We start from the raw sequence: 72,089 nt of genomic DNA on the forward strand, positions 1-72,089 counted from the left end.
CAAAATAATTGTCTGAAGGTAAATAGACAGGCAGATCAGACTTCATTAAATATATAACAGCTGGCTTCCAGTGCTGAGACAAAATAGATGCCAGGCTGAGAGACCTTACATAAACCCATCTAGCAGTTGTTCTTTTCACTAAGCAATGTGATACAGTGACAACTTTATTGACTAGTTTGCTCTGTCACCTTTCCTGTTTCACCACCCTTTAGGAATAATAGAATAACAACTTTGCATTCAGGACATAAACATTTGCTTGTCTTGAGGCACTTTTCTCAACTGCACATTTTGTATTGCTCAGTTGGTGAGTCAGAAAAAATTGTGGGACTAATGAATTGATGTTGAATAGGTAAGTCACTCCTCCAATTTTGCAGTCAGGAACTTACCATTGCTTGCCTCTTTAGGCAGATTGGGAATTATGCTGCTCAGGTGCCACCTAAGAAAAAGTCCAATAGACTGATTTTTTTTAAAAAAATCTTAGATTCACTTTGCTTTTGTTATTCAATAGGTACCTTTTGTGAATGCCAACTATTGTTTTGTGTTGCAATGTGGGCTTCTCTTCCTCTCTCCCTTTTAAAACTTTGATCTGCTCTGAATGCCAATGGTTGGAAAAGCTTTCCAAGGCTGACATTTGTTGGATTTATTATTTCTTTTAGTACTTTTACTCTATTTTATACTCAGGCAAGCATAACAAAAAGGCTTAAAGTATCAGTGGTGGAACAGAACTTGCCCTTTGGTATATATTAAAAAAATGATAAAAAGGAAAAAAAGAGGATGGGAGCAGGAAAAAAAACCTCTTGTTTTGTTGGCAACTTTTGTTTCAAAGGCTTGGAAAGCTATATTCCTGAAAATTCTGGGTCAAAGTTCTTGTTTAGAGAGTGACAGAAATACAGAGTCAGAATGACTGCTTGTGGAAACTGTAAATAGGTACATTTTCTCAATTTAAACAGACAACATGTAATTAAGCATTGCTTAAGTGTTCTTAGAAATTTTTCAGATGGGAGATAAACAGAATTAATTGGTTTCACCTCTGATCCTACCTCTTGCAATCCCTTGATCTTGTGATCCTGATCTACCCTGCCTATCATTAGTTGCCTTTTGCTACACCATTTCAGATTGGCACCTGGTGCCATTGCATATCTCTTAACATCTCTTAGCTTGGTTACATAAGAAAGCCATAACACTTGTGGGAGGTGGGAATTTCTCCAACCCTTTTGGCCATCCAGAAAGGTATTAAAACGTGGCTCTGCTAGTTGGCTTGGGGCCCCAAGGGGGTCACTCACTGCTGGAGATGGTTAATGTGGTAAGAAGACCGTGTTCTTGTGCCGTCCATCTCCTGATTCTGACTTTTTGCATGGTTTTAAATTTTTTATTGCTTTTCTATTTATCGTTCTGTAAGCTACTTAATCAGGGATATGGGTGGCTTATAAATCTAATCTATAAATAATATTCTAATTAAGAAGGCAAGCTGAAAAAGTTGAAAGATTGCATGAGCAAATTCATCTAGACACAGAAAGATTTCTAAAATCATATCTTCCCTATAAAATTGACAATTGAAGGGAAGGTCTAATATCAGACTACGGTGGTTCTCAGATACAGTAGTACCTTAGTACTCAACTGATTTGAAAGTCATTGAATTTGGTACTCAATGCATTTTGAGGTGAAAAGTTTGCCCCGTTACCCATTGCTTGTTTGGTACTCAACACACAAGCTAGAACTAGTTGGTATCAGTTGTCTTGTGACTCAATAAATTATTCCTTATGGGGAAAATTTGTTTGGTATCCATTGCTTTTAATATTCACCACATTCCTGGAACTAATTAACAATGAGTACCAAGGCACCACTGTAGATTCATTAATTCATTACCCCAACCCCATGTGTCTTTCCAAACTTTTAATTTTCTTTCCACTGAATCCCCTTTTTACATTCACTTTTGTCTAGTCTTTCAGTGGGAGAGATTTGTGGTCTTGCATATTCTAGAGATTTCTATAGTTAATTTTCTTATTGAGAATAAACTGGAGAGAACCACATCGTTTATGTAAAACAGAATACCTGACCACTGCTGAATATTCATTTATTGATATGAGGAAGAACTACCAGTTAATTAAACAATAGGACAAAACATAAGAGCCTCTACAGAAGTCTTCTATCTTTTCCAGCATTGGGTATTCCTAAAACAATTCCTAAAAACTCAACAAATAAATCTTAGACTCAGTCATGGATGTTTTCTTTTTAATTCTAACTTTTTATTGTAGGAGGGATAGTATTCTGCTCTACTAAAAAAAAATCAATATATATTTTTTGTCTTTAGACATTCACACATTTAGTCTAAAGGGATTACTGATAGAAGCATAAAGAAAATCTGCGGTGAATCCACCGTCCAATGTGACTGTTGTCACATTGACACAGATGGAACAAACAGACTTTGTTTAGGCCATGGATCAGTAGAAAGAAGGCCTCCAAGAGTATGAGGAATACATTCATATTATTTAAAGGCCAAGAATGGTCAACATAATTCACTTCATGATAGGCTCTTGTGTAAGATAGATAACTAATAAGAACTCTTTGAAGGTTACATTCAAAGCCTAGAACAGAATTCTGCTCACAAGTCCCTTCTCTGAACTGTCCTTTTCAGAACAGCAGTTGGAAACAAGATAGAAAACTAGCAGGAATAAGAAGCCAGCTGCCATGCACTTTGAGAAATAAATGATACTGCTGTCTCATTTATTCATTTGCATGTATGTGTATTTATTTAATTTTATAGTGCTTATAATCCAGGAGTGAAATCCAGCAGGTTCTGACAGGTTCTGGAGAACCAGTAGTGGAAATTTTGAGTAGTTTAGAGAACTGGCAAATACCACCTCTGGCTGGCCCCAGAGTGGGGTGGGAATGAAGATTTTGCAATATCCTTCCCCCAGGAGTGGGGTGGGAATGGGGATTTTGCAGTATCCTTCCCCTGGATTGGGGTGAGAATGGAAATTTTGCAGTATCCTTCCCTGCCATAATCACCAAGCCTCGTCCACCAAGCCATACCACACCCACCAACCCACACCCACAGAACCTGTAGTAAAAAAATTTGAATTTCACCACTGTTATAATCTATTCCAATCTCAAAGGACTCTGGATGCAGTACAGCATCAAACAAAACAACCACATAATGAGAATAAATATCTGAATCCAAATAAATATTAAAAACAAATGATAACCAGAAAGAAAAGCAAGCATAAAACCACAAAGTGCCTGTTGAAATATAAATCTGTAGCTGGTTTATGGAAATATAGCAAGTCAGAGTTGCCATATTTTTATGTGGGATACACTGTATCTCTAAGATTGACTTGTATTCTGGGAATCTGGAAAATAGCCATTATTATTCACTAATTTTTAAAATAAGGAGGTACAAAAAGTCCTCATTTAACAACCATTCATTAGTGACTGTTTGAAGCTACAGTGCTACACAACAAATGTTGCTTATGCGCAGGCTGAAATAGAGGTCAAGGGACATAAAAAAAGATATGACTCATGCTCTGCAACAGATATCTGCATGGTCCATTCCTGCTTTACAGAAATAAATGCCGCATCCGCATTCTGAAAGCCGTCGGACCACCGCCTGGCCCCGCTGATTCTTCTCTGGTGGCCCGGTGAACTCAGAAGATCTGGATTTGAGGGGCTGCTGCTGCAGCCGCCCCCTCCGCTGCCGGTGGGCACACGACCGCCAAACAGCTGATTCAAACAGCCGCTGCCGCCGCCCGCCGCTGACCCACGCCGCATCCGCATTCTGACAGCCGTCAGACCACCCCCTGGCCCTGCTAATTCTTCTCTGGTGGCCCAGTGGACTCAGGAGATCCGGATTAGTGAGGCTGCTGCTGCCGCCGCCCCCTCAGCTGCCGGTGTACACACGACCGGCAAACAGCTATTCAAGCAGCGATTCTAACAGCCGCCGCCACCGCCCACTCTACTTCCTCCTCCATACCCAAAGGTCTTTTAAATCTCCACCAATCTCCACCATAAACATAGTGGATCACAGCATCCACAATTGCTATCCTGCTTACTCCATTTTCACATCACTTCCTTCTCTGCACCTCCAGTATCCCTACTCCAAATTTATTCCAGTGTAAGTGAAAGAGAGTGAAATAGTAATTGAGAAAGATTGTTTTAGAAAAGATACTTCCTCAATTATCGAATAATTATAAAATTATTCAATAATTAAAATAATTATAAAATTATTCAATAATTAAAATAGAAATAATAAGAAAGATACTTCTTCATTACTTATCACATAATTTATTTAAAATAATAATATTAAATATATCTATCTATCTATCACTATGCCAGCCAAAAAATCCAACTCTGATAAAAACTTAGAAGCAAGAATAATAGCTACAATTGAACTAAACTTGGAAAAAAGAAAACTTGCTATTGAACAAAACCTAGAGAAAAAAATACTAGCCACTGAACAAAACTTAGAAAAAAATCCTATCAGTTATAGAACAAAGCTTCACCAATCTGATAAAACAAATTACAACACAAAAAAATGATTTCTCGACTGATCTAAATCTCTTCCCAACTCATCTACCTTTACATAATACTGATCCTTCAACCCTACCTAAACAACAATTTACTACTGACCAACTAATTAGAGATGCCTTAGAGAGAGGCCAAAAAATTAATAATGCAATATTATTTGGTCTAGATAACACAAATGAATCCGATATCACCAAAATTCAAAACTTAATTGGAAATTATAATTCATCATCCATCTCCCCAAATGAAATTATTTCAGTCTCCAGAGATGGTCCTGAATATAAAAACAGTGACGGATCAATAGCACCAAGATTCTGCAGAGTCATCTGCATAAGCGAGAACAACAAGCGTAAGTTCATATATACCATCAACTCTATTGCTAAATCTAATCCTGCCTACAGTAAACTTAGATCACGCCTGATCTATCTTTCCTGCAGCGGATACGTTCTCGTGAACTCCGCACTGAGCTTAAGCGAAGACAAGATAATGGTGAATCAAACCTATATATTGATTACCGTGCCAATTGCATTAAAATTAAATCCTTCAATCAAAATTCACCACCAAACCCCCATCACCCATAACATCCAACCAGCCATCCCAACAACCAATCAAGTACCCATCAGCCAACCATCCATCGAAACTGTCATCCAATCAGCCATCGAACAAACCATTCAACCAGCCATCCGTACAGCTATCCAACAAACTATTCAACCAGCCATCCGTTCATCCATCCAACCAACCTTCCAACCAGCCTTTCAACCATCCATCCAACAAACCTTATCAACAAACAGTCTAGTACCCAACATCCAAGCACTCACTACCCAAAACTTCCATCCACCCATCCAACCTCCAATACAACCACCAGTTATACATATCCTCAACCAACTAACATTCAAAACTAGGTATGCACGCCTCTTACCTCTTTAACACCTCTTTCTACAGATTTTAAATGTAAATTGATGAATGCAAGAAGTATTCTTAACAAATTACCTGAATTTATCCTCCTGCTAAACAGTGGTACATTTGACATTATATTTATTTGCGAAACATGGCTAATCTCTTCCATCCCTGATTCCATCATTTTAAACAAAGAATATCAAGTTCACCGTTCAGATCGTGAAAACCGAAGAGGTGGTGGAGTGGCTATTTTCTATAAAAGTCACTTAATCTAAAAACATACAAGTTGCCCACAAACTTTCTCTTCCTGAAACTATTGTATGTGATCTATCATCTAATACCGCACTTGATTCATTCTATGCTACAGAGCCCCCGACTACGATATTACTCATGCTAATATTTTAACCTCATTACTAACTTGGGCTGCCTCTTGCCCATATCCACTCATCTTCCTGGGTGACCTAAATTTACCTCTCATCAACTGGATAACTAACGAAAGTACAACTGATCCAATCCACACAACAATATACAACGCTGTTACTAACCTAGGTCTTGAACAACTTGTAACCAATAATACAAGACTAAACAACTGCCTTGACCTCATCTTCTGCAACAATAACAATACCATTTATGGACTACAAATAAGAGAACCCTTTTCCAACAGTGATCATTGCATGATTGACTTCCATCTTAATATCGTTGTGACTTAAACCATCATATCAATAGCATTCCCATTTACAACTTCAAAAAAGCCAATTATGACTCTATAAACAATGATCTTTCATTTCTAGACTGGCAAAATCTGTTCTCAACCTGTATAACTGCTGAAGACCACTATAGAGTTTTTCTACTGAAATCAACAGAGTCATCGAACTATATGTACCACTAACTACCATCAAGATTAGGAAAAGCAAACTACCCATATCAATAAAAAGCTTCAATCTAAAAAGATCCTCTGGAAAAGAAACAAAAGGGCTATGTAGCTAATTTTAAAAACGCTACAGAACTATATGCAACCAAATAAAACTGAATGCACAAATTACCACACCAAGCAAGAAGAGGATCTTCTGCACAAATTCAATCGTGCCTTCTATAATTTTGTCAACAACAAGCTTAAAAACTCTAGACGATGCCACCTCTAAAAGATCCTGATGGCAATGAATACAATGATGAAGTATCTAGAGCAAACCTCTTTAATAAATTCTTTGCATCAGTTTTTGTCAACAGTGATGGCACTCATCCAACATTCCAAATTTGTACAATCAATGAGCATGACAACTTAACAATTGTTGATTTTACAGAAGAAAATGTTGGTAAAGCTCTAAGTAAATTGAAGCCATCTCTATCCATTGGACCTGATGGTCTTTGTGCTTACTTTTTTAAAAAACTCTCTAGTAATCTAGCAGAACCCCTAAGTATAATCTTTAATATAGCCTTTAGAACCAGTTCCCTTCCCAGTCTCTGGTCGCTAGCCACAGTCATTCCAATTTTCAAAAAAGGCGACCCCAGCTTAGTTGATAATTATAGACCTATCTCCCTATGTTGCGTCGCCTGCAAGGTTATGGAATCCATCATCAACCAATCCATTACCTTACACTTAGAAATGCACAACCTTCTCTCAAATAAACAATTTGGCTTCAGGAAAAATTATCATGCAATCTACAACTTCTCTACTGTAAAACCTATGGACTACTAATCTTGATCTAGGTAAATCAATAGATGCAATATACATAGACTTCTGCAAAGCTTTTGACTCAGTAGTACATGATAAACTTCTCCTAAAATTAAAATCCTATGGCATTTCAGGACCCTTACACCACTGGATATCTGCTTTTTTGTCAAACAGACAACAAATAGTTAAAATTGGTAATGCTCTTTCAAATCCTGTTCCTGTCAAGAGTGGTGTTCCTCAAGGCAGCGTTCTTGGACCTACTCTCTTTATAATATACATAAATGATCTTTGTATTGATATTTCAAGTAACTGTGTTCTCTTTGCTGATGATGTCAAACTTTTCAACACCACTGACAATGCATCCACAATTCAAAAGGACCTTGATCATCTATCTGCCTGGTCTAAAATTTGGCAACTACAAATTTCAACCAGTAAATGCTCAGTCTTGCACATTGGAAGAAAGAACCCAATCACAAAGTACATGCTTGATGGACATTGCCTCAGATGACCCCCACCCTGTCAAAGACCTTGGGTTTTACATCTAACGATTTAAGTTCCAAAGCCCACTGCAACTACATAGCTAAGAAGGCTCTAAGAGTTGTCAACTTAATTTTACGTAGCTTCTTTTCAAAAAACACCACGCTACTGACCAGAGCATATAAAACATTTGTTAGGCCAATTCTTGATTACTGCTCTCCTGTCTGGAACCCTTACCATATATCTGACATCAACACAGTTGAGCGTGTCCAAAGGTATTTCACGAGAAGAATTCTCCATTCCTCTGAAACTAATAAAATACCTTATTCCACCAGACTTGATATCTTGGGTCTAGAAAACTTGGAACTTCGTCGCCTTCGACTGGATCTGGGTTTAGCATATAAAATCATCCGTTGTAATGTCCTTCCTGTCAATGACTTTTTTAGTTTCAATAACAATATCACAAGAGCTACAAACAGATTCAAACTCAATGTCAACCGTTCCAGTTTAGATTGCAGAAAACACGATTTCTGTAACAGAATTGTATATACTTGGAATGCATTACCTGACTCTGTGGTTTCTTCTCATAACCCCAAAGGTTTCACTCAAAAACTGTCCACGGTTGACCTCACCACTTTCCTAAGAGGACTCTAAAGGGGCGTGCATAAGAGCACAAACGTGCCTACCGTTCCTGTCCTACTGTTTCTTTCCCTATGTATATACACGTTTTTAGTACCTCATTTCTCCTCATATATACGTTCATATATTTATAACCTTTTATGTAACGCTTGTATATATTGTTATGACAAATAAATAAATAAATAAATAAATAAATAAATAGATAACCGAGTCTTGAGATTTATCATTTATTTATTTATTTATTTATTTATTTGATCATATTTATATACCGCCCTATCTCCCGAAGGACTCAGACTTAATCCTTTTCAGAAATAGAAGTTTTCAACCATTTACAGTTTGTCCTGATCATGGAACTTTAGGCATGCAGATGGAAGCAATAATTTCAGCTGCTAAGATAAACTGCTTTAGAGTTACTGTCACACATTTCTCTTTGATGTTTTAGATTCACTTCTGCCCTTTTTAATACTGCCTTTTGAAGTGTGCTATCACCAAACGGCCAGGGGATCAATTCGTATTCTGACACCATATGAAATGGTGGAGAAAATAAATCTTTGTATTGTTCAAGCCATTGTAGAAAGTGGCTGCCAAGCTATTTCAGCCTTTTCCAATTTTCCAATAGAAGCAAATGAAAATATAGTACACTTCCATTACATTGGTCAAAGAGAAATGGGAAATTAGCAACCACAAGCTGACAAGTTTCCACATTTTGCTATTTTTGTTCTGAAACTAGAAAGGTAGCTAGGTGGCTTTTCTGAAGTGGAGCACCTGAGCTTTCATTAAATGGGAGACAGGTAGATTTAAGTCCAATGCATTACATAATACAGGTCATAATTCTCCTTGCTTTTCCCTTTCCCTCTAACAGAGGTGCCACTCAGATTTTATAACCCTTTGCATCGCCAAAAGGAACCTAGGAAAATATGGAAAATGAATAGCAGTGAAAGGTATGTCACGGGTTGGGGTGACGGTAGCTTGAGTACTGGGATAGCAAAATTATTTTATGACCCTCTGATATCATTACTTCAGTGATTCATGGATGACATATGATATCCTGAGTGAAAATACCTGGAGGGAGACCTACCACAGCATGTTAAATAGGCAGATACCATTAGAAATGTTCTGCACCAGCATCCAGCTATTAAGGTTGGATTTAGGATTTCTAATCAAATTTCACTGGTCTTCCAATTGTTTTTTTGCAAAACCAAACCAAACCAACAGCCCAATGTTTGCTTCCCATATAACTGGCAAAGCCTGACAACGAATGAAAACACATACTGATTACTGTTCAAATGCATGTGGTATTTTATGCTTTTCCAAAATACACAAATCAAAGATTTGCAGAGAGCCTCTGAAGACTTGGCCATAGCTGGAATGCACTCATACAAGCTAGAATATTCACCCAGGGCTCAAACAGCAGCTGTGTCACATTAAAATGTTTTCCCAGATGCCCCAAAATGAATTATCAGAGTGGTTACAAATGCAAACCAAGTAATAACTCATGCAATTATTTTTGCTCCGCTACTTTCTGAGTGAAGATGAAGCCCACATAAATATTGGGAGTGCTCAGTGTGAGGATTGAGCTATAATTCTGGAAACTATATCTGGCATTCCTCCATTTTTTTTTCCAAAGCCTACAGTGCCTCCTGTAGCATCTCAGACAATTCATCAGACTTATGCAGCTGCATTTAAAATAAGTCAAAATACTTTTTTCTGCTGTTATTGTCTCCTATAACAGGGGTCTCGAACCTTGGCAACTTTAAACCTGGTGGACTTCAACTCCCAGAATTCCCCAGCCAGCTTTGCTTTGCTTTGATTCTGGGAGTTGAAGTCCACCAGGCTTAAAGTTGCCAAGGTTTGAGACCCCTGTCCTATAGGACAGTGGTCACCAACTGGTGGTCCGTGGACCACTAGTGGTCTGCAAGAAAATTTTGGTGGTCCGCAGAAAAATTATTTGCATTTTTTATATTGCACTAAGTCAGAGATCCTCAAACTACAGCCCCTAGGTTGGATACATGCAATGAATGTTTGTGTTGCTGCAGAGGGTCTCCCACTTTGGAGTCTTCTTGTGTGGGTCGCAGGGGGGCAGACATTCTGACTTGGGGTCTGCTTCAGCTTTCTGGTGCGGGGCTTTGGGCGAAGGCTGGAGTGAAGTGGCACTGGTGGTGAAGTGCCGGAGGGCCTTGTTCCAGTGGGACAGCATCATGGCCTGGAACTGACTGACCATCTCAGCCTGCTGAGCCTCTAGGTGCCAGTACCTGGCCTTGCACTCGTGCAGGTCTTCCCTCTGCTTGGAAATCCTATGCTCCTAGTCCTCAATGAGGTGCTTCTGCTGAGCCTCCTTCTCGGTCAGATCCAGTTTGAACTGAGCTGTTTTGCCAACTCTTTCTCGTGGTGGCTGCTTAGCTCCAGCAACTGCTTCCTGTTAGGGCACGAAGGAGCCTGGTTGGGAGGCAAGGAGTGGCTGGGAGGGGAGGGGAAAGTAGAGGCCGGAGAGGCGCCCCTCAACATGAGTGATTGAGTTGACCATGCCCACCCAGTCACATCACCACCTCGCCACGCCCATTCAGCAGGTCATTAGGCAGATCATATTAGTGGTCCGTGGGATTTAAAATTATGAATTTAGTGGTCCCTGAGGTCCGAAAGGTTGGTGACCCCTGCTATAGGACACAGTTACTGGTGGCATACATGAAAAGCAGCACAGGGAAACATCTCACTTGCATAAACAGAATAGACAGCCTTAGTTATCTCTGGGAATATATGTAGAATTCAATATTTGCCAAGTCTGATAGAAACAGGCAACTTCTTCATGTCCCAGAGTGATTGGAAAACAGCTATTCACTTCATAGGGACAGATCATCATGGGAAAAATATATATCTGTGTGGTCCTAGGCAACTCCTAGGCGGCATATCATCAATGAATCAAATATATCACAGCAAATTCCAGAGATCTCTACTTGTAATGTGTCAGAAGCCCTGTCCCTAACCTGGTCTTTTGAGTCTTTTTTTTTTTTTACATTTATATCCCGCCCTTCTTCGAAGACTCAGGGCGGCTTACACTATGTTAGCAATAGTCTTCATTCTATTTGTATATTTATATACAAAGTCAGCTTATTGCCCCCAACAGTCTAGGTCCTCATTTTACCTACCTTATAAAGGATGGAAGGCTGAGTCAACCTTGGGCCTGGTGGGACTAGAATCTGCAGTAATTGCAGGCTGCTGCTGTTAATAACAGGCTGCATTAGCAGCCTGAGCCATAGAGGCCCCTTCAACAATATATTTGGGGGAATATATAGTATGAACTCCTGCACACACTGCATTCTAATCTTGGTTGTTATATGCCTGCTATATCCTCAATCTAAGTAATTTACTAGCAGCACATATTGTTTGCTTTTTTAGTCTTTGCTAAGTTACATGTTGAGCTCATGGGGGCAGCTATTTTCTACATTCAACTCAACTTCTCTTTTGAATTTTATAAATCAAAATTTAAGAGTTTCACATTGGCTGTTCATAGCCAGGGCAATAAAATGAAATAAAAATTTAAAAATATAAGGTTTAGTCACGTACAGAGTTAGGGTTCTCTGATCTGTAGACTGTAAAACCAGTTATCATCTGAAAGCTATTTAAAATTGACCTTAACCATGATAGTAGTCACTCTGTCACAGAGACTTATTTCTGGCATTGAAGGAAATGCCAATGAAACACCTCTCTTTTTGACTGATTACATGTCACCAAGTTGCTGTTGACTCTTAGCAAGCACTTGGGTTTTCTCCACAAGGACTGCCATTGTCAGAAATGGTGCAGGGTCTCCTGCTTGGGCAGGGGGGTTGGACTAGATGACCTACAAGGTCCCTTCCAACTCTGTTAATCTGTTAATGATTTATCCCTAAACTGCTCTTCAGGTTTTCCAATGGTACTCACATCACATCTCTAACTGAATCCATCTAGGTTGCTGGTGGCCGTCTTTTTATTTTCTTTCTATCATTTCCAGAATTAGAGTGTTCTCCAGAAACTTCCACATAATGTGTCTAAAATAGAATAATATGAACCTGGTCATTTGTGGCTCAGCTGAGAACTCTGAGTTGATATTTTTGATGATTTGTTTGTTTGTTTAGTAGGCTATCTGTTATATTCTCAGGAGTCCAACATCAGAGTTCAAAAATATCAAATACTGGCTTCTATTTGGCTTCTTCATTAAGCATTAAAATATCTGCCTTTCAGACGCTGAAAGCGATTTTTAGATTTTGTCTCTAGTAAACCCATGCAGAGCTGTTTCTCATCCTTCCTGTCATTCTTCCTAAAATGTTGTTAAGGAAGCAATCTGTGTATTAGCTGCCTGATCAAATTATTTCGTTATAGTCTGCTGAACTCCATGAAATGCATACAGTCTGGGCCTGTTAATTCTTATGCTTGGAAAATCACACAAAATATTCTCTTGTTGCTTCCTGACCTACTTGTAGAAGGGCTGATGATGAACATAGCTCCAAACAGCTGGTATATAGTGAGAAATGAGGACTGTGTGAAAACCCTGCATGCTCTACAGAAGCTATTCACTTGATGGTCCGTGGCTTAAACAGATCCAAATATACAATGCTGAGAAGGTATTTCTTTATTGGGAGGTATATAGGATGAGATCGGTTTTTCTTTTACATCCTTATTTTTCTTTCTTCTCAGGACATGATTGGTCCATCTAACTTGCTCTAATATGCTAAGCCCAGATTTTCAAATGAAGAAAAAAAATTGTGGTATATCCCAAGATTAAACAACCTGTAACCTTTGAGTCCTGGGAAGGGAGATAGCATTAAAAAATTGCTCAGGTTGATTCCTACCTGACTTCCTCAGGTATAAGACAGGGAAGAAAAGCAGGATCCTGTTACTATATCTACATCTCAATACAATTTGCTCCTGGTCTTCCAATAGAGTCAATTTCCTGATCTGACTACTGTTGTACAACTGTCTGTTCAACAGTGTTTTCCATCTCAACTGAAGCATGTTATTAGAGTAAATAAATCTGTGCTGAGAGTAGGATATAAAGGTTACTGATAGAAGCATTCCAAAATTCCTTATTTTAAATGTTCTTTCTTTCCCTTTGTAAATGTGGCCGCGCGGGTAATAGAGGGAGCACCGTGTTGCTCCCATATAACACCTATCCTGCGCGGCCTACACTGGCTACCGGTAGTCTTCCGGGTGCAATTCAAGGTTTTGGTTACCATCTTTAAAGCGCTCCATGGCTTAGGACCGGGATACCTTCGAGACCGCCTTCTGCCGCCGATTGCCTCCCAACGACCTGTGCGCTCCCACAGAGTGGGCCTCCTCAGGGTGCCGTCGACCAAACAATGCAGGTTGGCGACCCCCAGGGGGAGGGCCTTCTCTGTGGCGGCACCAGCCCTGTGGAACGAGCTTCCTCCGGGATTACGACAACTCCCCAACCTCCGGACCTTCAGACGGGAACTGAAGACTTTATTATTCCAGCGTGCGGGACTAGCCTAAGAATAAAATGTTTTAGTTAAATTTTAATGGGGGTTTTATTGGTTTTTATTGTTTTAGTGATCAGGCCAGGATAATATTTAGTTTTAACTGGGTTTTAATGGTTATTTATTATATTGTTTTAATATGCCTGTGAACCGCCCTGAGTCCTACGGGAGATGGTGCGGTATATAAGTTTGATAAATAAATAAATAAATAAATAAAATAAATAAATGTGCTTAATTACTTTCAATCCCCTTTGCAATGTTCACAGTTCATAACACATTAGTAAGATAATAAGAGCATGTTAATCAGAGAAGAGAATTTTGCTTTCCTAAAGGAATATAATTTGGCAACAAAACAATATTTATCAGCATTTTGAAAACACCTCCTTGATGAGTCATTGGGATATTTACATTAGGAAAGATGCATTGCCTACTTTCTCCTAGGTTGCATTTAAGAGTGAATAATTTGCTAAGATTAGGTCTCTTTGTCTTCCAGATAAAATTAAGTGCCACTTAGGATCTCCAGGAGTGAACAGGCTGATTTAGATGGCTTGCTGCCTTGGATAGATTTTCGAAGATTCTTGGATGTAGGGGGTGTCCAATGATCTTACAAACTGGTCTAATAGAAAAAGGAAGTGACACAGGCATTGAATGTGATTGCTCCTGGGAAGCTTCCTCTCTTGGCCAATCCTAGTGGCTCTATCATTTAACAAATAGCCTTAAGAGATAAAGGTAAAGGTAAAAGTTCCACTCGCACATATGTGCTGGTCGTTGCCAACTCTAGGGGGTGGTGCTCATTTCCGTTTCAAGGCCGAAGAGCCAGCACTGTCCGAAAACATCTCCGTGGTCATGTGGCCGGCATGACTCAACACCAAAGGCGCACGGAACGCTGTTACCTTCCCACCAAGGTGGTCCCTATTTTTTCTACTTGCATTTTTACGCGCTTTCGAAACTGCTAGGTTGGCAGAAGCTGGGACAAGTAATGGGAGCTCACCCTGTTACATGGCAGCACTAGGGATTCAAACTACCGAGCTGTCGACCTTTCAATCGACAAGGTCAACGTCCTAGTCCCTGAGCCACCGTGTCCCTTAAGAGATAGAGATAGCCTTAAGAGATAGAGTGACAGAAATTATGGCCTAGAGAACCAATGGAGAGAAATGAACTTGACTTGAGCATGAAGACAACCTCAAATTTGAGCCATACACCATAGTGATAGGGAGGGGACATGCCTTGTTTGTGACCATCTCTATCCTTATTTCATCAATGGAGCATAGGGAAGGGACGCAGCAATTAAGTCTCCCAATTAACCATTTTGATCTGTTTTCCCAGCACATTGCCAGTAAAGCCTGTCCAATTCACTCTAGATTTTTTTTCATAGGCAGCATTCTTTGTGATGTATGGACCTGTGGATTCTGATGAAGTAAATAAGTGCTTTCACAGTTGTAGGCTTTTTTCATGCCCCACCAGATAAACTAGATTCATGCTCGGGCAGGGGGAGGAGTGAGTGAGAGGAGAATGCTGCTGGCAGTGTTGAAGGAGGCTGTGACATGCCCATTCTTAAGAAATCCATCTTAATCTAGCCATTCTTGACAAAAACTATCCTGATGATTTTCTTTCTTGAGGGAGTTTTCTAAGATGGCGGTATACTTACAGGAAATGTAGCTTAACTATACGATGTTCAGCCAGGTTTCACACACAGATATGAGATGGTGATGACATTAGCTGCTCCTGTGGTTAATTTTTGTCCAGATTTGGATGGCGTAGTGCCCCCGTCCTCTCTGTCTTAAATCTCTTGGCAGCCTTCCCTACCACTGACCATGGCTTTGGTCTCATCTTCATTTCATTTCATTTAACATTTATATGAAGGTGTTGGTTCAGGATACAATGCTGTGCCAATGATACTCAATTGTATTTCACTTTGCAGGATCTTGCCAGAGATTCTATCAGTCTCTTAACTGAATTTCTGAAGACATTTAGGGTCTGTATGGGAGGAAGGAAGCTGAAGCAAAGTGGAGTTACTTTTGGTCCATCAATATGCTCCATCAGCTCCAATGTTGCCTCTTGATGGAATGGACCTAAGGTCTAAGATTGAGGATGGGGGTTTCCTTCTGGGATCCCAATATTATTAAATTAGCAGGTGGAGAGTGTGGCTTGGGGCCTATTAAGACTGATGTGACAGGAGAAGAAGTGGGGCTTAAAGAGTAGAGGGAGGTGTTGTCTGTTTTCTCTATACTTTGAAATGTTCCTGAAGTCTGGATGGCTCTGAACCTCTATTGTTTGGGAAGGCTATGAAGACAATTATGGAGCCTGAGGTGATTGTCCTGCTATATTCAGTTATGTTTGTTGTGTTACTAACTGTATTTATAATGCAGACAATATTCTTATATGAGCCACCTAGAGGAGTGTTTCTCAGTCTCAGCAAATTTAAGATGTGTAGACTTCAACTCCCCAAATCCCTGGAGTGTAAGTCCATGCACCTTAAACTTGCCAAGGTTGAAGAACACTAGCTGCAGTCCAGTGTTTTCTGAGGTAGAAATTATATAGTGAGAGAATGAATGTCTTAGCTCATATTAAAGCTAATGTTTCCCCATTTTCTCCGATATTTTTGAGCAGTTGACATGTGCTTAGTCCAGATTTAATAATCCATAAACACAGTTAATGCTTTCCAGGAATCCACTATATGCTTCAACTGCCCCTTTTGTTCTATATGTTAGAAACCTTGGGGACAATTATGAAGATTCATTCTCAGTTCACACAGGAAGAATGGAAGGGTTTAATTTTAATTTTGTGTTTAACAGAAACTCACATATACGAAGTTTATCTTTGTATTTTGGAATCAAACACTAAAAATGTGTTTCAGATGGGGACAGCTTTGAAAAATGATGGGAAGCTTCAGCTAGTTAAAAAAATGCAATATTTAAATTTGCAGTATCAGTAGTAACACCTCATAAAATTGGACTGTCTATAATTCATTAAGGAGACCAAAATGACTTAATTTTGCATATGAAGAAATGACTTCCTTCCGGATATTGGCTACATAAGCTATAATTTCCACTGGAGGAGCTGCCAAAGATGACACCCTGGATGTGGTGAACCTTTTCTCGCATTAATCTGTATTTTTTTTAAAAAAAATTATTTAAATCTTAATCTTATCAAAAATAAGAAGTTATGAATAATTATTTCTTGTTTTGTCTTTGGATACCAGTAATAAAAGGCTGTGGCTGCATACATTGGTAGACTGGACTCTTATTCTGTATGCTACCTTGTAATTAACCTATGCTAGCCAAAAGAGTCTTTTCAACAATCAATTTAATGTTAGCCAGTAAATTGAACAGAGACTCTAGAGTCTAGAATAAAGCATGGAGTATGGAATTGGCATCATTCCATTGAACTTCAGCCTTCCAAATTCTTGAGAGACTACATCTAGATTAGTAAACCTGCTTTATTCAGGCAGGGCATGAACTGTCAGAGGATAATGAGAACTGCAGAAAAAACAATTACTACCAACCTGTCTTCCATTGAGGACCTGTATATTGCATGAGTCAAAAAGAGGGCTGTGAAAATATTTACAGACCCCTCACATCCTGGACATAAACTGTTTCAACTCCTACCCTCAAAATGATGCTATAGAGCACTGCACACCAGAACAACTAATTAAATTAATTATTAAATTAAATTAATTTAATTTTAATTTAATTTATTAAATTAATTATTAAATTAATTAATGTAAACCACTTCAATTTTGATTGCAGAAAATATGACTTCTGTAACAGAGTTATTAACACTTGGAACACACTACCTGACTCTGTGGTCTCTTCTCAAAATCCCAAAAGCTTTAACCAAAAACTGTCTACCATTGACCTCACCCCATTCCTAAGAGGTCTGTAAGGGGCGTGCATAAGAGCACAAAAGTGCCTACCGTTCCTGTCCTATTATTCCCTTTCATTATATCTAATTAATATAGTTATTACATACTTATGCTCATATATTATATAATTGTTACATGTTAAGGCTTATATATACTGTTATAACTAAATAACTAAATAACTAAATAACTGAATAACTAAATAACTAACTAACTAACTAAATAAATAAATAAATAAATAAACAAACAAACTAGACACAAGAACAGGTTCTTCCCAAACGCCATCAGTCTGCTAAACAAATAATTCCTCAACACTGTCAAACTTTTTACTAAACCTGCACTACTATTAATCTTCTCATCGTTCCCATCACCCATCGCCTTCCACTTATGACTGTATGACTGTAACTTTGTTTCTTCTATCCTTATGATTTATATTGATATTGTTTCCTGATTGCTTATTTGTACCCTATGACTAGCATTAAGTGTTGTACCTTAGAATTCTTGATGAACGGATCTTTTCTTTTATGTACACTGAGAGCATATGCACCAAGACAAGTTCCTTGTGTGTCCAATAACACTTGGCCAATAAAAAAAATCTATTCTATTCTATTCTATTCTATTCTATTCTATTCTATTCTATTCTATTCTATTCTATTCTATTCTATTCTAACCTGCAGGAAACGTATGCATTTCATTATTATAGAAAGGTTTATGATATTTGAGCCACATAAAAGACATAAACAAAGGGTGACTCAACAAGCAGTCAACTGACAGCTCTACATTTTAATTTCAGTAGTGAAATCCAGCACCAGTGAATCAGTCTATTAATAGCTCACGATCACTAGAATTACAGAGAATCTCTAAATCCTTTTCATTGCCTGAAGAGGATAATTTTATAAATGTGCCTTTTTGGTGAGACAGTTGCATCATTGATATTCCCAAGAAAAAGGTTTAAAAGTCTTTATTATTTACATACCTCTTAATTGTGTTGTATGTTAATACTGGCTTTATGTAGGTTTTAAGTGGCAAAACATTCAATTTACAGTTGATGAGACAAAAAGCCTCCCCTAATCTATTACTGAAATTCTCATATTTCAAACAGTTTCACAAAGTGATGCTTTATTTATTTCCTTTACTAAAGCAAGATTTATTGTTTTTATTACAGATATATGTCCCTATAAGCTGCAATTTCTGATAAAATCCTCCTCTTTGGTAGATATACTGTAATCGCCTTTTAAATTAATTACATGTAATCCCATGTGAACTTCTGTATCAGAAATGGCAGCACAGCTGCTATTAAATCATTCTTTTTCATTTCTCACCAGTTAAGTGGCTGTATCCAAACATATATAAATTACAATTTTGAAATGCACTAAAAACACACACACCGGAAAAAATACCACACAGAAGGGAAAGCCTAAAATGAAATTCACTTTAATATATTTGCCATAAATATCTCTGGGAAGTTACTCATATTATATTCAGATTTCCTCTTCTGCTTTAAATAATTGCCCCGAAGCTTGTTGTTATTCATAAATCGCCCAGATCAAATACCTGGCTTTCATCCCTCAGCAGAAATTTCCCAAAGGTTAAATTACTGCCTAGGGTGCAAGCATCTTTTATGTATTATTTTTTTATTTAATCAGACATGAGTGAATTGCTTTGCAGTAGGAACACTACCAGTGAAATTTTAGATTTATAGTGTATGGTGCTATACCTGTATCTGGCATTTTTAAATTCTGCATATGAATACTTAAAAGCCTTGTAAAAGTGTCTACTAAGGAAAAAAGGTATACACATCACTCACACAGAGAGGGGGGGGGGAATGCAAATATGTAAGACTGCAAGACATTGTCAGCAAAAGCAACCATAACTGTTTTTCTTAACAGTCTATACATCTAATTGTATGTGATTGTTAAGTGGTGTGTATTCTTGCTTTTCTGCACCTATATAGCCAAGTGAATTCACATAAACTTTTTTCAAACCTAAGAAAAAACTGTCATTTTACAATCCTCCCTGATGGGAAAGCAAAGAAAGCAGTAGCTGGGGGGGGGGGGGGACACACTTTTATAACACTGCCAAACAAATTATGAGGCAGTCACTAAGAGCTGGCTCAGTTTCAAGGCTTCTTTGCATTTCAAGCCTCTTTTGAATTATTTCAGTTCTGATGATTCATGTGTCAGCTCCAAGCTACAGTATATAGAAGACTCTTAATGCTCTTTTTGGTAATCTCCACTAGAGGGCATAAAGTACTATTCTAATTCTTTTAATCCCCCCTCTTTCCCTATCCCCTCCCCTTTTTTGGGGGAAGATTCAGTTTAATATCTTTTTCCTTTACACATACATATATACATACATACATGCATGCATGCATACAGTATCTCCATAATTAAAAAAAAAATACTGATTTAAACTCATGTTGGGTGACACATATTTTGAAGAAATACAGGTAGTCCTTGACCGTTCAGTGACCATTTGAAGTTACAATGGCACTGAAAAAACCTTGACTTAGGACCACTTACAACCATTGCAGGGTGATATAATCAAAATTCAGAAGCTGGGCAACTGGCATGTATTTATGAGAATTGCACAGAGGTGGGATTCACTTACTTCCCCTACCGGTTCGCAAATGTGAGCACACGCACCACCTCTGTGCATGCGCACGGCCTCCTATGCATGCGCAGTAGTCATGCATTACATCCGGGCAGGTGGGCGGAGCCTCCCACAGTCGCTGCTACCGGTTCGTGCGATCCGGACAGACCTAGCTCAATCCCACCACTGGAGTTGGACCATCCCATCGTGCAATCACCATTTGTAACCTTCCCAGACAGCTTCCAATCAGCAAAATAAATGAGAGGAACCAGATTTGCTAAAACACTGAATGATTCATTTAACAACTGCAGTGAATCACTTATCAACTATGGCAAGAAAGTTGCAAAGCTCATTTAACAACTGTTTTGGTTACCAATGGAAATTTTGGGGTCAATTGAAGTCATAAGTTGAAGACTATTTGCAAGGCTTTCTGTTTAAGCACTTCAGGGAGAGGCAGCATTGTAATTAAATTTTGACTAAAAAACCCCTCCTTCTCATTTCTCCGCTTCCTTCCTGTTTTATTGTATTCTATTTTTGCTTTCTCTGTGTTCCCATTGGTCCTCTATACCAGGGGTCTCCAACCTTGGCAACTTTAAAACATGTGGTCTTCAACTCCCAGAATTCTGGGAGAATTCAACTCTGGGAGTTGAAGTCTACAAGTCTTAAAGTTGCCAATAATAATAATAATAATAATAATAATAATAATAATAATAATAATAATAATAATAATAATAATAATAATAATAATAATATTCTAATTTGTATACCGCCCTTCTCCCGAAGGACTCAGGGCGGTGCACAGCCAAAGTAAAATACAAAACGAACAACACATACAATACTAAAACAACCCTTAAAAAACTTATTCAATTGGCCAAATTTAAAATACAGTAACACCCTATAAAATTTACAAAAATTTAAAACCCATAAAAGCAAGTTAAAATTTTAAAAATCAAGCCAGTCCAGCAAGACGGAATAAATAGGTTTTAAGTTCGCGGCGAAAGGTCCTAAGGTCGGATAGTTGTCGAACTCCAGGGGGAAGTTCGTTCCACAGGGTAGGAGCCCCCACAGAGAAGGCCCTCCCCCTGGGGGCCGCCAGTCGACATTGCTTGGCTGACGGCACCCTAAGGAGTCCCTCTCTGTGAGAACGCACCGGTCGCTGGGAGATAGAAGATGGCAATAGATGGTCCCGTAAGTACCCTGGTTCTAAGCCATGGAGCGCTTTAAAGGTAGTCACCAATACCTTGAAGCGCACCCAGAAAACAACAGGCAGCCAGTGCAGCCTGCGCAGGATGGGTGTTATATGGGAGCTCTGAACCGCTCCCTCTATCACCCGCGCAGCTGCATTCTGGACTAACTGAAGTCTCCGGGTGCTCTTCAAGGGGAGCCCCATGTAGAGAGCATTGCAATAGTCCAAGCGAGAGGTAACGAGAGCATGAGTGCATAGGGCATCCCGGTCCAGGAAGGGACGCAACTGGTGAATCAGGCGAACCTGATAAAAAGCTCTCCTGGAGACGGTCGTCAAATGGTCTTCGAAAGACAACCGCCCATCCAGGAGAACGCCCAAGTTGCGCACCCTTTCCATCGGGGCCAATGACTCGCCCCCAACAGTCAGCCGCAGCTGCCGCTGACTGTACCGGGGTGCCGGCATCCACAGCCACTCTATCTTGGAGGGATTAAGCTTGAGCCTGTTCCTCCCCATCCAGACCCGTACGGCTTCCAGACACCGGGACAGCACTTTGATAGCTTCGTTGGGGTGGCCTGGGGTGGAAAAGTACAGCTGCGTATCATCAGCGTAGAGTTGGTATCTCACCCCAAAACCACTGATGACCTTGCCCAGCGGCTTCATATAGATGTTGAACAGGAGAGGCGAGAGAATCGATCCCTGCAGCACCCCACACATGAGGCGCCTCGGGGTCGATCTCTGCCCCCGTCAACACCGTCTGTGTCCGGTCAGAGAGATAGGAGGAGAACCACCGATAAATGGTGCCTCCCACACCCAAACCCTCCAACCGGCGCAGCAGGATACCATGGTCGATGGTATCAAAAGCCGCTGAGAGGTCTAATAGGACCAAGGCAGAGGAGTAACCCTTATCCCTGGCCCTCCAGAGATCATCCACCAACGCGACCAAACCCGTCTCCGTACTGTATCCGGGCCGGAAGCCGGACTGGAATGGGTCTAGATAGACGGTTTCATCCAGGTACTGGGGTAATTGACGTGCCACCGCACTCTCTACAACCTTCGCCGTAAAACGAAGGTTGGAGACTGGACAGTAATTTCCTAAAACAGCTGGGTCCAGGAAAGGCTTCTTGAGGAGAGGTCTAACCACCACCTCTTTCAAGGCAGCGGGAAAGACCCCCTCCCACAAAGAAGCATTTGTAATCCCCCGGAGCCAGCCTCGTGTCACCTCCTGCGTGGCCAGCACCAACCAGGAGGGGCACGGGTCCAGTAAACATGTGGTGGCATTCAACCTTCCCAGCAACCTGTCCATGTCCTCGGGAGTCACAGGGTGAAAACTATCCCAAACAGTCTCAACAAGACGAGTCTCAAAACTCTCGCCCGGATCTACCCAATTTTGATCCAATCCATCCCGAAGCTGAACGATTTTATCGTATAGATAAAAATTAAACTCCTCGGCACGCCCTTGTAATGGGTCCTCCCGCCCCTCCTGTTGAAGGAGAGAGCGGGTAACCCGAAACAGGGCAGCCGGGCGGTTATCTGCCGACGCAATGAGGGAGGAAACGTAAGCACGCTTCACGTCCCTCAATGCCACTAGGTAGGTCCTACTATAGGACCTAACTAGTGTTCGGTCAGCCTCAGAACGGCTGGATGTCCAGGCACTCTCTAGGCGTCTTCTCCGGCGTTTCATCTCCCTCAGCTCCTCGGAGAACCAAGGAGCTGGTTGAGATCTGCGCCGGGTCAGAGGCCGCAAAGGCACGACACGGTCCAAAGCTCCAACCGCGGCCTGTTCCCAGGCTGCGGCTAGTTCTTCAGTCGTGCCGCGGGCCAGGTTCTCGGGAAACGGCCCAAGCTCTGTCAGGAACCTCTCTGGGTCCATCAGGCGCCTCGGGGTCGATCTCTGCCCCCGTCAACACCGTCTGTGTCCGGTCAGAGAGATAGGAGGAGAACCACCGATAAATGGTGCCTCCCACACCCAAACCCTCCAACCGGCGCAGCAGGATACCATGGTCGATGGTATCAAAAGCCGCTGAGAGGTCTAATAGGACCAAGGCAGAGGAGTAACCCTTATCCCTGGCCCTCCAGAGATCATCCACCAACGCGACCAAACCCGTCTCCGTACTGTATCCGGGCCGGAAGCCGGACTGGAATGGGTCTAGATAGACGGTTTCATCCAGGTACTGGGGTAATTGACGTGCCACCGCACTCTCTACAACCTTCGCCGTAAAACGAAGGTTGGAGACTGGACAGTAATTTCCTAAAACAGCTGGGTCCAGGAAAGGCTTCTTGAGGAGAGGTCTAACCACCACCTCTTTCAAGGCAGCGGGAAAGACCCCCTCCCACAAAGAAGCATTTGTAATCCCCCGGAGCCAGCCTCGTGTCACCTCCTGCGTGGCCAGCACCAACCAGGAGGGGCACGGGTCCAGTAAACATGTGGTGGCATTCAACCTTCCCAGCAACCTGTCCATGTCCTCGGGAGTCACAGGGTGAAAACTATCCCAAACAGTCTCAACAAGACGAGTCTCAAAACTCTCGCCCGGATCTACCCAATTTTGATCCAATCCATCCCGAAGCTGAACGATTTTATCGTATAGATAAAAATTAAACTCCTCGGCACGCCCTTGTAATGGGTCCTCCCGCCCCTCCTGTTGAAGGAGAGAGCGGGTAACCCGAAACAGGGCAGCCGGGCGGTTATCTGCCGACGCAATGAGGGAGGAAACGTAAGCACGCTTCACGTCCCTCAATGCCACTAGGTAGGTCCTACTATAGGACCTAACTAGTGTTCGGTCAGCCTCAGAACGGCTGGATGTCCAGGCACTCTCTAGGCGTCTTCTCCGGCGTTTCATCTCCCTCAGCTCCTCGGAGAACCAAGGAGCTGGTTGAGATCTGCGCCGGGTCAGAGACCGCAAAGGCACAACACGGTCCAAAGCTCCAGCCGCGGCCTGTTCCCAGGCTGCGACTAGTTCTTCAGTCGTGCCGCGGGCCAGGTTCTCGGGAAACGGCCCAAGCTCCGTCAGGAACCTCTCTGGGTCCATCAGGCGCCTGGGACGGAACCAACGCATTGGTTCCGTCTCCCTGCAGTGGTGAGTAGCGGTCCGAAAGTCCAGACGAAGAAGAGAATTATCTGACCATTACAAAGGCTCAATAACTAAATCGTTTAAAATCAGATCATTCGCCCACTGGCCAGAGACAAAAATCAGATCTAGAGTGCCTCCCCTGATGTGGGTAGGGCCGTCCACTAATTGAGTCAGGTCCATGGCCGTCATGGAAGACATGAACTCCCGAGCCGTCGAGGATGCCACGCCAGTTGATGGCAGGTTGAAATCCCCCATGACCAATAGTCTAGGGGTTTCAACTGCCAACCCGGCCAGCAACTCCAACAGCTCGGGTAGGGCTGTTGTCACGCAGCAAGGAGCCAGGTACGTGATCAACAAGCCCACCTGAGTCCTACGACCCCACTTCACATAGAGGGATTCACAACCAGCTATCTGAGGTACAGTGGTCTCCCTCGGTTCCAGGCTTTCATTAATAATAACCGCCACCCCGCCACCCCTACCTTGGGCCCTCGGCTGATGGAATGCTCAGAAACCTGGTGGGCACATCTCCACTAGGGAACCCCCCCTTCCGCGCCCAACCAGGTCTCCGTAATGCCCATAACATCCGTGGTCCCCTCCTGAATTAGATCTGAGATCAGGGGGGCTTTGTTAACCACGGACCTTGCATTGCATAACATCAGCCGGAGGCTGAACCTTGGCCAAGGTTAGAGACTCCTGCTCTTCACGCCTCAGAGTCCTTGAAATTTTAAATTAATGAAATAAGTAAACTCCAACTGGAAACACGCTGGAATTCTCTACTTTCCACATAAAAAGTCTCCTTTCCTGAATGCCCTGATTACTTTGCACCAAAGTATATGTGAACAGCTAGCTCTCAAGAGCATTTTTCAATTAAGAACAAAGAGCTCTGCACCAAATATCCTATTATTATTAATGTTGGTTTAATTGCTCATTAAAGTCAATGTCAATGTTACCGTAATCTATTTTATGAATGACTGCTTGGAAAAACTTCCCACAATATTCTTCACTGCTGTTATGTTCCTTTTTTGTCTTTAGTTTAAAGACAAAATCTGTTATAAACTTTGAACATTTTTTTTGCTTTGTTTTAATGCATGGCAGCTAAGTCTCTTATAAAAAACTTGCCCTGATCTAGTCCTTAGAAGATTCTCAAAGATGCAGCTTATTCTGGAATGGTTCGAGGAAGACTGGAAGAACAATTGTGCACAGATCTGGATATGAATGGCTTTTAATGATGATTAGTTTACAATTGGTCACTTAGCGACTATTTGAAGCTTCAACGGACCTATTTATGAGCGAGATTTGACACATTTTGGGTTTCAGCAACTGAGTCACCTTTATGTCTCTCTGCAGTGTCCTATCATCACATGATCACATTTTACAATGGTTTTGCCAAAAACCAGCATTTACTTCTAGTTTTCTGCAAAACTGCATGCATAGCAAACCACTGGCTCTTTTAATGACCATGGTGTTCACTTCATGATTGCAGTTTTGCTTAATGACTGTGATGATTTGCTTAGTGACCACCGTAAAAAAAGATTATAAAATTGGGTTGGTTACATGACAGATCTGCTTTACAACCATCATAAGCTACCACTGTGATGGGCAGGCTCCATTACGGTCATACCTTAAGGACTACCTGTACAAATCCCACTTCTTTGAATTGCAGGATGTTGAAACATTCTGTGCATGCATTTGAGCATTCCTGACTGCAGGGATATAAACTGAGAGATGATTAGTGAATCAAGTTTTATAATAGAGAAAAAATGTATTTGCAAGATTTATTTATAAGAAATCAATCAACTAAGCTTCCTAGATCAGCGGTCACCAACCGGTGGTCTCTGGACCACTGGTGGTCTGTGAGAAAATTTTGATGGTCCGCAGAAAAATTATTTGCATTTTTTAAAATATTGCACTAAAACAGGGGTCCTCAAACTATGCACCCTGGGCCGGATATGTGCAATGAACATTTATGTTGCTGCAGAGAGTCTCCCCCTTTGGGGTCTTTTTGTATGGGCTGGAGGGGGGGCAGAAATTCTGACTTGGGGTCTGCTTTGGCCTTTTGGTATGGGGCTTTGAGCAAAGGCTGGAGGGAAGTGCCACTGGTGGCAAGGAGCCGGAGGACCTTGTTCCAGCGGGACTGCATCATGGCCTAGAACTGGCTGACCATTTCAACCCGCTGAGCTTCCAGGTGCCGGTACCTGGCCTTGCACTCCCGCAGGTCTTCCCTCTGCTTGGAAAGCCTATGCTCGTAGTCCTAAGTGAGGTGCTTCTGCTGAGCCTCCTTCTTGTTCAGATCCAATTTGAACTGAGAAAGCTGTTTTGCCAACTCTTTCTCAGGGTGGCTGCTTAGCTCCAACAACTGCTTCCTGTTGAGGCCCTAAGGAACCTGGGCAGGGAGGCGAGGAGTGTCTGGGAGGAGAGGGATGAGTAGAGGCCGGCAAGCCACCCCTCGATGTGAGTGACATCGAGTTGGCCATCGAGTTGGCCACGCCAACTGAGCCATTCATTAGGCAGATCATATTAGTGGTCCGTGGGATTTAAAATTATGAATTTAGTGGACCTTGAGGTCCAAAAGGTTGGGGACCCCTGTCCTAGATCTTACTAGGAGAAGAATCAAGAATCCAAAACATCAGGTAAGATAATAATAATAAGGGAAAAGAAGACTTTTGGATGCAACAGCTAAATCTCTCCACAAGGGTTAGAAAAGTGATGAGAACAGGAGAAATTATCTTTGGCAGAGGAAAACATGTGGATACCTGAGAGCTAAAGAAGCAAGAACCACAGAATGCCAGTGGAGCTCATGAACCTTTACAGGGGTTTCCCTCCAGAGGAACACAGGCACTGAGCAAACCATGTGAATGCTGTGGAAGACATCTGGCCCCTTGTAGATCAAAGTAATTCAGAGCCACCTTGAGAAAGTAGAGTCAAGCCATGACGATAGGTGATTCCCTCTTGAAAGGAATGGAGCAAACAATGTGCAGACCCTTTATGATGTTCCAGGAGTTACTGTATGTTGTCTTCTATAAGTTGTATCCAGGTCAGCAAGACTCGAACTATTCAAACTCAACAATGCTGTTCTCTTTTCTAGATTCATGCATGGATACTTGATACAAGCAGAAGAGATTCTGGCTTGATCCATCCCACTTGAAATACTGCGTCCAGTATTGGTGAAGAGTCTGGAAAACAAATCCTTATAAGAAAATAAACGTTCTAGATAGGTTCAGTTTAGTTAAGAGGTGACTGAGACAAGATATGATAACAATTTTCAAACATCTGAAGGGCTGTCACACAGAAAAAAGAGAAGACATTCTCTGTTGCCTCAGAGAGTAGGACCAAAACCATTGGATTAAAATTACAAGAGATGTCAGGAGATGTCTTTGACTGTCACTCAGTGATGGAACAGGCTGCCACCAAGAGGTCTCTTCTCTTGGAGACTGTCAATCAGTGATTGATATTCTGTAACATACCTTCCAACTTTTTATGTTCTAAGTTCCAAGGGTGGGATTCTACCGGTTAAGCAGTTCAGAGACCGGTTGTTAGAAGAAATATTTTGTTTTTTTCCACTTTATAGGGTTAATTCTGTATGGAATTACAACATTCTGGTTGTTAAGAATGCTGCAACAGGCATAAATACGACTGAGTAGTCCCTATGCATGTAGCCATGCCCACCCGGTCACATGACCAGCTAACCATACCCACCTGGTCACGTGACCACCAAGCCATGCCCCCAAATAAGCCATGCCCACAGAACCAGTTATTAAAAAAATTGAATCCCACCTCTGGTTCTAACATAGATATCCTTTTAGGGAAAGTGGCCTTTTTATGTCTATCAAAAGGGGAAAGTCCTTTTATTGAGGACAAATTCAGAAAACTAGTCCAACACGGCTTCCACCAAACTGGTGGAAAGGACAAAGTATGCCAGCATGTATTTGCTCTCTGTACCCATCCTTAACTTCTGCTTTGACTCATCAGGCAAGACCAATGACATCAGAATGACTTATGGGAGAATAAATTAAGGTGCAATAATTGGCAAGTTTTCTTGCTAGCATTGAGCAGATATCCAATATTTAGTCTCAGTGATGTGGGATGGGGCTGGAGTTTTGACAGATGGCCAGAATGATGGGTTTATTCATTTGTTAGCATTAGATCCATGGGGACTTTTTTCTCCTGCTGAACAAAGTAGCCCTTACCTACCTGTAGTTCGCCTGAAGCACCTGATCCATAGGAATGGAGTCCCCATAAAACAGTGGGCTGCTCTTCTTGTCACGTCTTCCTCCATAGATCAAGGGTTGCAACTGATCCTTAAGGTGGGTTGTCAGGCAGGTCACTCAAGAAGCCAGCATTGGTTAAAGTAGGACCTTACTTCCGCAGCTCTGCTTCCAGCCTGTAATCTGTTGACTGGGTGTGCAAAAATTTGGGCTATGGAATTATATGAGATACATACCTCCTGGTTCTGATGACCACCAGTCAGTATGCCACAGGATGTGTCAGATTATGGAGTGTGGTTCTGGCTGCTGTGGGAGAATCTTCTTTCTTCATCCACCGCAGAACATGGCATGCAGTTGGCAGGACGATTTGCCTGCCATCACTCACTGTTTGCCGTGTCAACCTGGAAAGTGACCATATGATGCACTGTCCTTTCACTGATCCCTATCTAACCAGACTTCTAGTCATTGCCATCACAGGTAACAAAAGCGAGGAAATAGCAGGTTTCTATCAGAAGATGGAACGGTACTTCCAGAAGTTGAGTTGATTCTAACTATGGGTTGTGAGGGAGAAAAACTGCATCCTCTGGGCATTTTGTGTAAGATTTAGCAAGAAATCTTCCAGCTGAAGGTAGGGCAAATATGGGTGTGCTCAGATTCGTGGGACACAATACTGAAAATTATTGATTTAGAAGCAGAAAATGAGAAAGATAAGCCTAATTCCATCACAGCACACATGCATTTACTCCCCTGAAAGCTCCATGTGGTGGCAATCTTACAAACCATATTTTATCTGAATGCTAAAACTGGGCAGCCAAATGAATAAATTAAAAAACTAATCTCATTTTAAAACTGTGATTTCTTTGCTGGTCACAAGGGGGCAGAGGAGGATTTTTCAAACCACCACAATCCACTTCCAACAGTGAGAGTGGAAGGGAAAAAAACCTCTCAAATTACACCTGCTTCTTCTTCTTGTCATGAGTCTTCATAGTGTGTGCTTTGAAACTAGTAATTAAACTTTCCAATTTAGGTCAGCTCTTTTCGCTCTAATTAAATACAAGGAAGGGAATTAATTTGAGTGCTTATTTGAAATAGCTGCATCGCTATTAAGTTATTATATGAATGAAATGTTCCGTCCCTGTATTCTTTTAAAATAAACCAGGAACAAGGTGGCAAAGCCTGATTCTATTTTGTATTAACAAGACTAATAACAGTTTAAAAAAATATGCATTTGACTGTTGTGGGTGTTATGAATAAAGCTTTTTGGTCTTTCTCTTCATTCTTGAATTCTTTTCCTAAAAAAATATCTTCCTGTAATTTCATTTTTATGTGAAGTTAGATACACAGCAATAGAACTTACTGTATTTTTTGGAGTATAAGGCACACTCCCCCCCCCCAAAGAGGGTGGAAATGTTGGTGTGTCTTATCTACCACAAACAGCCATTTTTGGCCTTTCAACACCCCGCCCTGTGTGTCCCATTTTTGCAAAAAAACAGGCCTGGGTTTTTTTCCACAAAAATGGGGCACAGAAGGTTTGGGAGGTCTGCAGAGTGCTTCTGGGGGTTGGGGAGGGCAAAAACGCGATGGGGGGGGGGGTTTGGGAGGCCAAAAACGCCCCAATTTTTCACAAAAATGGGGGCATTTTGCCCTCCCCAGCCCCAGGAACACTCTGCAGGCTCCCAAACCCTCTGTATACCGTTTTTGCAAAAAAACGGGCCCATTTTCCAAAAAACGGGATGTGCAGAAGGTTTGGGAGGCCTGCAGAGTGCTCCTGGAGCTTGGTGAGGGCAAATATTTTTTTGTTGTTGACCTCTTCGAAATCTTGGTGCATCTTGTACTCTGGTGTCTTATAGTCTGAAAAATACAGTAGACTTATATACTGCTTCACAGTGCTTTACAGCCCTCTCTAAGGGGTTTACAAAATCAGCATATTGCTCCCAACAATCTGGGTCCTCATTTTACCCACCTCAGAAAGGTGGAAGGCTGAGTCTGGTGAAATTCGAACTGCCAAATTGCAGGCAGCTGGCAGTACTGCATTCTAAGTTTCATAAGGATATTTAAAAAAACATTGTGTGTGAATGTGTGTGTGTGTGCAAACACGAACACATCTTTCAATCAATTTTTGATTGCTGGCAATTGTCAGACTGGTTCCTGCAGTTTCTTAGCAATGACTTGCCAAAGAAAATGGCCAAAGTGTTTTGCCAATGCCCAATACTTAGGGCAGAGAGAAGATAACTGGCCCATGATCACCAAGCTGGACCTCAGGGTAAGACAGGTCTAGAGATCAGACTCATGGTTTCTAGGCAAGTGCCTTAACCAGTACAGTACAAGTAGTCCTTCACTTACAAAAGTTCATTTAGTGACCATTCACTAAATGTTATGATGGCACTGAAAAAGTGACTTATGTTTTTTACACTTACAACTGCTGCAGTATCCTTATAGTCAGGTGATCAAAATTCAAATGCTTGGCAAATGGCCCATATTTATGACAGTTGCAGTGTCCCTGGGTCATGTCATCACATTTTGTAACCTTCTGACTAGCAAAGTCAACAGGCAACAACCGTATTACTAACTTAACAAATGCAATGATTGACTTAAAACTGTGGCAAGAGAGATAATAAAATAGGTTAAAACTCATCTGATAAATGTCTTGCTTAGCAACAGAAATTTTGGGCTCAATTGTAGTCATAGATTGAGGACTACCTATACACCAAACTGACCCCTCATTGCAAGAACTAGGAAGGCCATTAAGAATTCTAGTGACTACTAAGCTTAAGGGCATATGTACTTACAGTAGAAATCAAGGTTCAGGGTTAGGAGTCGACTGCCAGCAGTTTGATCCTCACCAGCTCAAGGTTGACTCAGCCTTCCATCTCTCCAAGATTGGTAAAATGAAGACCTTATATGATTGGGGGCAATATGCTAACTCTGTAAATCGCTGAGAGAGGGCTGTAAAGCATTGTGGAGCTTTATGTAAGTCCGTGTGCTATTGCTATTCACCTTTTTCTTGCCCATTTGATGCAACTGATTGAATGCTTCATATTTCTAGATGGGATGAACAATCTTTAATCAATTATTTGTCTCATTTCAAGCTTCTGACCTTGCTTGAACCTACATAGCTCTCAGTTTCATACATGTGAGGCCAAGCTAATTAAAACAAAGATTATCAATATTACAGAAGGCCTGACAACAATATACTCTTTGGAAATGCCCTCCATTCCTTAAAATAAATAACATCCCAATTCTTTCCTTTTTCAAGCAGACATTCTGAAATCAGCTCATTCTTCATCCTTTCAAATTCTGCTTTTCCGTTTAAGCGTGCTCTGCCATCTTTTCCAGTCTGATTTTCCTTAAATATTTTTTTTTTCAATTTCATGTCTTTCCCCACCTAAAATATATTTTTGTTATTTATTTTGTAAATAAAGCATTTGTTATGCTATGACATCCATGACATCACCCTGAGATTGTAGACACATTGCAAACTATATCTAACACCTTTGTTCACATTTTCATAATGTTAAGCAAAGCAAGCAGTAATAATGTGTTGGCCAAACAAAGCTATCTTTTAATAACAGTCAAAAGATAATGATAATACAATTTTTGTCATGTGGCTGATCAATCACATTACTACAAGGCCAGGATGGCAGAATGGAGCATTTAGAAAACTTTCTTAAGACTAACGAAAGTATACGCCTTCCTCATCACCAATACTCAAGATTTTCCCAATATTCTTTGTGGCCAACAGCCCAATCCTAACCAAATTGATGGATAAATTAAGCCCATTACTTTTTTAATAAAATTGGCTTCCAGTAGGTTTGGAAGTTCATGTTTTTTTAGCTTCATGTCTTAATTTTGAAATGGAGTTGCCTCTAAAGACCACCCAGAAGCTTCAGCTGATGTAAAATTTCTCCTGGTAGACACCAACCCCCCACTGGAGATTTGCTTGTCCCCACATAGTCTCCATTCTGGAACAAGCTGAAGTGAGCTTATCTGGCCAGGTTTTGGGGTCTGACACCAAATGTGTTATACTGTAGCTGAGTTTTAGTTGCTCTATGCTTAAAGTATTTTGTGTTTCTCTATTTTATGGGCTGCCTCTAAAAGTCCTCCAATAATAAATTCTATTTTATTATAGAAAATCTGTTAGACTTCAGATCTCATCCACTCCACCAAGGACTGCTCAGGAATTATGTCTATAGTCCCACAATAGCTATGCAGTCAATAGTCCTCCAGTCTTGATTTAAAGGTTTAAGATTACAAGAACATGGCATCACTTCCAACATCTAAATCTCTCTTGGCAGTAACCGCAGATCTGGGGCATAATTCTTTGGTTTATGATTACATCTTCCTTAATGTTTCTGAGGTTTCAAATACATTTTGTTTCACAAGTTGAAAATGTGTGGACTTCCAGAATTCTCCAACCAGCATAACTACATTGTTTTGAGTTCTGTTTAATGTTTCTTACAAAGAATAGTACCAGGTTTTACAAAAAAAGTACCAGTCCTTTTTTTGGGCTGTTTCTCAGATTGAGGATTAAACATTGTATTTAACTAATGATTAGGACCCCATTTACAGGAACAAGTTAATTGTATTAATAACTTAATTTCCCTCTCTGTCAAATTTACTCAGTCACCTCTGTTTCTTTGATACTTCAGTTTAACCATGTTAAGTCTGCAATTTTCAGAGAAAATTAATACCCTGACTTTACAATACTTTACATTCTTACAAAATGCTGGCCCACACCTACAATTTATGGACTGACAAGCGATAATCTCTATATTCCTATTACACAAATATTCCGCAATCACTACTTAAGAGTTTCGCATGCCAACGTATTTTAGAAAGAGGAAGAGAAAGAACAGATATTCAAACTGTTCCCAGGCCCAGAGCACTGGTATTCCGAACAGAATGCAGAAGTTGTCAAGTGGTGACATTTCTTTAATGGTCTATTGTAAATTGTATCCACAAATACTTTGGAGTAAACGGTTTTCAGATCCATAAGAAAACTCTTGCAGAGTCGATACTAGGAATTCCAAGTATTGAGCACCTCTTTCTGGTTATTTCAGGCAGAGGGGGAAAAATAAGGAAACTGACAGTGATAGGTAATGGGAGAAAAGGGAAGGAACTGAAAGATTGTGGGGAGATGGGGCAATGAAAAATTCAATGCTCAGACAGTAGACATTAATATATATGCACATATATTGCACTGGAATATTGGTGGTAGCAGCTGAGCAGCGCACAGTGGGGCGAGCATTGATACTCAACAGGTTTGTCCTGTTTGCCATGCAAAATTTTCAGCTCTTCAAAGTAGACCAAATCATTACTTTTCTGTTACTAGGTCTTTATTGTATAATAAATCATGCAAATCTCCATGCTCTTCCCCCCCACCTTCTCTCTTTGTGAGAACTAGGGAGGGTCTTGTCTGAGATATTTTCCAAAATTACTGTTCAATCGCAGACTCAGGTTTCTTTTACTTAAGTATTGTCTTGGTAGCAGCTTTTCCTTCTATTCCTCAAGATTGTTGCCTTTGTGCATCATGAAGAATCTTTCAAGGATTCTGGAGGGATGTCTACAGTATGATCCAAAAAGTAAAAAAAGTGACTGCAATGATATGATTGAAGCTCTGCCTGGTTATTACACCTAAAACCAGGTGATGCACTGTAATAGCCATCAAAGTGACTTTGTGGATTACACCCTGCAGACCCTCCTGGATTCCTGCAAATTTTGTATTGTCAAAACTGTAGAACAGCAAATATTTTCTGGGCCTTGTTTCTGCTGAACTGCAGTTCACAGAATAGATTGGCAAAATTTCTACAACATGTTTCATGCATTGAAAAGGAAGCACATTTTCTGTTCCATGCACACCCTTAATTAAACTAGGGAAGGAACAAGAAGATCATGGGTGCTTAACCAGAAGTACCAAAGGTTTTTTTTCAAGAGGCAACTGCTTCTCATTTAAGAAGCTTCTTCAGAGCTGATAAACCAGAAAGTCCAGTTACGTCTTGAAAAAGCACCTTTGGGACAACCATGACCTGGATGACTGAGAATTTCCATAGACATTTAATCAGGAGTAAATGAAAGAATGTTTGAGCATGAAGACATATGCTGGTGCTTGAAGGCACACTTTACTCAGAATTTATGAGTATGACACAGTGTATTCAAAATTGTAAAAAAAACACCACCACTATTTTGGCTTTCAATAAACCAGATTTTTTTTTTACAAATTATGCACATTCATTTTTGTACATAATTTTTTAAGTAAGTAGTAGGTTAAGAATTATCTAAAATTCTACAATGGCCTGCTAGTGTTATGCTATACCATTTCTAGTGTTCCCATTATGTTTACATTGAGAATAGATTCAGACTTTTGTTCTGTACTGTGAAAAAAAATGTAGGTATTTTGGGCTAAGCTACTTTGAAAGTTGTCCATGGGGTCGCGATGGGTTGGACATGACTTCGCAACTAACAACAATAACTTTGAAAGTTCTGTGCTGTTTCAAACAACTTAACTGGCATATTGTCGTTCCAGGATTTTTAAACATTAAGTCATGTCCCTTCTATTTGTTTAGGATGAAGGCAGGATGAAGCAGAAGGCGATGTTGGAAAAAGGAAGAGCTATTCTACTCTTTATGGAGCCAAGGTTAAGTTCCTCTACTCTGCTTTAAGTCAAAACAGAACACACTTCACAGAGTTAAGTAGCCACACATTTTAACACAGCTACTCTAATTGCTAGAAATACATGCTTTAAAATTATTTTGTTGGCTCTGTAGTTAAGCAGAAAGCTCTTGATTCTTTCCCTTACTGCCATAAAGTCTATCAAAACAATATTTAATCTGCTAGGTTTTTAAATTAGCTTTACTAATAGTGTTATGCATTATTATTTTATTAAATTTAATAGAGCCACCCATCCCAGTGGATTCTTGGCAGCTTACAAGATGCCTATTTATTACTTTTGTAGGAAAAAGTTGGAAATGTCTTTCAGATTCTATTAGACGTCCATGTTCCTCCTCCACTTGGCTAAATGAATCTTTGGATAAAATATCCCCTTCCACCCTTCCCGGGCTTCCATCTCACTTGTGAACAATTGAGTTCATTCTGAACAAGGCTACCGATTTGCCATATGGTGAAGCTCCACTTAGCGAGTCAAGACGCGGCTGAATTGTGGCGCCCTTGCTGCTCTCCGAACTTGGTTGTTTGCTTGCAGAGCCAATTAGTTCGGGGGTCTCCAACCTTGGCAACTTTAAGCCTGGCGGACTTCAACTCCCAGAATTCCCCAGCCAGCTTTGCTTTGCTGGCTGGGGAATTCTGGGAGTTAAAAGTCCGCCAGGCTTAAAGTTGCCAAGGTTGGAGACCCCTGAACTAGGTAACATCATCAATCCACAGGAGTGCGGCGTTTGCTTCCTGACATGCGGGCTCCCTGGCGAAGCTATCTAGTCGGGTAATGAACTGTCTTGCAACCAACCAACCAACCAACCAACCAAACACCAAGGAGCTAACTCCGAGCTACAGATGTTCTTTTCTATTGGAACTTCATCGAAATCGAGCTCCAGCAATATTCAGCCTCTCCAAATACATATTTGAATATAACGATACAAATACAAAATGCACCCGATGTTAACATCACCACCCAGCAGCGTTATTGCAAGCCTTCTTCGCTCCTGCATGGTGTGTTTTGCACATTTATGGCTAAATAAATGTGCAAAATAAATATTGATCATCAATTGTGTTGTAAATGTTGTACCTTGATGAACGTATCTTTTCTTTTATGTACACTGAGAGCATATGCACCAAGTCAAATTCCTTGTGTGTCCAATCACACTTGGCCAATAAAAAAAAAATTCTATTCTATTCTATTAAAGCACACAAAAGGCAGCCGCTTCGGCGGGGCAGAATGAAAAGGAAACGCGCTGCTTACGCGTGGCACATTTCTGATCTTTGTGACGGAATACTCTCCCCCGCTGAGTTGGCAAGCGCAGCTCCGGAGCTCCGACGAGGCCTGCTTATCAACCCCGCCTCCAGCACACAGAAGCTTCCCCCCCTCCCGCCCCCCCTTCGCCAATACTTCAGAGGCTGCAAAAAAGGCGAACTTCGGCACTGGCTCCACGCGCCCCGCCCCCCCCCGTCCACAAAAAACGCAGGACCTCCTCCTCCGCCTCCTCGAACTCAGCCAGGTCCTCCAGCGCTAGAGGGCGGCGCACTTTCCCCGCCTAGACTTGGGGAGCAGCAGCAGCGGCAGCGGCAGCAGAGGGAGCTGCCCGGAGCACACGGGATCCCGTTGTGCCATTTTTTTTTCTTCTTCTTTCCCCCTGTTTCCTGACGCTTCCTGCTCGGCCACCGCGTGGGTTCGGCCGGGGAGCCTCCAAAGCGCAGGCGCCGACGGGGCGGGGAAAAGGGAAGACGGTCTGAGGACGAGGCACTCGCCGCGCTGGGCTTTCCCGAGATCGCAGGTCAGGCAGCCAGAGCGCGCGGCTCGGGATGGGGATGGGATGGGATGGGATGGCGCGAGCGAGCGAGCGAGCCTTGCCTCCAGCCCCTGCCCCGCGGAGGTCCCTTCTTCCCACGTCCCCTTTCCCTTCGCTGCCTCTTGCAAGCGAGCAGTTTCCTCTCCGTCCCCGGTAGTCCTGCCTTCTTTGCCCCCCACCCCGGCTTGCCTTGGGTGCCTGTGTCCGTCTCCACGGATTTGCACCAGCGCCTTTCTCCCCCCCCCCCACCTTGCGCCGTTTCCCTGAGCTGTCCCCGAGTTTCTGGTCCCACTGCCTTCCTCTCTCGGTCTCTTAGCAAAACTCCCGGTGAAGGACATTGCTCGGTTCAGAAAAACAGCCTGAATCTCTCAGGCTGCCTCTGGGCTTAGGATAAATACTCGGCTTGAAACCAGCCGGGTAGCGCCTTTCACCCTTCGGCCTTAAACGAGATCTCTGTCGTCTCTGCAATAGGGTAGCGCTCTAATGTCAAATGTTTCCTGGCTGCTACCAGCGCAGGCTTGTGTTCAGCGGTGTGTGTCCCTGGCCTGCTTCATACTCCACTGTACACGGTGTAGTTAAAGGGAAGTACAAGTTTCTGAGGCTTTGCAGCAAGAGGCATGAAGTGGAGTGCAGGGTTGTGTATTTAAGGATGTGTGGAGGGCAATTCCTCCATCTGGAAGTAGCCTCATCTTGCTCTTGGGCATCTGGAATAAGAAATTGGGAATTTTAGCGGAAAGGATGCTGTTTCTAGCCATTTTGAGCACTGACATTTCTCCTATAAAATGACATATATTTTTTTTTGGCCAGGCACTTGATAGGGTGGATTTTTAAAGACTTAACTTGTTTCCCAGGCACTGAAGACTATAATGTATGCTGCCACAAGATTAGTATTGTTGCATACTCAGACAGATTAGCAGGCTCTAATTATCTTTTTGCTCCTATTGCTCTTTGATTCATGAAAGTGAATTTTCAATTCTCTGTGTGGGTAAATCCTTGTGGTGAAGAAGTAATTTTGTGACCAGTCCTCACATTTATGACCTTCACAGGTCTGTAAAGCTAAAGAAAGCTGAAGTAATGTAATTGTAAAAATCCCGTTTTAAGCACTGCACAAAGGGTCATGCAACATATGTAGCTGCCAATGTAATATTATTTCAGTTAGTTTTTTATTTACAACCACAATTGGGACCAGAATTTTGCATTGCTAATATAAGGTGCTTAAGAGAGTCATACCCCCACACCCCACCCCGATTTTATGAGCTTTTTTACCACAGTTGTTAAACAAAACATTGCAGTTGCTAAGAGAATCATGCAGTCATTAAGCAAATTGGCTTTCCCCATCGACTTTGCTTGTTGGACGCTAGTAGAAAGTTCACAGATAGTGATCACATGACTCTGGGATGCTTGAGCTGTCAGAAATACATGCCGGTTGCAGTCATGTGAGACTGACCGTAAGTCACTTTTTTCACTCCCATTGCAGCTGTGAATGATTGCTAAACACATGGTTGTAAGCTAAGTAATACCTGTGTACAGTGTAACTTCTGTATCTCACTTTTCCCCATCATTGTATTGTTTCTTTCTTATCTTTCACCAGACTTCAGCTCCTGTTGAGATAGGTTATCTGATACTCCCGAAACCATAAAGATTGCCTTATAACAAGTTAGACTTTGGTTTACCTAACCTTTACTCTTAATGCTTACTAGTAGTGGCTGCTCTTGCTGTCAGGCAGAAATTTTTCCAGCCTAAAGTGTGGAACTGAATGCTTGACACTTAACTGCAGCCTTGTTAAAGGTCACAAGGTTGGGGAGGTATATATTCCATGGTTTTATTTTTTTTTTATTTTCTTAAACTGTGCCAGCCATTTATATTTGTCCTGCCCCTTTCTTCTTTTGTGCCACAAGGTATTTGAAATGTTTCAGTATTGGGGAGAGAGATGTCTCTTCCTTTAAGAAATTGTCTCTTGGGCAATTCTGCATATATTGCTAATACTTTGTCTACAGCCATTAAAATTTATAGACCTGTTAAGGTCATAGGGCCAGATTAGATGGATGACAGATTCTTAAACCATGAGTAATCGGCAAGCCCTTTTACTTGGTTATGAAGAAATTGGGTAATAATCTGGCCTAACTTCTAGCTTTATAACCTTCTTTTATGACCCTTTAAATTTTGGTGCATGGCGCCAAAAAGAAGCAATGTGATTTCATCTTGTTTTTCAGCACCATCTCTCTGCATTGCAAGCTGCCCCCCAAATACCTTCCCCATAATGAACACACTGTTCATTAAAGTACATATCTGAATTGTAGATACTGTCCTGATGGATGGAAGGGAATAGGGCCTGTCAGATCACAGGGGAGAAGATGTTTTACAAGGTAGGGGTTTGCAACAAAAAAAATATGCTTCTGAAAACCCGCAAAACGGCACTATTTAAGGGAAGGAACACACCCTATCTGCTCTGATAGAGCAGATATAATCGCAAGTTATGGAGTTTTGTTATTCTGAATTCCCTCATCATCCCAATTATTTATTTCTTCAAATTACTTCTTTTAAATTTCTCTCTACCTTTTTAATGAAGTCTCTAGCCTGTCAGATGCTCTCAATGTAGATATATATAGTGAAGGAAAAACTAGTGTTCTTTAGGCCTGCATCTATTTTTCCTGTGCCTTTCCTGTTTTCAAATTATAACATCTGGAAAAAAAATGACATGAATTCCATTTAATTTACATTTGGCATTTGGAAAAAGGTATATCTCTTTCACCATGCCATTGCATTAGCATTTTAGAATTTTTCAGAGATGCTCCCACAGGTTTTTTGATGAGAGGACTACTCTTTTCATTTTTCACGCTTGATGAAAATGTCACTTTTTAAATAAATAACATAATAATAACAAATAATGTATCAGTTGACATGTATTTTTATAATATATGTAAATATTAAGTCACTGAAACAATCAATTGCAGATTGATTCAGAATCTTTATACTAATCTACAGTGTGTATACTGCGTGGATCTTTTTGTGTCTTGGAACTCTTACAATGTGTAATGTGATGGCCATGATTGTCCCAAAGGTGGTTTTTCAAGAGGCAGCTGGTCTTTTTGATTTTTCTTTGAAGAGGTTTTGCTTCTCATCGAAGAAGCTTCTTCAGCTCTGAAGGCCAAGGTAAACTATCTTCTGAAGGGCACTGCTACATATGAGACTCTGAAGAGAGACCCCACGAACAGTTGCAAGAAAAAGATAACTGAAAATTGAAATCACTTCTACCAACAGCATAGTACACAAAATTGTCTACTACAACGTCCTACCTGTCAATGACTACTTCAGCTTCAACCTCAACAATACATGGGCAAACAATAGATATAAACTCAAAATAAAAATCCAGACTCGATTGCAGAAAATATGACTTCAGTAACAGAGTGGTCAACACCTGGAATGCTCTACCTGACTCCATTGTTACATCCTCTAACCTCCACAGCTTCAACCTTAAACTGTTTCCCATGGACCTCACCCCATTCCTAAGAGGTTCCTAAAGGGGCCATGCATAAGCGCACCATTGTGCCTACCGTCCCTGTCCTACTGTCCCCATTTATTTGTACTCATTCCTTGTTCAGTTCCATGTTTATATTTATACCTGTTAACTAGTATATGTTCAACAAACTAAATAAAATAAATAAATAAATAAAGTATTGGAACAGGTCACAGAATTTATAAAGAAGGCACAACTAACCCAGCACAATAAGAGCAAAGAATGACAAAAAGGCATTTTTTCTACCCTGTAGCTTAGACAGGAAAAACACACAAAACAGAAAAACTGACCCAGATGGACTGTGACATGTCTCAGAAAACTGACCAATGGATGAGAAATCTGCGTGACAGAAAGCTTACCCAAACAGAAAATAATATTTTTGCCGAAGGACTGAATTCTGCAGTAACACCAGAATAGCTACCAACTGTAGGTCTCACAGCCACAGAATCAGCCATCAGGAACAATAAGTGGCAGAACTAGAAGCAGAACAATTATGGATTTTGCAGGTGCCAAAACACCCCCTTCCAGCCTCACAATTCAAAAAAGGAGAGCAGTGACATCCCTAGGAGGAGACCCAAACATCAACATCCTGCCAGCTGATAAAGGAAGATGCATAGTCATCCTGAACACAGATGACTACAAGGTCAAGATGAACGACATTCTGAAGGACACTGTTACATATGCGATTCTGAAGAGAGACCCCACCAGCAGTTACAAGAAAAAGTCATTGAAACGTCTTCAAAGAAAGTCAGAAAGTCCAATTGCCTCTTGAAAAAGCACCTTTGGGAAAACCATGACTAAGAATCTCCATGAACAGCCAGCCATGATTCTTTCTGTTCCTTATTCTATAGGTATTCTTTTGTCATTTCTATTGTGAAATTAAACATATAACCCTGTACAGGAAGTTTTGGAACAAAAAAAACTTGTATTGCTTTTTTAGCTCTTGTTCTGCAGTGGACCTATGAACAATTGTATGATTGCAGGCATGTAAATTCATATTTGGCACTTAAGCAACAAGCAACTGAACAATGTTCTTTCACTGAAACTTCTTGACATTAAAGACAGAAGGTTATGTGAAAGTATTTGGAAGAAAGGAGGATAGAGCAGATTTGTACAAGTAACACCTTGAACATTTCATGTAGGTTCATTTCTTGCTAGCTGAAGAAAATATGTTAAATAGAATAATTGCTTAATTTATACAGATTTTTTCCATATTTGCCATCACATTTTTGAGAGTAGCCACCATGCAGTTTGGATGAGTATATTCAAGTCTTGACTACAAGATTTTCTTTGAAGAAGGTGCTTTTTTAAAATAATTTTTTCATTGCTCTAATATTGATTAGTGCATGATTGCGCATGACCTTGAGTTGAAGTAGAGAAAGAGAGAAGCATTTCTCAGTTGAAGAATACCAGCATAGACAGTGAGTCTATACAGGAAAATACAATACAATACCTGGAAGACATCAGATTGAAGAATGTTGCTTGACCAGTGGTGGCGATTCTCAGAATTGCTTCTATGTCTAAATAAAGCCATAATCATTAGAGTAATAGGAAGTTTTAAAACCTGAAGTTTTTAAGAATATTTGATGATTTAAACCCTTATGTTGCTTCATCTTCAAAGGAACACATACTGATACAATTTATAGTGTGACAAGTCCTTTGCAGAGCTTTGTTCCTCTTTTCCTTTCTTTCATTTTAAGTATCACTTCCAAAATTACGTTTTATTTCAAGATTCAGATCTTGTATTGCTTTTTTAGCTAAATGTGGAAGCTTGATGATGATGATGATGGAAGAACTAAATGTGTGAAGCTTGATTATGATGATGATGATGCTTTTTCTGGAATTATTTATTGATAAAATGTGAATGCAATTTCATATTCCTCTCAGATTGTATGGAAAAGAGCTTTTTTATTCTTAGAGACGTACCGTAAGTCAGAATGGCCAGATGGAAAATGGCCATTCTGAGTTACTGAGGATAACCTGTGTCCTTTGGTACAGTACTCACTAACGATAATCATAATAACAAACCTATATATAGACATTTTTTGTCTTGCAGCTGATAATAAAAATATCTAAAATGCAGTTTTATATATATTGTATAATGTTCTCAAAATGCATAGTTTTTGGAGGATCAAAAGTTGTATATATGTTGGTCTTAGCGCTTGCTTTATTTAATACTACTCTAGTTCTTACAACAAAGCTATTCATGTGTGATGGGGGAAGGTGCTATCAGGCACCTTGCTGTAGAACCTGACACCAATTAAGGCAGAAAGGGAGGGAGCAGTCCAGCTGGCTTCTGTGCCTCAGGAAAGACTGGACTATGGGTGTCTCCATTCCTACACCACATTGACTTTCATAAGCTAAATATATATGATTTTGCAGTTGGAAAGTTTCCAGAGAAAAATTTAGAAAGCAGCAGTATGCAAATTTTCACTGGCTAAATAGTTCTTTAATTGAACCTTGTTCTCAAATTTTTCTATGATTACTTATATGACTTTTAATATACGAGCAGTAGTAGTAATATTTTTATTTACTGGCAAGTGCTAAGTACAAGCAAGCAATTATAATGACACAAACAAATTGTTATCTATGTGCAGCCATTTATATATCAGTTAAACATCTAACCACTATCGTAATTAAACCTTATATTGGGTGCTGCAGTATAGTGTGGAAAAATAAGGATTTTCAGCTTCATGAGATCGGGCTCCAGTGGTTGTTCAAGGGGAAACTAATTCCAGAGTAGGTACAAAATGAGTGAAGACTCTCAAAAGTTAGATCCCTTCCCACATATGGAAAAACTAAGTGACTCTGATTGCATGATCAATCTGAGTTCAAGGAGTTCAGTTTGGGGCCACAACACATTCAAGATGGGTGTTCGACACAGCACATTTGTGTGAGTAACCATCCTTTTTCAGAAGAATTAGAGAAACTGCATCTAATTTGGCATACAGAAAGATAGATTGTGAGCATTCATGCTTTGCTTCACTCTTCATTTAATCATAAATATTAACTGCCTTTCTACCTCAGTCTGTCTTTTCAGAATTTCAGATCTATAATAATATGAGAGAGAAAGCTAATATTGGATGGTAATAATTGTGATGACTATACATTTACACCATAATTAGAGTTGTCATGTCTCAGTGCCAGAAGTTAGAGACCATGAACAGGAGGCTGCAATTATGTTAATGCCCTGCATATAGATGCTTTCTTGGCATATCTTGGAAGTTACTCTGGAACACAATAGAAGTTAAATATAGGAGTTTTCTGGAATGTTGACATAGGGTTTTATTTAACAGGTTAGGGTAAAACAGCCGGTTTTATGTAGTGGTTAAGGCATCAGGCTAGAAATTGGGAGACTGAATCCAGTTTTGTGTAGACACAAAGCCAGCTGGGTGACCTTGGACCAGTCACTTTCTCTTAGCCTAGGAAGGAGGCAATGGCAAACCACTTCTGAAAACCTTAACAAGAAAACTGTATGAACTTGTCCAAGCAGTCTCTGAGAATCAGGTACAATTGAATGGAAGAAAAGAAAGGTTAAATTGGATTGTACAAAAGATGTAGGTGGTAGTACACATGTGCTAATGTCTTAAGAACAGCTTAATGTCATCAAGTGAAATAGAGGAGGACGGTGGCTCTGATCTGTTCCGTATAATAATGGGACATGGGTCAGTGGTAGAAATTGATTTATACTAATCCAAGTAGTGTTTGAACTTTCAAACTTATGAGAAAACTATGACTTAGAGAAGTGGGTGTGGTCAGCTCAATGTCACTCATGTTGGGAGTGCACTCTGCCAGCAAAAACAGGCTCCCGAGTTCTTGTTTCCGGCTGTGACAGACTCCTATAACCCTCTGCCAACAAAAATGGAGCTCAGGAGGGCCACCTTCCTGAGCTCCATTTTCACTGGCAGAGGCACCACGGGGTGGTCCTTCGTTGTTTCCTGGGCAGCTCCGTGGGCCCGATCTAAGCCCCTCAGGGGCCTTGAGTTTGACATCTATGGCTTAGAGCTTTGTATCTTTTTTCATTTTCCATTCTTTCCACACTTAGGGTTCATACATTCAGTCACATTTCCATGGTACTTATTCTCTAGTGCACTGTTACTGATCTGTTAAATACTATACCAAGAAGTAGGTATAGTTAGCAAGTATAATTTTGAAAAGAATATGCGTCATTGAATGTTTCAAGCACACTTGTGATTTCCTGTGCAAACTAATGGTTCCACATACTGAAACCTGACTTGTTAATTCTCTGTTGGGCTGCAAAAGCTTCACTGTGCATCCTTGTTTTGATCAATTAAGGGGCATTTCTGCTGCTCATGCCATACATATTGCCTGCATACTTCCTTCCACCTGCACCAGCAATTAAGACATTTTTTCCTATGGGAAAGGCGAAGTCTTATGATGTAACTGTTATTACATCTGCTGCTAAATGTATATTTCTTCTGATGTGTTGTATTCCTTAAACTTCAACAACTTATATACTGTAGCTACAGATACGTTTTAAGAATGGCAGTTATCATTGCCAGTATATATTTGTGTTTTTATGCCATTCATAAAATATAGAAAACGATCTGTTAATATTTTATTTTCAGTGGTGGCTTATCCTGTTTTTTTTTTTAATTTGCATTTTATATCCCGCCCTTCTCCGAAGACTCAGGGCGGCTTACACTATCTATTCTGACTTTAATCAAATGTTCACTTTACAGTCTAGCATAATTCATAAGACTCCTGGATAATATCAGTTACATCTGGATCAGTATGGAATAAGTCGTAGGCTTGTGTGCTTTCTGTTCATATCAATGTACCAATCTCACTTGCCAGACACTTGTTTGTGCAACCTTGTAAGGTTTATTCTTGTATTTGCAGATCAGACAATTGTTACTTTATGAGTAACCCTAAGAACGCTTTAAAACAGAATTGTTAATTTCCTACATTGGTTAGTTAATTCATGGATGGATTTGCACTACTGAACCAGATAAAACAAATCTGATTACAGATAAACTGACTGACGTATGTGATCTATAGTGTCCACTTTCTTAATGTATCCACACATCATCTTTCAGTATTTGTCTTCACTCTTTTTTTGATAGCAGTGTTCCAATAACTAAGGGGCTGCCACAAAGAAGAGGGAGTCAACTTATTTTCCAAAGCACTTAAGGCAGAACAAGAAGCAATGGATAGGAACTAATTAAGGAACCAACCTAGAACTAAGGAGAATTTTCCTAACAGAACAAGTAATTAGTGGAGCACCTCCAGAAATTGTGAGTGATTCAAACACTAGAGATTTTAAAGAAGAGATTGGACAGCAATTTGCCTGAAATGATATAGAATTTCCTGTTTAAACAGGGGGGTTGGACTAGAAGACCCTCAAGGTCCCTTCCAACTCTGTTATATTCTGGGTTTTTTTCTGGCCAGGGAACACATAAAATGGTCCTTAAGATCTTAAAATGATCCTTCCATCTTCCTTAAGATGGAATCCTGTCCATCTACCATCAGTCTATTGTGTCCGATCACAGTGATGATCAGTTTAAAGAAGATATTTCTTTTCTTTTAATTATTTTTTTAACAACCCAAGACACTTGGGAAACATCAATGGAGAAAAAAATCCAGAATTAGAGTAATTACATTCATGTAAAATGTAATAGTAGAATTCCAAATTCTGGTTTATTTATGAATGGGTTTGTGCTGCGTTGTGTGCACCCATCTTGGCTCTCTTGGTGGCACCAACAGCTAAAAGGAAGATGGTTCAGTGAGGGATGAGGATCCTGTGAACCTACAGATGTGGTTTGCACTTTAGAACTGCTGTAGGTAGATCAATGTACTAAAGACCTTTGCTGTTCTTTTTGTAGCAAGATGTTCAGTGTGAAAGTTAAAAGCATTGGATGTATTACGCTTCACGCACTATTGCATTATATAATAAATACTGGCTAAAGATATGATACAAGCCTAACAAACAAATGATTGCCAATACCACAGTTGTGTGGATTTTACCAGACTTACTTATTACATATTCTTAGATTGATTCATATACTTGAAATACTTCAAAAATTGAGGTTTTTAATAAGGGTTTTTATGCAACTGAAGATTAAATGTTGTCAATCTCCATATTTGAATTAGATTATATGCTGAATATCTTGAAAAGATTAGATAAATTAGATAATTTAGAGTTGTACTGTATGTGGAATCTGGTGTATAAAATTCCTAATGCTTTATTTTTAATTTAGCCAATATTAAATATTCCAGGTACTTCCAAATATATTTGTGACAATAATAAGTAGAGGAAAGGAAAAAATGAAATTAAATCTATAAAAGTTATATTCCCAAATCATGTAGACAACTAAAATAAAAAATACTAAATTAGAAAGAGGGAAACTGTTAGAACTTCACATAATCATTGGCAAAGAAATGGTTTATCTAAAGCTGATTCCAGGTTATAATATATATTTGTAACAAGAATTATTCCAAGTTGGTTCAGTCTTTGGATTTTGAGGTTTGCTATATTGTAAATGTGTATGAATGGATTCTAATGCTTGTATTGTGGCTTTTAACCCAATGCTTTGCTTTGAGTATCAAGAAATAGTTGGGAGCACCAAATAACAATTATTAGTATCTTCTCCTTTTCTCCTTCTATTTTGAACTTTGTGTGTCTTGACTTAGGAAATATTCATAAAAGTTGCAAACTGTTTTTAGCTGGAAACCGTTTAGCTTTTCCTCTTTCTAACTAATTGAACTGTATAAATAATGAATCAAGAGCTTGTGAACATATTGTCCCCATTTTAGTTTTTTTTTTAATTAAACATACCATGTGACATTTCTTCAGTTGTTTTTGGAAAATCTTTGAGAACTAAAAGCTGATTAAAGAGTTTTAGTTTACAAACTAGTTATGCAATCCTTTGCATTTTCTTGATTTCTTGGATAGTATAATTATCGTTCTTTCAGAGTAAAATTGTAGTTCATTATGTGCAAATGAACATGGTATACTTTCTGTTTCTTAATCTATACCACATGCATGAGTTTGCAACTGAATGATGTAGGAAAATACATAGTGCATATTCATGATTCCACTAAGGTAGAAATAAAATAATATCATAGCTGTGTTGATACATTAAACGGGTTTCAGTCGTATTTTTAGGGTTATATATAAATATTCCTCAACTTACAACCATAAGAGACCAGAATTTCTGTTGTTAAGCAAGGTGGTTATTATTTGAATTGTGCCAAATTTTTTGGCCTTTTTTGCTACAGTTGTTAAGCAGATCACATGGTCATTAAATGCATTCAGCTTCCCCATTGATTTGTCTGTCGGCTGGCTGGGAAAATCTCAAATGATCACATGACTCCAGGACACTGTAGCCATCATAAATATATATATAATCCAAATTTTGATCATGTTAAGAAAGCTGCGATAGTTGTAAGTGTATGAATGGATTCTAATGCTTGTATTGTGGCTTTTAACCCAATGCTTTGCTTTGAGTATCAAGAAATAGTTGGGAGCACCAAATAACAATTATTAGTATCTTCTCCTTTTCTCCTTCTATTTTGAACTTTGTGTGTCTTGACTTAGGAAATATTCATAAAAGTTGCAAACTGTTTTTAGCTGGAAACCGTTTAGCTTTTCCTCTTTCTAACTAATTGAACTGTATAAATAATGAATCAAGAGCTTGTGAACATATTGTCCCCATTTTAGTTTTTTTTTTAATTAAACATACCATGTGACATTTCTTCAGTTGTTTTTGGAAAATCTTTGAGAACTAAAAGCTGATTAAAGAGTTTTAGTTTACAAACTAGTTATGCAATCCTTTGCATTTTCTTGATTTCTTGGATAGTATAATTATCGTTCTTTCAGAGTAAAATTGTAGTTCATTATGTGCAAATGAACATGGTATACTTTCTGTTTCTTAATCTATACCACATGCATGAGTTTGCAACTGAATGATGTAGGAAAATACATAGTGCATATTCATGATTCCACTAAGGTAGAAATAAAATAATATCATAGCTGTGTTGATACATTAAACGGGTTTCAGTCGTATTTTTAGGGTTATATATAAATATTCCTCAACTTACAACCATAAGAGACCAGAATTTCTGTTGTTAAGCAAGGTGGTTATTATTTGAATTGTGCCAAATTTTTTGGCCTTTTTTGCTACAGTTGTTAAGCAGATCACATGGTCATTAAATGCATTCAGCTTCCCCATTGATTTGTCTGTCGGCTGGCTGGGAAAATCTCAAATGATCACATGACTCCAGGACACTGTAGCCATCATAAATATATATATAATCCAAATTTTGATCATGTTAAGAAAGCTGCGATAGTTGTAAGTGCAAGGATTGATTGTAAGTCATTTTTTTCAGTGCTGTTGTAATTTCAAACATTTGCTAAATGAACTGTTGTAAGTTAAGTATTACCTGTAGTTTCTGTTTTATTTATTTATTTATTTATTTGATTTTTATACCGCCCTTCTCCCGAAGGACTCAGGGCGGTGTACAGGCAACAATAAAATACAGACACTACAGTATACAGACACTACAGTTTTTAAAGTTCTATTAAAAAATGAAACAAAAAGTATGTTTATGGGATGAAAATGTATATCAAAATTAAAAATTCTAGTTAACCCTTGAAGTGTCTCGGTCCTTTATTTTCCTTGTGTATTTTGGGTACAAAGATTATGATATCATTGCTATTATCATTGTGTCTTAAAGAATACAGACTTTTTCAGTGGAATGAATGAATCAAAGCATCTCCCTGCTTATACTCTACTGATTGAAAGCTGTTTTTCCTTCTTCTCCAGGTAGCTGGTTAAATGCAATTGTGCCAGTAAGAGAGGGAAGATAAACATGAGAATAGCAGGTAAGAATTATAACTTAAAAAAAAAAAACTTCGGAAATGAGTAGCTCATTTGAGTCACAGAGAGTATTTCTAACCTGTAACTATGATGGATGATGAAAAAGAAGTTTTACTGGTTCTATTTATCTGAAATCCACATTCCAGTGAAGCTTTAAAGTTTGAGATAATGGACTCCCATTTAGATTGATTGCCTTGTGATGGTTTAAGAAGTGTCTGTTGTGTTTAAACTAAAGCTAAATGGTGGTTCATATCAAATTTAATTTAAATGTAATTTGAACTGTATCACTTCACCATTTTCAGCACAATTAGAATAAGAGCAATTAGAAATGATTTTGGTCCTAAATTCTTATAATTGACTTGGAACTACACACACACACACACACACACACACACACACACACACACACACACACACGGTATATAGTGTATATTATGATGCTAGTATTTCTTAGGCAGGAAAAAATGATTAGTGGTAGAAAATATTTTAGATAATGACATGGCAATTTGTTTTTCTTACTAAGTCTAGCCAGGAAGAATTTTTAAGTTAAATATTATTATTATCTGACATATACAGATTACTCCAAAAAAAATATTGGGAAATGTATGTCACCTGATGCATGATCGGCAGGAGTTTAAATTTTTTTTTATTATCTTGCAGTTCCATACATTTATATCTACATTTATATCTGACATGTTAGAGTTAAAAAATACCCTAATGTGGAGGTAAGAAATGGAACTGAATTGCTTTTCCTATTCAATTCAGAGGGAACTGAATGGAAGTCAGGGCTTAAGATTCCTTCCAGTCTTAGAGAGGAAAGTCTCTCCTTTCAAACTTTCTATTTTCTAGATCGGGATGTCAAACTCGATTTCATTGAGGGCCGCATCAGGGTTGCGTTTGACTTTGGGGGCCAGGGTGGGCATGGCCAGCTTGATGTCACTCGGGTTGGGGGCGTCTGTGGTGGCTCAGGTGCTCTGCCAGCTAAAACAGGCTCCAGAGCTCCATTTTCAGCTGTGACAGCCTCCTGCTGCCCTCTGCCAGTGAAAATGGAGCTTGAGGAGGTTTCCCCCCCCCCCCCGAGTTCCAGTTTCACTGCAGGGGGCGGCAGGAGGCTGTGGCAGCTGAAAATGGAGCCTGGGAAGGGCTCCATGTTCTCTGGCAAAGCCGCCATTGGCCGGTCCTTTGCTGTCTCTTGGGGGGCCCTGTGGGCAAGATCTAAGCACCCCACGGGCCAGATCCGGCCCTGGGCCTTGAGTTTGACACCCCTGTTCTAGATGAAGCAGCAGGTTTTCTCTTGGCTGCAAAGGAAGTGAAGGTAATAGGAAAGAAGGCTGCTAGGCAAGGGCAATTAATATTACTAATGCTACAGATAACATGTTTAACTTATACAGGTTAAAGAAAAAATATATAGTTAGTTTTATTTCCTTCTTATTTATTTACCTATTTATTTCTTAAATTTCCACACTTTCATTGAATACATACATGAAGAGGTGTGTGCTGCAGTGAATCCCCAAATTTTTATGGACTGAATTAAAATTTCAAAGAAACAAGCTTTTACATGAATCATTCTGCACAAGGAATAGGTGCTTTGGGGAAGTTTGTGCCGAGATGTGTATTTTAGCCATCCAGAATGAAGCAGACTGTTTTATTCTGGAGATGGAGCAAAACATGGTTCTTCCAGACCAAAGTATTTGGGGAGGGGAGGGTTAAGAGTGTGGAAGAGTCTGGAAAACGGGGCCTTAGGGGAAGGAAGAGAAGGTCATGGGGACAACCAGATATGCTGGTCTGGGAGCTGAGTGGCCGGTGGTGAGAGAGTGAAATGCACTACCTTTGTTCTACTCACCTTATCTCTCTCAAATCACTGCAGATTTTCTTTTGGCTAAAACAAAACCTTTGACTTTTCTTTGACATTTCTTCCAAAGCTTGGTCCGCCCAGAACGGACGGGCGGACTGTAATGCAGGATGTTTCTTTTAGATTCAGAACAAAACATGTAATGCACACCCTTCGACTTATGCATTTAGTGAAATGCTGAAAAAAGTGACTTATGACCATTTTTCACACTTATGACTGTTGCAGAATCCCCATGGTTATATGGTCAAAATTCAGACACTTTGTTAACCGGCTTATATTTATGACAGTGTCCTGAAGTCTTGTGATCATCTTTTGCGACCTTCTGATAAGCAAAGGGCCGGATAGCTCAGGCTGGTAATAGCCTGTTATTAAGAACACCGAAGCCTGCAATTATTGCAGGTTCGAGCCCGGCCCAAGGTTGACTCAGCCTTCCATCCTTTATAAGGTAGGTAAAATGAGGACCCAGATTGTTGGGGGGGCAATAAGTTGACTTTGTAAAAATATACAAATAGAATGAGACTATTGCCTTATACACTGTAAGCCGCCCTGAGTCTTCGGAGAAGGGCGGGGTATAAATGTAAACAAAAAAAAAAAAAAAAAAGTCAATGGAGAAGCCAGATTGACTTAACAGCCTTATTACTAACTTAATAACTGCAGTGGTTCACTTAACAATGGCAAGAACGGTTGTAAAATGGGGCAAATGGGGTAAAATAGCAACAGAAATTTTGGGCTCAGTTGTGGTCATAAGTCGAGGACTACATATATATATGTGAGATGACGTAAGTCTAATTGAAGTTAATATAAAGCCATTTTTACCTTCCTCATTGACCAAGCTGGTTACTGTGCAAGTAACTATATAAATGCTATTATGAGAATCTTAGATATATTCATTCATAGTTCTTATCTATAGAATTATGACTCCAGAACGACCATATTACTGTTATTTTAGAATGAATAATTCTAAGATATTTGAATTGATTTAAAATTTAAATAACCCTTAAAAAGCTTGTCCCTGACTAGTCACCCAGTTGGTTTTATGCCTAAAGGCAGAACTGGAACTCCCAATCTCCCAGATTCTAGCCTGGTGCCTTAATTACTGCACCATACAAGGTAACAAGTATTTCTATGCTGCTCTAATAACTCAGAATGCCTATGTTAAATTGGAAGGCAGCATTATGGATATGTGGATAGGTATGTTTCCACTAAATGCTTTTCCAAGGATTTTGGGATCACATCACAAAAATCCCACTTTTATTGAGACTCTTTAGTGAATACAGTTTGTATTCACAATTAGGCATCATGCAATCTGTAAGACTTTTAAGGGCAATGACATCTTCAGAAGAAAAACAAGAAAATGTAATTGCATGTCTAATATTTAACTTTGAATGGTAAAAGCTATTTTTCTGTACTTGTTGCTATGGGAAAAGTGTGAACATATATTGGCAAATGTTTGGTAAGCCAGGAGTTTCATCTTATTCTTGTCATAGCTGAATCATTGGAAAGTGGCTTTGGGCATTATATATTCCTTTCTACACCCATAAATGCCTGTTTTGAAGTTACTGTTTATTTGACATCTGATGGCCAATTGGATGCAGCCTGAAAAATAGAATTGATTTTCTAGCTCATGCATAGAAGAAGTAATGGATTTGTAGTAGCTGCAGTTTGCTTCATTAGAGCTCACAATAATCTGTGCACAAATGACAAAATGAAATGGACAAAAATGGGAAAATGTGAACCTGAAGCCTGTTCCTGTTTTGTGAACCAAGTTATGAATGGTTCAGTTACTTTTGTACCAAAGTAGCATTTACTGAAATTATGAAGATGTATTATATACCATTTTAGATAATGTGATCATTAAAAAAAATAAGCAAGCATTTCAAAAATATTCTTAATGAATGTGAGAAAAATAGAATGAAGAATGATCATCTATAATCCTCCCCCCCACCTTTTTTTTTCCTTTTTTTTTTTTACAAAAATCCACCAGGACCTTTGTTTTCCTGTAATCGTTGTAAAATATATTTACTGGCTTATACACATGAAATAAAAGCAAGAATAATCAATTAAATGAAAAAGAAATTTCACATCGGTTCTCACTGCTATAATTTCTAAATTATATATTTATGCAGATAAAGTCCTATAATTTGCTTCCAAACAAATTAACAAGAGTTTCTGCATCAAAATATTTGTTTCATAAAACATTTGCATTGCGTTATTTGGACATGGCTATATTCCCAATATTATTGTAGTAGTGGTGGGGATATTTTATTATATTAGACAGTTGTACAGTTGTTCAGCGACTTCCTTTTGCTCTGTTTAAATTAGGAGCAGCAAAGTTGGTAATAGCAGTGGCTGTGTTCTTGCTGATGTTTTATGTCATATCTCAAGTATTTGAAATAAAAATGGACGCCAGTTTAGGAAATCTTTTTGGTAAGTAACCTACTTAAGTTATTTTCACACAGAATTGTATAATTTAAGCACAATGCAGTCATATATATTGGTGTTCTCAAACATAATCCTGTTAGTGAGATTTACTCACAGATAGATCAGTTAAGGATTGTAGACAAAAGTAGACTTAATATATTTTGGCTATGCTTTCAGTTCAGAATCCCATTTCTGTCATTTGTCAAGATGAGTATGGTAGTTTCAAATTATGTGGAGTAAAAAAGTCAGTGTCGCTTTTTTTATATCCTCTTCTGATTTATTTACAGTAAATAATTTATGTGATGCTTTGAGAGGAGGAGATGTCCCTTAAATACAATTTATAACATTGGTATAATTACAAAATTGTTGTAAATGGCATCATTTGCAATGCTTTGATTTAACAATCAAACCATCCAGTTTAAAGGCCATTGAAATGAGGGGGAAACACAAATGAAAAAAATGTTCATTGTGTCTGAAGTTCACCAAACTGAGATCTTTTAAACTAAAGATTTACTATATGAGTAATTAGTGCATATGTGTGTAACTCATGGTATATATTCTGTACTGACCTTCTCTTGTACAGCATAATATTGTAGTCAATTGCACCAAAATGTTACTGTACAGTTGGCAACCATATCATCAAATAGAATGATAAACTATAATCTTAATTTGGTGAGTTAGGAATTATGACATTAAAAGCATAATAATTCCATAAAAAGCATAATTAAGAAAAAAGTTTTTCTAATGTGTATTTCAATGTTAATTTTTCTAGCAAGGTCAGCACTGGACGCACCATTGCGAAGTGAGTATTCTGCACTACAGTTATTACTTATTGGTATTTTTAATGCATCATAATTAAGATCCATTAGTGATATCCAGTATAGTAAGGACATCTTAGTGAGCAATGCAAGGCTGATGCCGATTTTGAAGGGAAAGACTTGTGAAATTCCTCAGAATTCAGGTTGTCTAAGAGCTTCCTAGTAAGAGACAAATAAAAAGTCAGCAGTTCAAGAGACACAGGTAAAGATTTAGAAAGCTTTATCTTCTCCAGTGTCTATTCTTTGATAAAGATTTTTTAAACTCATGACTCTCATTCATCTAAGTTTTTAGTATTTAGATTTGGGTTTATTTTTTTAAAGACTGAAGAGTGTGAAGACATAGGAAAGGAGATGCTGACTTTCAGATTCATGCCACCAAAAATAATTTGCTGAAAATATGACATTTTCCCTTTGGTCTAGAGCAGGATTCCCCAACCTGTGGGCATCTACCGGTCTGCGGGCTATTTGCAATCGGGTAGTGTGAGTGGCTGGCTGGAGCACAAGTGTGCATGTGTGCGCACAGCCCCACTTGTGTGTGGGCTCAGTGCCCCATTTGTGTGAACATCACAGGCACTTGGTGCCTCACTTGTGCGAGTGTTGCAGGTGCTCACGCTCGGGCCTCACTCGCACAAGCATCACAGATGCTCATGGCCCACTTGTGTGAGCGTTTGGAGCCCCATTCACACAAGCAATAGGTGTTGGCGCATGTGCATGCACCTGCCTCTCCCACAAAACCATCCCCTCTTTCCCATCTCCCTCACCACTCTGGCCACCAACCCAGAGAGTTTGGGGAACTCTGGTCTAGAGGAAATCACTTTGTTTAAAAATTGTCAAAGGAGTTGATTTTTTAATCCTCTACTTATCACAGTTTATCATTAAATCCACAGAAGTGGGACCATTAGTCCATTGTACAGAGTCATTAAAACTGGAGGAAAGAAATTAAATCTGTGGTAGGATTCAGCAAATTTGTACCAGTCTGGGTGAACTGGTTGTTAAATTATTCCCCTCCCCCACTATCAAAGTGGATCCTGGGTGCTGCGCTGTGCTGCAATGGAGAAACGGGCAACGGACTAGCCAGCCCAATGAAAGGAGAAGGCCGCTTTCCCTTTTCTTCTCCCTGCTCCTCCACCTTCCATTGTGCTGGCCACTTCATTTCCTGTTTCTCCATTGCAGCGCAGCGCCCAGGATCTACTTTGATAGTGGGGGGGGGGGTTTGTAATTTAACAACCGGTTCGCCCAGGGTCAAGTTGGCCATTGCGGGAGGCTCATCCTGCATGTGCAGCGGAGCTGGAAGACGGTGATGGGCCACACTCCTCACAACAGTCAACCTGACCCTAGGTGAACCAGTTGTTAAATTATTTGAATCCCACCACTGAATTAAATGAATACATAAACCATCTTAGCCAAGACAGATTGAAGATCCTGACATAAGGCTCTTAGAAATTCAGAGGTTCATACTGCAATGGAAATATAAATGTTTTCAATTTGGGCCAGCTCTGTATGTGTTTATTTGACACCTATTCACTGATAATGGATGCCTAAACCTGCCAGAGCAGTATGTAGTCTACAACCTGTCACTTAGTGACTGTTTGAAGTTATGGTGGGCTTCCCTAGTTATGTCCAAGTTCCGATGTTTTGACATCTGCCGTCCTTCCCAGTTACATGACTGCATTTTGGGCCCTTGACAACCTGCCTGCATTTATAGCTGTTTGCAGCATCCTTCAGTCGCATTTTATGTTTTTGCCAAAAACCAGCATTTCTGGTTATAGCATTCCTTTAACAATCACCACAAAAATTTGTAAAATTGGGTTGGTTATGTGGGTGACCCACTTTATGACCATCATGGCGTATGACTTAATGGGCAAGTTCCATTAAGGTTTTAAGTCAAGATCTACCTATATGCAGATTTTAAAAGTAAGACTTGTTCCCAAGAGAACTTACTGATTTGAGCCAAGAATATATATTGGAATGGTTAGTTTTGAATCTGTAGTCCAACAGCAGAGTTCAGCTTCTATTGTGTTGGCTGAACCAGCCTAGAAATGTAAAATTAAATTAGCATAAGAGTAAAGTCCAAGTGTCTAGTTGGCCATCTTAAAGAAACTGAAAGCTGAATAAATGAATGAAGCTTGAGTAATATCACTCTTCCAGTCTTAAAAGAGTTCTCAGAGGCAGCAAGTTTAATTAGATGATTAAATATATTAAATATATCAAGCACTGTTCACAGCACTCCTCATGTTCCTTCCCGTTTTCCATCTGTGAACGTGAACTTGGAATATTGTGTAAAGCCTGTAAAATAAATCAGAAACAGACAAAAAGCCTGAAATCTGAAAAAGTGGTTTGTAAATCTGTGAAGTATTTTGTAGCTTCCTGATACAATTTTGAATATTGGAGCAAATCTCCATTCAGTCTGAAAGCCTGCTTAGATTTTGATCAAACCTTCAGATTGAATCTATGAAGCTTTGCAAAGTACTACAAGATAGGAAACCAAATAAATTAAAGGCATGAGATAAGGGAAGGGTGGGAGGGAGGAGGGAATGTAGTTAAATACATTTTTAGTAGCCATGTTCACTTTATTTCTTCATACATTTCTTTTTTTTCAAAATCACCCTTGCTTCCACCTCAACCATATACTCTTCATACATTGCCTTAAATTTCGTGTGTGTTTATCTTTTGTAGTTTTGAGGCTATCAATTTCATCCACAATTTTCTTGTTTTCTTAACTGTTCCCTCTTCCTTCATTTAAGTATTGTGCAGTTTAGTCCATATTTATTCTGTCTGACTAAACCACCTGTTTCTTTCATACTATTAGCTCACTTTAATCATTCATTCTTGACACTATTTCTTCTTGTTTGGCCACATTCAGGTTATTTCTTTTAAGTGTCCCATTCCGATTGCATTCAGCTTACTTACTTTTCTCTGGACATATTCAGCTCTTCACACAACATTGTGGACACATGCATGATCTTATATACAGTATAGCCTTTTAAAATTATTTCAATAAATATTCTTTAGATGACAATGTTTATTACTTTTCTACAAACATTTTCTCGTCTTAAAATGTACTAAAATACACAGATTAATTGTCTTGCTCTAGGATTTTTCATGTTGTTATTACTTACAGTTTTATTTCCTCTGTCAAATACAACTTCATGGGTGTTGATACACATCCATTGTTCGGATATTACATTGCATTACACATTCATTGTTCAGATATTACTTTGCAGAGCCAACATTCATTTAAATAATTGGCTTCTCATTCAACAATATAGGATTGTCTGTATACCAAAGCACACATATGTTCATGACTCCATCATCACCAGCAACTTTCCTTACACATTTATCCATAAATGCATTAAATAAATGGATTTAATGAAAGGCATTAAACTTTTCAACTTCATTCTTTGACATATCACTGATTCCCAAATAACACTCTAAAATGCTTCTGGCATTCCATCACAAGTTTCATTTGGAATCGTTTCATCAGTTCTGTTTTTATTTCTGTTCACTTTGAAGGAAGCTGTAGTTTTGGACTTCTTCATCCACTTCAGAACTCCTTTTGTTCAACATTTTCTTAGCCTCCTTTAACATTCACTGCTTTCTTTGACTACTTTCTTTGCAACTGTCTTTCTCTCAGTACACATTATACAACATCTTTCTCTCATTCTCATTTTTCTTCAGTTATTCCCCTCATTGCCTCTTTTTCTCACCCATAGTCTTTTTCACGCTTTTCTATTAACTGTTCCTTTTCATACTTCCCTTTAGTTTAACTCCATACACTTTGGGAATAATCAGTAACATATTTCTTTTCATTCCCTTCCAAGCAGTTTCCATTTCCTCTTTCCATTCATTTGGTTTGGGGAGAGTAATTTATTTTCTAATACTTTTTCATACTGGACTCACACTTTTTCTTTCTACAGGTTTTATACTTTCACAATGGCTGCTTGTACTTTTATTTTCTTCCACATAATTTCTTGTCACTACAAAAAAGAACTATTTCCACATTCAGAACAATTCATCACTTGTGTATCCTTTGATAATATTCCCAATATTTCATCAAAAATGATCAGATCAACCACACTTTAGATTTAAATTTGTTCCTTTGCTATATGTATCTACGAATAGGCTTATGCTTATATCATGCATTTGAAACAGATCACTTTCTTAGTAAAGATTCAGAAGTCACTATTCTCATTATTTTCACTCAAAACCCTTTCCTCTACTTGCATCTCATTTCCACTTATCTATACATGTCACATAACAGAATAATTTGCTTCTCTGGATTCAGAATATTTTGCAGTTCTTCCAAGAATTCATATCTAGTTCCTTATTTATTATCATACATTAGACTAGAACACAAGATTTATTCATCTTTTTTCCTTATTTATATCCCATATTTTATTATTTTTACAAATAACTCAAGGTAGCAAACATATCTAATCCTCCTTCATCCTCTTTTTCCTACATCAATAACCCTGTGAGGTGATTTGGGTTGAGAGACAGCTGGCTTCCATGGCTAAGACAGCACTTGAATTCATGGTCTCTTGCTTTCTAGCCTGGTGCCCTAACCACTAGATCAAAAACATGCTGATATCACTAACTTATGGATTCCTACTTTCATATGAACCCACAACAACCAACATAACACTGACTCATTTTTTTGTGACTTTCATTTCAATGCTTTCATAATTAAATCTACTCCTTCACTTCCATGTATTCATCCCAAATCATAAGACTAGGTTAATTCATGATTTTACTATTTGCTCCTCTCTAACATTCCAAGTTAACAGTTTGCTTGTTTACATGTAATGGTTATCACTAGATTGGCCAATAGCTATTACATTCACTGTCCAACATGACTTTGATCAATCAAAGCATTTACGTAATACATTTTAATAAGAGGCAAGCAGGATAAATTAAGTTGATTAAGCTTAAAGCAGTATGTTTAAACACTTTTGGATGATAAACAATGCATTAATAGAGGTTTTGATATTATACAAGTATAATAAATACAATAGATAAAATTGAGTTGCAGTTTTACACCAGGTTGGCTCGATCTGTTCAGTGCAAGCTAGGATCTGTAATGGAGGTGCATGCATGCCCTGACATATTTGAGGAAAAAAAGATAAAACCTTATAACCACTAGTTAAGTGTAAGGTTATTGTGCACCTGTATATAACCTAAGGTTATAATAAATACATCGTAGACAATTTTGTTGCAGAATATATTCTGCGAATCAAATGGGCATGGCATGGAATGCTTTTCCTGAGTTTCAAATGACATATGCAACTTGCTTGCATTTTACCTTTATATACTTGCCTTTATTTTGCAATGTCTTGAAGTTATATCTTTTTCTTTCTTTTTTGTATGTTCTTTTTTATTTTGAATTTTTATTGCATTCCTTAAATTAAAATCTATTCCCTTCTTTCCCCAAAGCTACAAAGCCCCCAAAGTATAAATGTGGAACAACAAAAGCATGTCCAGCGAATCATTTTGCTTTCAAAATGGCAAGCGGAGCAGCCAACGTAGTTGGACCTAAAATATGTGTAGAAGACAATGTGTATGTATGAACCAATTTCTTTAACTAGAGACATAGAGGGATATATAGGTATCTCTATATTATCAATACCTGCATCTTCTCCCATTCTATCTTGCCTGCATCCCATGATCTCTGTGGGCCATTTTTTTTAATATGATCTCTACTGCAGTTTTGATTGGCTTGATTATGGTGATTTTAATTATTCTGTTGCTTTCTTTCTCTTTTTGAACTCTATTTTTTCAGTATTATATCTTTGCATCTCATTAACAGCCTTGGATATTGTTCCATAGTGCAAACATAAAATACAGATTTTCTTACTAAATGATGTCTGGGGAAATCCTGAAAAGATTCATAGAACTTTACCAAAGTTTGTCATAATTATTTTTTGCAGGGTATGTGGGTAGAATATTTCTAATTATATGCTGAAGTATTCCAAACTGTCACCAAATAATCCCCTGTGTTAAATATATAAGAGAATGATAAAAATGTCAAGATATATTATAATTAATTTAAAGTCTTCCTATTTAACATGCTTGGCATAATTTTACTTCAATTATTATGAACCGCTCCTTGGATCATACTATGACATAGTGTTGTAATGGATATGACCATTTTCATTGCAGATAGCCATGAAACAGGTTAGATTTTATTGCTAAATGGTGTAATATCTGTGTTGTATAGTGTAGTGATTAGAGCAAAGGATTATGACCACAGTAATCCATGTTCAAATCCACAATTCATAGTTTCTGCATGTCCCTGTGTCTGTTTCTGTCTACTTATAGACAGCAGAAGGAATGTCCTGGAAAAGTTACTAAATAAATCAATAGTCAGCTAAGAGGGGTTTGACACCTGCCTAAGAAAATAACTTGATAAACCCCTCCCTAGGTCACACAAAGATAGAGGAAGGGGATTCAACACATTCAAACTTATAAGATTCAGTTACTGTAGCTATTATAATAAAAGTGGTTGGCATTGGTTTCTTAATCTGGTTTTCTTGTAGAGCAGACATTCTCTCATAACATTCTTTTGTGTGAATAATGTAAAATGAGCTAACCCATGTATATGTCCTTGAATTTAGAAGAAGTTTAATGATAGGTTTTTCGGTCTATTCTATAGCAGAGGGAATATTCAGGAAAACTCCAGAACCTTTGGTTCTCTTTCCAACCCATACTGATATGGCCATTCCAGAGTGATCTAGCAGGTTCCAGAAGTAAATTTTCTGAAACCCTTCAGAAGTCATGTTGTTGGGGAATCAGGCCCAACAACCTGACTTCTGAAGGACCACAAATAACTTTTTGTTCAGGAAAGTTTCTAGAATACTGTCAACCACTCACAGGTTATCCAGATTATCAGAATCAAAATATTGAATTGGAATGTTCTGGAATTCTTCAGAACAATCAATTTGAGTAAATGGCTGTACATCAATAAATATTCAAGGTGATTTGATAATATGAGAATCATTTATAACAATACATTAACGTCTTTCTCATTATGCCCTAAGGATCAGCGGCAGAGTTTCCCTCCTAATGCAGAATATATTGGCCTGACCTAATTAAAATATTTGCTTCCAAGGCAGTATGCAATCTTCTGCAATTTGCTTGCAGAATCCCCCAAGATAGGGTCTCTACATCTTCTTTATCAACTGGCCTTATCCCTCCCTTAGCAATTGGCCATGAAGGACTAGACGTAATTCACTAAGAGGATGCCTCCATTCTCCCTCTGAGCATCTTTGGTTAGCAGTTTTACTTTTTTAGTAACCTGATCTATAAAAATGGTTTTCAGAAATAGACATACACAAAAAATATCTGTCTTGCACATTTAATTGAAGTCTTTCATTTTGATTTTTGTATCAGTTAAAACTCAAACGCCTGCTTTATCAGGAAGACATTTATCATTTCAGCATAACTGAATGTCAGGTTCAAAGGCTCTGAGTTGTTCTTTCATTGTGGCCCACAATTCTGTAAGCTTAATTATCAAGTAAAGCTTGTGCTTTCAAACCTTGGTGCAGTCAGGTGTAGGATAACAGCCTTTAAAATTCTACTTACCTGTGTTTCCCTGAAAATAATATATTATTATAGATTTTTATTGTCTTGTATTTATTTATTTTTGCCACTAAAAAAGGCATCAGGTCTTATTTTCAGGGGCGATGTCGTCCACTGACTCACCTCACTTGCGTGCATTGTCCCCGGCCTCTTTTTCGCTATCAGAGGCCTTCAGGAACTTCTTCGTCCTACAAGGCTTTCCTGAAGGCCTCTGCAGCTGATAACAGAGCTCCGGATCAATCTGTTATTGGCTAGCTGATAACAGAGCTCCGGATCAATCTGTTATTGGCTAGAGAGGTTTTCAGGAAAGCCTTGCCGGCTGTAGAAGAAATGGACTGAGGTGTGCAAGGCCTGGCTGCAACTATCTGAAGGTAAGTACCTCGGTCTGGAACCGAGGGAGGTCGCTGTCCCGCAGATAGCCGGCTGCGAAACCCTCCTAGTGAGGTGGGGCCGTGGGGTGCAGGTGGGCTTGCTGATTACGTACCTGGCTCCTTGCTACGTAACAGCAGCCCTGCCCGAGCTGCTGGAGATGATAGCCGGCTGCGAAACCCTCCCAGTGAGGTGGGGCCGTGGGGTGCAGGTGGGCTTGCTGATTACGCACCTGGCTCCTTGCTTAGGCAGGAGGCTCGGGAGTTCATGGCTTCCATGACGGCCTTGGACCTGACCCAGGTAGTGAACGGTCCCACCCACACCGGGGGTAACACACTGGACTTGATTTTTGTCTCGGGACAGTGGCTAAATGATCTGGAATTAGGGGAGTTAATATCTAAACCCCTGTCATGGTCAGATCATTTACTCCTTCAGCTAGACTTTCGAACCGCTGCACCACGCCGCAGGGAGACGGAACCGGTTCGATGGTTCCGTCCCAAGCGCCTGATGGACCTGGAGAGGTTTCTGACGGAGCTTGGGCCGTTTCCGAGGGATTTAGCCTGGGAGGAGGCGGTGGCTGGGGCCTTAGACTGCGTTGTGCCTTGCGGCCTCTGATCCGGCGACGAACTCGACCAGCTCCTTGGTATAACGAGGAGCTGAGAGAGATGAAGCGCCAGAAAAGTTGCCTAGAGAGCGCTTGAAGGTCCAGCCGCTCCGAACCCGACCGAACACTAGCGCGGTCGCATATTCAGACCTACCTAGTGGCGATCAGAGCGGCAAAGCATAATTACTTCTCCGCTCTCATCGCATCGGCAGATAATCGCCCAGCCACCCTGTTTAGGGTAACCCGCTCCTTGCTTAGGCAGGAGGCTCGGAAGGACCCTCTACAGGGGCGTGCTGAGGATTTTGTACAGTATCTGTCTGATAAAATCGCTCGGATTCGGGACAGATTGGACACTGATTGGATAGATCCGGGAGAATGGTGGGGACGAGTCTTGAGAGTATTATCTGGGCTGAGTTCGACTCCCGATGACATGGACAGGTTGTTGGACAGGTTGAACCCCACCACATGTTTATTGGACCCGTGTCCCTGCTGGATGGTACTGGCCACACGGGAGGTTACATGAGGCTGGCTCCTGGGAGTTACTAACGCTTCTCTGTTGGGGGGCATTTTCCCCGCCGCCTTGAAAGAGGCGGTGGTGCGACCCCTCCTCAAGAAGCCCTCCCTGGACCCAGCTGTATTAGTGAACTATCGTCCAGTCTCCAACCTTCGCTTTCTGGCGAAGGTTATTGAGAGTGTGGTGGCGTTTCAGCTTCCTCAACACCTGGAGGAAACTGTCTATCCGGACCCGTTCCAGTCTGGTTTCAGACCCGGATGCAGCACCGAGACGGCTTTGGGTCGCGTTGGTGGATGACCTCTGGAGGGCTCGGGACAGGGGATGTTCCTCTGTCCTGGTCCTGTTAGATCTCTCGGCGGCTTTTGATACCATCGACCATAGTATCCTGCTGCAGCGGTTGGAGGGATTGGGGGTGGGAGGCACCGTTCATCGGTGGTTCTCCTCCTATCTCTCTGACCGTTCGCAGACGGTGTTGGCAGGAGGGCAGAGATCGGCCCCAGGCGCCTCACTTGTGAGGTGCCTCAGGGGTCTGTTCTCTCGCCTCTCCTGTTCAACATCTATATGAAGCCGCTGGGCGAGGTTATCCATGGGTTCGGGGTGGATTACCATCTGTACGCTGATGATACTCAGTTGTACATTTCCACCCCGAACCACCCCAATGAAGCCGTCGAGGTGATGGGGCGGTGTCTTGAAGCCGTGCGGGTCTGGATGGGGAGGAACAGGCTCCAGCTCAACCCTTCCAAGACTGAGTGGCTTTGGGTTCCGGCGTCCCGGTACAGTCAGCTAACACCATCGCTGACTGTTGAGGGGTAAGTACTGACCCCCAAGGAAGGAGTGCACAACTTAGGTGTTCTCCTGGACGATCGGCTGTCCTTCGAGGAACATCTGACGGCCGTCGCCAGGGGAGCATTCTATCAGGTTCGCCTGATTCACCAGTTGCGCCCCTTCCTTGACCGGGACTCCCTACGCACGGTCATTCATGCCCTCGTCACTTCCCGCCTGGACTATTGCAATGCTCTCTACATGGGACTCCCCTTGAAGAGCACCAGGAGGCTCCAGCTAGTCCAGAATGCGGCCGCGCAGGTGATAGAGGGAGCACCGCGTTGCTCCCATATAACACCTATCCTGCGCGGTCTGCACTGGCTGCCGGTGGCCTTCCGGGTGTACTTCAAGGTGTTGGTTACCACCTTTAAAGCGCTCCATGGCTTAGGAGCGGGATATTTACGAGACCGCCTTCTGCCACCATTTGCCTCCCAACGACCTGTGCGCTCCCACAGAGCGGGCCTCCTCAGGGTGCCGTCAACCAAACAATATAGGTTGGCGGCTCCCAGGGGGAGGGCCTTCTCTGTGGCAGCACCAGCTTTATGGAACGAGCTACCTCCGGGGTTACGACAACTTCCCGACCTCCGGGCCTTCAAGCATGAACTGAAGACCTTACTATTTCATCGAGCGGGACTAGCCTAAAACATATTTTAAACGAAATTTTAAATGGTTTTAAATCGGTCTTTGACCGTTTTTAGTGATTGGGCCATTAACTATTTGATTTTAATTGTTTTTAATATTGTTATTTATTACTTTGTATTTATCGTGTATTTTAATATGGCTGTAAACTGCCCTGAGTCCTTCGGGAGATGGTGCGGTATAGAAATTTAATAATAAATAAATAAAAAAAAGTAGTAGGGCAGCTCCACCAGCCCCATTCCCACCCTAGCTTGATTTTTACCTGTGCATCATGGAGTAGGCGGGGTCTTAATTAGGGCTTATGTTCTGGGGGGGTTGGGCTTATTTTGGGCGCATATGTAAAAATCAAGCTAGGACTTACTTTCTGAGTAGGTCGTATTTTTGAAGAAACATGCTGTCTTGATTCTTAAAGTGATATTTGAAGTAGAAATTCCCTCTATTTATAGACTCAGATTCACAACTTAGGAATTTTTTGAACCCATCCTAGTCAAGTAGGAGTGGAAGAATATATTTGTAGTCCGTCAGCAGCCTACGGTGCTGGTAACGGATTCGGACAGTGATGAGGCGAGGCCAGAGCCTCCAGAGTCTGAGAGTAGCAAGAGTGAGGTGCGAACTCCAGAGCCTCCAGATCCCGAGAATAGTGAGGAAGAGGAACTGGAAGAGCCTGTTCCTAATGCCCGCATGAGAAGAGCTGCCAAGAGGCAAGAGCAGCTCAAGCAGAGAGGTCACATCGGGAGTAGGCCAAGAGATGATTGGCCCCTCCCATAAGGCTTAAAACAAGACCAGCACTGGTGTCTCAGTTTGCCGGAAAACAACGTTGCAGCTGCGTTCTTTGCTCTGTTCTCTGCTCTGGACATTTATCAGACAGGACCTTGGCAGTTAGCCAAACTAAACTCAGGTTTGTGATAACAGAAGAATGTTTGTTTGTGAAGCCTTTTGTATTATTCTGAGTTACACGACGCTGGGAATGAACTAATTCCTAGCTGTTCGAATAAAGTTTATTTTCATTAAGGATTGCGTTTGTTGCTACCTACTTGGGTCTGGGTCACAACAAATATCTGTGGCAAAGAATGGCATTTTTCTCCAACTTCAGTTGATCTCATTAACCAATGTTTGGACTTCAAATCCCATAATTCCACAGCCAACATAGCTCTGATGAGAATTCTGGGAGTTGAAGTGCACACACTTAGAAGCTGCCAAATTAGAGAACTCACCTCTACGTGAAAGAAATACCCCATAGAATTGTATGAAATGTTAATATTACCCCAAATCTCTTCTGATAAATCATTGAATGATATTTTACTGTCCTTAACTTTACTTTTCACTCTTCAGGAATAGTTGTTCAATATTTGAGTGAGAAATCTAAAACCGATGTGTTGTCCCCCTCTTGTGGTAAATCCTCGACATTACTAAACGTTACTGGAAATGCGTTTTTCCTTTCTTTGCAAGTGCTTAGTCCAAATGCCTTTTGCTGAGATCATATTGTGTGTTAGATTCTGATCTTTTCAATGAAATGTTCTCCCTGTGGCATGGATTATAATGTCCATTGTGACCAGGAATAATGGGAATTGTAATTCATCACAGAAGGAAGGCAACAAAGTGTTAAAGAGTAGTATAAACTCCTATGTAAAGCCCCCAAGATCACATAAGAATATTTATTCCTCTCTGTTAATATTAAACAACTGCTATATTTTGAGCTTCATACTTTTGTTTCATTTTCTGTACATAAACTATAATCAGGGATAATGCCAGACATACCAGCTTGCATATCAGCTTGTTCAGTTATGAATTATGTAACAGTAAAAACAATTCTAGTTTCTTAGGAACGAAGGGCCAAGGATTCAATTAGCTCATTTGTGGCAAACTTGCTGCTACATTTCAAGATGTTTCCTATGAGAGGGGCTAGGAAGATTCCCGTATCTAATTCTGTAGGTATGATTTCTTGCTTTCCATAGCTGAGTAGACCTAATTGTGTAATTCAACTGACTTGATTCAAGCTGAAAGGTAATCTGCTCTGCTGTTCTTCATATGCTACAAGCTTGCCTGGTGATAATTAAAATGACAGCGGTTTAGAGAGGGGACAACTTTTGTGCAGATTTTATTTAACAAACCTGAACAGCTAAGAAGGGTAGCCACATTTCTTGTGGGTTTTTTTTTTTTTTTTGGCAAGAGTCATGCCCCCTCCAAGGTGTGCAATCAGGAGAAGTTAACAAGACAAAAAGCTTATTGTAATTATCTTCATTTGTTTTGTTTCAGCTTGATGAGTGGTGTTAAAAACAACGTGGGGAGGGGCATTAATATAGCCCTAGTAAATGGTAAGTGTTTGTACATGTCTGCACCTTTTATCTTATTCATCAGTGGAGCATAGTTAGGGGCCTCTCCAAAGGATGATCAAATGTGAGCATTTTCCTTCTCACTTCTGTGCCTTGTTTCTCTACTCTGCTAGAATTGATTGGTTCAGTGCCACTGTGGACGGGGCCAAAGTAGCATATCCATTTCATATTTTGTCCCCCCACACTTTCAATTCCCCTCTCCCCAAACTTATCTGGGGGTATCTAAGAACTGTAGTAGCTCCACATACTCCACTTTCATGCAGCCATTCCAGGATTTTGTGTCTGCCATATAAAGAAGCTCATCTGTTCAGATGACATGACTGTCATCTGAAGGGTGGGGATTATTTTAGTCCCAAACAGGCCAACAATTGTAAGCCTTAGACTAACAGATTTAGGTCATTTGACTATTCTGCTCCCCTCCCCCCCCCAGTGTTTCAATGGAAACAGGGCCACTTTAAACTAGTACACATTTTCCTTATCTATAAACTGATCCAATTATTGCAGTTCAGAGTTATAATATAATATTTCATTCTTGACTGCTGCCACTGTCACATTTCCCTTTTTTCCACTTCCCGATTTAATATGTGTTTATCTTGTTTGTGGATGGTGCTCTATTGATAACACAAAAATCCATGTTTATTTTTAATACATAAGGGTGTGCTTTCCTTGGCATTGGTTCACAGTAGAATAATTAAATGAAATTTCAGGGGGTAGCAGTGCCTATTACTAGGCTCAAAAACAAAGCTAAGGATGGAGTAAGACAATTTTTTAAAAAAATCTCTGAAAAAGATAGCAAGCCACATTCTGTCAAGAAAATTATGGATGTCTTTGCATAGTCAGCAGAAGTCATCTTTATCTTTCTTTTTTAACTTAGATTTTTTTAAAAAATTAGGTGGAATATATTTAATTGATTTGTTTGTTCTCATGGTAATTAAGGCATTAATTTAACACAAATTGGCTATCAAACCGACAACTTGTTCCTGCTACTAGTGGGGCGTGGGTTGTCAGTAAAAATTAAAAATAATGCTAGAAAAAGGGAATGTTACCATTCTCTCATTTTCATTAGCTGATCAAAGTGCTAATTTTCAAGAGCGTCCTCGGTCCTAAGTATCTTTGGAAGTATGGAAATGATTATTTTGTCAAATTTGCACAGTTGTAGAATCTGCAGGGCAGCACGCTTGATAAATATTTGCTCTTGCTAAAAATCAACATTACTGTATACGAAGATAGAAAAACGTACTTCATCATATTCAGTATTTGCCACTTACTTAGAGCTGGAAGATATTGTCAAGCACAAGTCACCATCTTCTGCATGTTTTAATGATACCAGTTGCTGTTCTGTACAAGCAAATCCATATTAGCCCTTATCTGATTTTGAGTATATATGTTCCTAGACTATACTTCTAATCATAAACCCATTAATATAGAGCAGTTCTTTTTATATATTGCTTCTTCATAAACATTATATGGTGATTTATTGCATATGGTATCTTATTCTCTTTGCTAGGCAAAACAGGTGAAGTAGTGGATACCAAATTCTTTGATATGTGGGGTGGAGGTAAGTGCAGAAATACGTGCTTATTTTATAAAATCGTTAATATGTTACTTTACTTGCTCACTTATTTAAAGTAGACATTAGCTTGTTTATTGATTAAATCCAGTTTATTAAAGCTAAAGTAATTCTAATAACCAAAATTTGACAAATGTTGCCTTTCAATTTGCATTAGATATTTTTAATTAAAATATGACTTTTGAATGAAAATCTTGTAAATCAAAATGGGGTGGCATTTCTTTTTTTGGTAGTCATATATAATTTATGTTCTTTTTTTGCCTTTGGCATTTATTGTCGTGTTAGTCGCTTTGCAAGATGGACAGTTGTATACATTTAATAAATATTAAATCTTGCTGTGCTTCCATTTAATGTAGATGTAGCCCCATTCATTGAATTTTTGAAGAATATTGCAGATGGAACTATTGTATTAATGGCAACATATGACGATGGTGCCACTAAGTAAGTCTATTGGAAATACAATACTTATTTGTCATATTTGCTTTCTAGTAGATTATAATTAATTAGGTGGGAGACATGTTGTCCTTCCAAGAATGTGGTCATTTTAAAACCGGGTTGTCATGGTTCAGCAGAGGTTGCTGAATAATATACATACTGTATGTGTGAAAGTGTACATTATTTGTACCAATAAAGACAAAATTTCAATAAATATGAAGCAGAGTTTTTATATGAATCAATTTGGTAAATTATATTCTCGATAATATTACATTTCTATAGTAATTCTTAAAATTCTGTTGAAGGCTTACTGAAGAGGCACGGAAGCTAATATCAGATTTGGGGAGTACATCCATCGTGACGCTTGGCTTCAGAGACAATTGGGTTTTCTGTGGTGGGAAAGGAATCAAAACTAAAAGCCCTTTTGAACAGGTATGTTTTCACGTTAAAGTTTAGATGACATATTGGAGCGTCTTTTGAGCCCAAAACATACATTGCCTCCTGGAAGTGTTGCTGAGTCATTCTGCTAATCTGGGAGATGCACTTCAGTAACTGCAAAGATACTTAATTGGAATTAGGAAGAGGGTTTGGATTGATTTGGATTTGAAGAAGAAAAGTCTTTGGAATCATATATGGAGTGCTTCTGCTTAAATCTAATGAATCTTTATCAAGTTGTAGTGAGATGGTACATGAGTACATGTGCGCTCAAAATCACCACTCTCCCTTTAATTCTGGATCACTGAACAGTTGATGCCTTGCTCAGAATTTCCTAGGGTCACATCAATTGTTTGAGGAAGATTTTGAAAATGAAATCTAAATATCCTCACTATGAATATTCGTTTGTTCCCTGTCCTTTAAGCATCTTAACTATTTCTATTCCTGATGTGTTACTTTGGTGCCATTTTTTCTTGTTTGAAGCTGCTAAATTACTTCTGCTTCTGCTTCTACTACTACTACATATTATTGTATTATAAATATGGTTGCACATATTTATCCAGACATTTAGACTGGATTTGGTGTTTTTATCCACTTCTTGAGTCCTACTCAAGAACCTGGGATAGGCAGATGTTATTATATATGGATAGTTAGTCAAAAACTAGTGGAAATTTAACAATTCAAGTCCTAACAAAGGATCTAAAAATTATTAAGGTAGCACTTAAGAGCACAGGTAATTCTAAGCAGGATTGTTTTGGGTAAATTAGGGTGTTCAGGTCTAATAAATTCAACATTTCCAGATATCAAGGAAGTCCTTTAAGTATTATTCCAAGGGCTCCAATCATGATTGGTTTAACAGTAGATTTCTTTTCAATCTGACTGTTGGGGGCGAGTCACTGGCCCCAACGGAAAGGGTGCGCAACTTGGGCGTTCTCCTGGATGAACGGCTGTCGTTTGAAGATCACTTGACGGCTACCTGTGGTCTTCCGGGTGCGCTTCAAGGTTTTGGTTACCACCTTCAAAGCGCTCCATGGCTTAGGGCCCGGGTACTTACGGGACCGCCTGCTGTTTCCACATGCCTCCCACCGACCCGTGCGCTCTCACAGAGAGGGTCTTCTCAGGGTGCCGTCCGCCAAGCAGTGTCGGCTGGCGGCCCCCAGGGGAAGGTCCTTCTCTGTGGGAGCACCTACTCTCTGGAACGAACTTCCCCCCGGTTTACGCCAATTGCCTGACCTTCGGACCTTCCGCCGGGAACTGAAAACTTATTTATTTATACAAGCGGGACTGGCCTGATTTTTAAATTTTAAATTTAAATTTTAAACTTTTAATGGTAATTTTATTGGGTATTTTTATGGTCAATCGACGGTTTTAATTTGGCCTTTTATTGAATAAGTTTTTTAATTGTTATTTTAATATGTATATTAATTGTTTTAAATGAAGGCTGTACACCGCCCTGAGTCCTTCGGGAGAAGGGCGGTATAGAAGTTTGATAAATAAATAAATAAATAAATAAATAAAATCTCAACTTCATTCAACTTCATTCTGCAAATCCTAATATTCCGTATTGTTTTCTAATTGCTTTTCCTCAACCCCTGGCATGATGATAATGGTGGTCAATCCGTATAGATTCTTAGGAGGAAAATAAGTAGGTTCTGAATATGTATTTGAAAACAATAGCAGAAAATTCTTACACCAATTTCTATGCTAATATTTAGACTAAGAGCATTGTTGTCTATTAGCTGTCATATTTCATATAGCTTTTTGTTCTTTATCTAGAACTTTTCTTTTTCATATATTTCTCATCTTAGAAAAATGCAGCAGGACATATCATTTTGTACCACCAAACATAAATAAAAATACTGTTTTTTGTAAGTTAGAAAATCTTGTGTTTCAGTGCAACCCCTAACTATACTTAAATTTAAATTGAAATGACTTTCTCTTTGCAGCATATTAAAAATAACAAGGACAGCAACAAGTATGAAGGATGGCCAGAAGTTGTGGAAATGGAAGGATGTATTCCACAGAAGCTAGAATGAACAATCTGCAATTGGAAATACACAATGCAAAAGAACAGTGGAGGGGAAAATGCACTTTTCTGCTGCTGTGAGATTGTGGGATTTGAGAAGATAGAAGCCAAGTGTGAACTCCATCATACTAGCATGGCTTGATGCACAAGGCCCATTAAAAAGCTGTGCAAAGTGATGGTAAATTGCACCAATTCATTTGACTGGGCATGTGAAATACTTATCCTGCTGGATTGTGCCCTATGTAAATAATTTCCAGGCATGTTTTCACT

The 72,089-nt window shown here is 39.8% G+C and overlaps 1 protein-coding gene and 1 long non-coding RNA gene across 3 annotated transcripts in view; both read left to right on the plus strand.

Annotated features, from left to right (window-relative positions):
• Positions 1-254: 254 nt before the first annotated feature.
• LOC131202523 (uncharacterized) lies at positions 255-27,554 on the plus strand. The gene is made up of 3 exons (XR_009156170.1): positions 255-349; positions 9,069-9,147; positions 27,468-27,554. It is a non-coding gene; the product is annotated as an uncharacterized LOC131202523 (long non-coding RNA).
• Positions 27,555-36,756: 9,202 nt separating this feature from the next.
• FAM3C (FAM3 metabolism regulating signaling molecule C) overlaps positions 36,757-72,089 on the plus strand; it is a 37,898-nt gene continuing 2,565 nt past the window's right edge. The window contains exons 1-10 of one of the 2 annotated variants that reach the window (XM_058191040.1): positions 36,761-37,028; positions 49,350-49,408; positions 53,578-53,682; positions 54,449-54,478; positions 59,928-60,051; positions 67,277-67,335; positions 68,861-68,911; positions 69,280-69,364; positions 69,664-69,790; positions 71,740-72,089. The exon at positions 71,740-72,089 is cut by the window's right edge and continues 2,553 nt beyond it. In XM_058191040.1, the coding sequence (XP_058047023.1) occupies positions 49,396-49,408; positions 53,578-53,682; positions 54,449-54,478; positions 59,928-60,051; positions 67,277-67,335; positions 68,861-68,911; positions 69,280-69,364; positions 69,664-69,790; positions 71,740-71,829 (684 nt within the window). In that variant the 5' untranslated portion in view covers positions 36,761-37,028; positions 49,350-49,395 and the 3' untranslated portion in view covers positions 71,830-72,089. Of the gene's footprint in view, positions 37,029-49,349; positions 49,409-53,577; positions 53,683-54,448; positions 54,479-59,927; positions 60,052-67,276; positions 67,336-68,860; positions 68,912-69,279; positions 69,365-69,663; positions 69,791-71,739 lie in introns of both variants that reach the window. The other variant, XM_058191042.1, reaches the window with a different exon arrangement.

The sequence above is a fragment of the Ahaetulla prasina genome, chromosome 7, assembly GCF_028640845.1.
Source record: "Ahaetulla prasina isolate Xishuangbanna chromosome 7, ASM2864084v1, whole genome shotgun sequence".
Lineage (NCBI taxonomy): Eukaryota > Metazoa > Chordata > Lepidosauria > Squamata > Colubridae > Ahaetulla > Ahaetulla prasina.